At 43.9% G+C, this 72,089-nt stretch overlaps 4 protein-coding genes and 1 pseudogene across 4 annotated transcripts; 4 read left to right on the forward strand and 1 right to left on the reverse strand.

Moving 5' to 3' along the window:
* Window positions 1–18,907: 18,907 nt before the first annotated feature.
* Window positions 18,908–20,560, forward strand: LOC103647139 (protein LURP-one-related 5). Its single transcript, XM_008671703.2, has 2 exons — window positions 18,908–19,412; window positions 19,740–20,560. The coding sequence occupies exons 1-2, from the start codon at window positions 19,053–19,055 to the stop codon at window positions 20,145–20,147; spliced, it is 768 nt and encodes a 255-aa protein (XP_008669925.1). The 5' UTR covers window positions 18,908–19,052; the 3' UTR covers window positions 20,148–20,560.
* Window positions 20,561–41,233: 20,673 nt separating this feature from the next.
* Window positions 41,234–43,209, forward strand: LOC103647141 (uncharacterized; annotated as a pseudogene).
* A 7,233-nt stretch (window positions 43,210–50,442) lies between these two features.
* LOC100502500 (uncharacterized) lies at window positions 50,443–51,632 on the forward strand. Its single transcript, NM_001357798.2, has one exon. It carries the CDS (start codon window positions 50,611–50,613, stop codon window positions 51,274–51,276), a length of 666 nt encoding a protein of 221 aa, NP_001344727.1. The 5' UTR covers window positions 50,443–50,610; the 3' UTR covers window positions 51,277–51,632.
* A 604-nt stretch (window positions 51,633–52,236) lies between these two features.
* LOC103647143 (putative nuclease HARBI1) lies at window positions 52,237–54,858 on the forward strand. The gene is made up of 3 exons (XM_008671705.3): window positions 52,237–52,330; window positions 52,438–52,925; window positions 53,001–54,858. The coding sequence occupies exons 1-3, from the start codon at window positions 52,243–52,245 to the stop codon at window positions 53,700–53,702; spliced, it is 1,278 nt and encodes a 425-aa protein (XP_008669927.2). The 5' UTR covers window positions 52,237–52,242; the 3' UTR covers window positions 53,703–54,858.
* LOC103647142 (uncharacterized protein At2g29880) lies at window positions 53,705–56,677 on the reverse strand. Its single transcript, XM_008671704.3, has 4 exons — window positions 55,785–56,677; window positions 55,118–55,212; window positions 54,635–55,021; window positions 53,705–54,545 (listed from the first exon to the last, which is right to left on the reverse strand). The coding sequence occupies exons 1-4, from the start codon at window positions 55,844–55,846 to the stop codon at window positions 53,953–53,955; spliced, it is 1,137 nt and encodes a 378-aa protein (XP_008669926.1). The 5' UTR covers window positions 55,847–56,677; the 3' UTR covers window positions 53,705–53,952.
* Window positions 56,678–72,089: the final 15,412 nt, after the last annotated feature.

Raw genomic sequence — 72,089 nt, forward strand, 5'->3', positions numbered from 1 at the left:
AATTGTTTTTAAACCCTCTTTTTAGCAGATGTGATTGGATTACTCTTGTATCTCTCCAAGCTATCTTATTATCACAATCGATGCACGGACATAAAATCTCTTTGCTCTTTTGCAAATTCGCGTGCTTGTTGGCCGCTTCAATAAAGCTTCTCAAATTTCGAATATACGACGGATGTGGTCTTGGCACATTGTACATCCAACCTCGGTCCATTACCTATCCCTATATTGATTAACATCAATAAAATCATTAATTAATTGAATTCATCCATAAAACATGAAACGAATTGATGTGCATGAAAATAAAACAAACATTGCAACAATAGGTACCTTGAGGTGAGACAACTGTGTTTTTAAAGAATCTTTAAACTAGATCAACTATTATAAGTCCAAATCTTGAATTCCAAAGCTTTTCTTCAAATCCGGTCTATATTACAAAATTGAGGCAAAAAATCGCATCAAAATGAGAAAGAAAACAAATGGAGATCATATATATGCATAAACTATTAAAATCAATCAATAAACTCAAAAACAAAACCTTCTCCCTGTAGATCTCAAATAAAACCCGTCGCCGCTACAGTGCTGTGAAGGTTCTAGGAGTTAGGGTTCTGGAACCCGTGGGGGGCTAGTCCTTTTATAGTGTACACACATCACAGGCGGATATTTAGCAAAACCGCCTGTGATAGATAACATCACAGGCGGTTTTTTACTCCGACCGCCTGTGAAGTTAATCTATCACAGGCGGTCGGAATAAACAACCGCCTGTGATGTTATCTATCACAGGCGGTTTTGCTAAATATCCGCCTGGGATTCTTTACAATATAAAAGGCTCGTTGGTCGGCAGGAACCCTAACTCTTCCCGCCCGAGCTGACACAGTTGCGCCGCTAGGCTGTCACTGTGTCCCCGTCCCCGAGCACGGGCCCGAGCGCCGCCGTCCCCGTCCCCGAGCTCGAGCGCCGCCGTCCCCGTCTCCGAGCCCGAGCGCCGCCGTCCCCGAGCGCCCGAGCAACGCCGTCCCCTTCACCGAGCCCGAGCGTCGCCGTCCCCGGCCTTCACCGAGCCCGAGCGCCGCCATCCCCTTCACCGAGCCCGAGCGTCCGTCGTCCCCTTCACCGAGCCCCAGCGCCGCCGTCACGGTCCCCGAGCCTGAAGCGCCGCCGTCCACAAGCTATTTCTTCTTCCTCTCGAAGTAAGGTCGAAGTTCAGGTTCCATTTCTTCTTCCCCGAGCTCTTAATTCACATACGCCGCCATACAAATGTTGGTGATCTGTTGTAATTCAGTCTGTTGGCTACAAGCAAGCAATGTTCTACAAATTGTGTATATGCATTCTTATTTCAGTTCAAGATCCAAGCAGAAAAATGCTCTTAATAACATTTCATTGTGTATATGAAGGTTTCCTAAGTACTTGGAGTATTTCATAAGTGCTTCAACAATTTCACAAGAGGAGCTCAACAATTTCACGAGGAACGAGGTATGACATTTAGTTCCACGTCCTAACCAAAATGTTGTAGGAACCAAATGGGTCTTCCGCAACAAGCAAGATGAGCATGGTGTGGTGACAAGGAACAAAGCTCGACTCGTCGCCAAAGGGTATTCACAAGTCGAAGGTTTGGATTTCGGTGAAACCTATGCACCCGTAGCTAGGCTTGAGTCAATTCGCATACTATTGGCCTATGCTACTTACCATGGCTTTAAGCTTTATCAAATGGACGTGAAAAGTGCCTTCCTCAACGGACCAATCAAGGAAGAGGTCTATGTTGAGCAACCTCCCGGCTTTGAAGATAGTGAGTACCCTAACCATGTCTATAGGCTCTCTAAGGCGCTTTATGGGCTCAAGCAAGCCCCAAGAGCATGGTATGAATGCCTTAGAGATTTCCTTATTGCTAATGGCTTCAAAGTCGGCAAGGCCGATCCTACACTCTTTACTAAAACTCTTGAAAATGACTTATTTGTATGCCAAATTTATGTTGATGATATTATATTTGGGTCTACTAACGAGTCTACATGTGAAGAGTTTAGTAGGATTATGACACAGAAATTCGAGATGTCAATGATGGGGGAGTTGAAGTATTTTCTAGGATTCCAAGTCAAGCAACTCCAAGAGGGCACCTTCATTAGCCAAACGAAGTATACTCAAGATATCCTAAGCAAGTTTGGGATGAAGGATGCCAAGCCCATCAAGACACCCATGGGAACAAATGGGCATCTCGATCTCGACACGGGAGGTAAATCCGTCGATCAAAAGGTATACCGGTCGATGATTGGTTCATTGCTTTATTTATGTGCATCTCGACCGGATATTATGCTTTCCGTTTGCATGTGTGCAAGATTTCAATCCGACCCTAAGGAATCCCACCTTACGGCCGTAAAACGAATCTTGAGATATTTAGCTTATACTCCTAAGTTTGGGCTTTGGTACCCTCGGGGATCCACTTTTGATTTGATTGGTTATTCGGATGCCGATTGGGTAGGGTGTAAGATTAATAGGAAGAGCACATCGGGGACTTGCCAGTTCTTGGGAAGATCCTTGGTGTCTTGGGCTTCAAAGAAGCAAAATTCGGTCGCTCTTTCCACCGCTGAAGCCGAGTACATTGCCGCAGGCCATTGTTGCGCGCAATTGCTTTGGATGAGGCAAACCCTGCGGGACTACGGTTACAAATTAACCAAAGTTCCTTTACTATGTGATAATGAGAGTGCAATCAAAATGGCCGACAACCCCGTCGAGCATAGCCGCACTAAGCACATAGCCATTCAGTATCATTTTCTTAGGGATCACCAACAAAAGGGAGATATCGAGATTTCTTACATTAACACTAAAGATCAATTAGCCGATATCTTTACCAAGCCTCTTGATGAACAATCTTTTACCAGACTTAGGCATGAGCTCAATATTCTTGATTCTAGAAATTTCTTTTGCTAGCTTGCACACATAGCTCATTTGAATACCTTTGATTATATCTCTTTTATATACTATGACTAATGCGTCTTCAAGTCTATTTCAAACCAAGTCATAGGTATATTGAAAGGGAATTGGAGTCTTCGGCAAAGACAAAGGCTTCCACTCCGTAACTCATACTTCGCCATCACTCCAAGCATCTCTCTATTCCTTGGGGAGAAATGAGAATTCAAAGCAAAAGGACTTCGTCTTTAGTATAATCTTAACTCATTTACTTATGACCAAAGGGGAAGATTGTACCTAAGGGCTCTAATGATTCCGTTTTTGGCGATTCATGCCAAAAAGGGGGAGAAATGAGCCCAAAGCAAAAGGACCGCACCACCACCAATTTCAAAACTTAGTGTTTTCCAAAAAGTATTTATCAATTGGGATCCTGTGTGTTCAAAAGGGGGAGAAAGTAGTATTTCAAAATGGTATATCAAAACCCTCTTGAACACTAAGAGGAGGATTTAATTTAGGGGGAGTTTTGTTTAGTCAAAGGAAAAGCATTTGAAACAGAGGGAGAAAAATTCAAATCTTGAAAATGCTTTGCAAAACTCTTATTCATTTACCTTTGACTATTTTGCAAAAGATCTTTGAAATGAATTTACAAAAATTTTTGCAAAAACAAAACATGTGGTGCAAACATGGTCCAAAATACTAAATAAGAAAGAAACATTCCATGCATATCTTGTAAGTAGTTATATTGGCTCAATTCCAAGCAACCTTTACACTTACATTATGCAAACTAGTTCAATTATGCACATCTCTGTTTGCTTTGGTTTGTGTTGGCATCAATCACCAAAAAGGGGGAGATTGAAAGGGAATTAGGCTTACACCTAGTTCCTAAATAATTTTGGTGGTTGAATTGCCCAACACAAATAATTGGACTAACTAGTTTGCCCAAGTGTGTAGATTATACAGGTGTAAAAGGTTCACCCTCAGCCAATAAAAAGACCAAGTTTTGGATTCAATAAAGGAGCAAAGGGGCAACCGAAGGCACCCCTGGTCTGGCGCACCGGACTGTCCGGTGTGCCACCGGACAGTGAACAGTACCTGTCCGGTGCACTAGGGGACTCAGACTCAAACTCGCCACCTTCGGGAATTTCCAGGGCGACTCGGCTACAATTCACCGGACTGTCCGGTGTACACCGGACAGTGTCCGGTGCGCCAAGGGAGGTCGGCCTCAGGAACTCGCCAGCTTCGGGAAACGCCAACGGCTAGCCCGCTAAAATTCACCGGACTGTCCGGTGCGCCTCCGAAGCAACGGTCATCTCCGCGCCAACGGCTCTCTGCCGCGCATTTAATGCGCCCTCTGCGCGCGCAGAAGTCAGAATCGCCCATGCTGGCACACCGGACATCAAACAGTACCTGTCCGGTGTGCACCGGACACCCAGGCGGGCCCACAAGTCAGAAGCTCCAACGGTCAGAATCCAACGGCAGTGATGACGTGGCAGGGGGCACCGGACTGTCCGGTGTGCACCGGACTGTCCGGTGCGCCATCGAACAGACAGCCTTCCAACGGCCACTTTTGGTGGTTGGGGCTATAAATACCCCAACCACCCCACCATTCATTGCATCCAAGTTTTCCACTTCTCAACCACTACAAGAGCTCTAGCATTCAATTCTAGACACACCAAAAGAGATCAAATCCTCTCCAATTCCACGAAAGGCTTTAGTGATTAGAGAGAGAGATTTGCCGTGTTTCTTTTGAGCTCTTGCGCTTGGATTGCTTCTTTTCTTTCTCACTTGTTCTTGTGATCAAAACTCCATTGTAATCAAGGCAAGAGGCACCAATTGTGTGGTGGCCCTTGCGGGGAAGTTTTGTTCCCGGCTTTGATTTGAGAAGAGAAGCTCACTCGGTCCGAGGGACCGTTTGAGAGAGGGAAGGGTTGAAAGAGACCCGGCCTTTGTGGCCTCCTCAACGGGGAGTAGGTTTGAGAGAGCCGAACCTCGGTAAAACAAATCCGTGTGTCACACTTCATTATTTGCTCACGATTTGTTTTGCGCCCTCTCTCGCGGACTCATTTATATTTCTAACGCTAACCCGGCTTGTAGTTGTGTTTATATTTGTAAATTTCAGTTTCGCCCTATTCACCCCCCCTCTAGGCGACTATCAGTTATAAGACTTGTTCTTATCTCCCTTCTAAGTTTTTTGAATACATATCCCTCTTTTTTCCCTATAAGCCACATCCTTGTTTTCCCTCTGATCCCTGCCTTTGTTGCGATCTCAATTTTGATTGTGAGACTTGGTCATTTTAAGTTTCAGAGATGGAAAAAGAGCCACTTGACATGGTTGAGAGCTCAGCTCGAGTCATCGAGACACATGTCGACATCATTCGCAGTCTAGTGACTGATGGGGTTGTGGATACTAGTGAACCGGAATCAGTGTACACACTTAAGACCAATTTGTTTCAAATTGGAGATGTATGCGACATGCTTGAGAAGTGTGCTCTGTCCATCAAAAAGTATGCTGACTCCAAGAGGGCTAAAATTATTCAAGATGAAGCCCTGCAATATGCTGAAGATGATGAAGCTGCAGATGATTTGGAGGAACTCCCAAGCCCAGATCTCCTTACTCAAGCCGACATATTGGAAAAATATTTTGGAATTGAGTATGATAGCGACTAGTCAAGGGGTTGTTGATGTTTAGTCCTAAACAACACGATATGAGTATCGTAGGTTTCACTCTTAGAGATAATGTATTTTGTATGAACCTCTTAGAGAGTGTCAAGTCAATGAACTATCTTCGAGTACTATTGGGAAGTGGATCTCTTTGATGTATTTGTTTTCCTTAGTGATATCGATGGTGCCGAGTAGCACCAAATTTGGACTTGTGTCCATATCTATAGATGCTAGTAGTGATATCGATGGTGCCGAGTAGCACCAAATTTGGACTTGTGTCCAAATCTTGACTACCTCATCCCTATTCTCTGTTTGGGACTTATATGGAGAATGGCATCGGCTGAATGCCTGAATCGGGTCGGGAAGCACGGAGCAGATAGAAGTGCACTTTCCAATGCAGTTAGACAGAGAAGGCATGGCTGTGATGTTATAATGCCGAAGGACACCAAGAAGAGATTATGGCCTGTCGTCCACCACCACTGCCCGTTATTTGTGGGCTTCACCGAGGGCTGGAAACATTTGGTGACAGCAAACGACCTTCGGGCTGGGGACGTCTGCGAGCTTGTTAAGGGGCCAGATGATGGTGAGCCGGTGTACTATGTCCGGATGTGTGGTCACAAAATTTAAAGTTGTCCCGGCTTCATGTGTGCGCTTCTCTTCTCTTAGGTGGGGTGCTAAGTGATCTTAGTAGCCGACGTAAGAGAAGAGAAGCGCACAGATGAAGCCAGGGCAGCTTTAAATTTTGTGACCACACATCCGGACAGAGTACATCGGCTCACCATCGTCTGGCCCCTTAACAAGCTCGCAGACGTCCCTAGCCCGAAGGTCGTTTGCTGTCACCAAATGTTTCCAGCCCTCGGTGAAGCCCACAAATAACGGGCAGTGGTGGTGGATGACAGGCCATAATCTCTTCTTGGTGTCCTTCAGCATTATAACATCACAACCATGCCTTCTCTGTCTAACTGCATTGGAAAGTGCACTTCTATCTGCTCCGTGCTTCCCGGCCCGATCCTGCACTGGAGGCGGGTTTGGGCTTTCTGTTTGGGGAGTAAAAGGAGAGACACGGAGGCGGGTTTGGGCTCGATTTCTTTTGAATCACCTTTTCTCCAAGTTCCCTTATTGATGGAACCAGTATATCAGACTAACAGTATATCCCTTTATCAATGGAACCAGTTGTGCACTAGGTACCTACTAGGATGGATGTGGTCTGCACCGGTGCGTCTAACAAAGTTGATGAAGACGCGACCAAACTTGAATGGTAGACAACGAGCAGCTCCGGTGAAGGGAGCGGGGAGGATAGTTCTAGTGACAACAATCCTTGTCCTCCTATACCTCCAAGGAAGAAAAAAACATCAGATGAGCTTGATGCCGACTATATTCCCAACAATGAAGAGGTAAATAGAAATATGTCGACTATATTCTAAAATAATGTTCATATATGAAAGGCCATTAATTGTTTCAATATATAGATTTCAAATGAAGAGAAGAAAGAGGATGCATGTTCTACACGAAACACGGAGGATGCTCCGATGCCTGAATCATCCGTTTCACATAAGCGGAAACGAGGGCGACGAGGTCCGAATCAGATGAAAGAAGGTGCAGTTATGTACGTAACAAAACTAAATGCAGAGGGGTTTCCTGAAGAACCACTTGACGTGGTTACAAAGTTTCAAAATTCCTGCGGGTCTACTGTTAGAGATATAGTGCCAATCACACTTCAAAAATGGAAGGATTTAGATGAAGACACCCGCAATAAGCTATGGGCTAAGTTGTCTGAGTCATTCAAGTTCCCAAAAGGCACAGAGGATGCAGTAAGGAAGTCGATGCTCTCTGCTATGGCCAAGATGTTTCATGGGTGGAAGGCCGAGATGAATAGGGAATTTGTTAAGAAGAATAAGGTTCCTCCGCCCAAGAAAATGGGGAAAATCACTCAAGCTCAATGGGAGGAATTTGTTCGTCAGAAGACTGAACTGAAGGCCATAGAACTGGGCGAAACTAATTCTCAGAGAGCGAAGATGAACAAACACCCCCATCGCCTGGGGTCAACCGGATATCACCATAAAGTTGTGCAGTGGAACAGGATAATCGAGGAAGCTATAGCTAACGGCACTTTGGACCCAATATTAAAAGATATCGATGAGCGAGCTATTCATTGGATCTTAGGTCGGGCAGGTTTGAGTGAGGACGGCAAACTTTTGCATCCAGAATTGGTAGGCGAAGTTTCGACAAAAATTCAAGAATATGCAGATAAGAGAAAGAAGGGCGAATTTAAGCCTCAAAGGGAGAATGACATACTAACTGCAGCACTAGGCAATCCTGAACACACTGGACGGGCTCGGGGAATCTCTTCTAAGATTTCCTGGAGAGAGGCGTTTCCAGAGTATGCGTCGTCATATAGGAAACACGAGAAGTCGAAAAGGACCCTTGAAGAGACTATTGATGAATGGGTACAAAAGGCTATTAATGACGTGATGAACAAAATGAAGAAAACAGAATGCATATCATTTGAACTCAAGCCAAGCCACATGAGTCCACCTATAGTCCCTAGCAGCGTAGGATCTGTGCAAGACTTCATCAAGTACCCTATAGACGATATTGTTGAGGACAAGCCTTGCTTTCTTCATATTCCAATCAATCGATCTGGGACAAAAACAAAACAAGATGCTACTGGTTTTGTAAAACCAGGACTTGTTAACTACAAGGATAATCCTGTCCCGCCACACTATGTTGTGGTCCAAGTTCTAGAAATCACAGACAGTGGTTGTGAAGATTGGAAGATAGACTTTCCAGTTGAGGGGATCATAACTTTGCAGGAGGCAATGAACGAGTTGGTCCTTTGGCATCGACGCGACATCAAGTTGGGTGATGAGCCGATCTTAAGCCGTGTATCGCGTCATAAGTCACCAACGCCGAATTCAACACCAATGCAACAAAAAGATAGTTCGATCATTCCACACCCCATGGTGCAGGAAAATATGACACCGACCTCCAAAAAATCGTTGAAACAATCATATCGCCTCTTGCGAAGGAACTCGACGAGGGGGACGTAGACAAAATTGTTCCTCAGAATGTCGACATCAACATCAAAAAGGAAGCAAAGGTTGGCACTAATGTTGAAGGGCCAACTATTTCAAAGAAAATTCATCAGCGAATCGCCACTGACGATGTCAAGAAACCGTCAGAATCAGTGTCACGCTACCTACATAAATTGCAGAGAGTTATGACAAATCAATCAAAAGCGGAATCAGCATCTCATGGAGTAGGCACACGGTCCCAAATAGACAATTTTGAAGTATGGGAAGAAGATGGAATGATTCATACTCGAGAATCATTACGTCTTAAAACCAATATCTCGATATACAAGAAGGAGGATGTTCCTCCTAAATTTGTGAATGGGAGGCCGTTCTTAACGACGGTGCAACTTTCTAAGTTGTCGACTCCGAAGATTAGAATGCATGAGTGGTACATGGTGGCTAGCAACAAATACAAACTCGAGGACTTCACATTTGTTGTGCCAGAAGATACATTTTGGAGCAATGATCATATAGATCCTGTGCGGCATTTATTCTTTGACGATCTCTGGTCGTTGTACCACCGACAAAGGATGGAAACCAACTACTTAACCCTCTTTTGCTTGTAAGTACCTCTAAACTTTCATATTTGTTAGTTTTGTACACGCACACATAAACTAGAGTCTAACGATTAACACTTTTACACGTAGGATGCAATACATGGATGATAAGAAGAAACAACTTAAGACAGGGTTTCTTGACCCGTTGATGATATCCCAAGCTCGATACAAAGAAGTTGCTCGGAGACATGGAGAAGAATACAAAGACTTGGACGATGCTGAATTTGAGAGAGCCGTCAAACAGAATCAGAGAAAGAAAATGAAGGTAATGGCAGCATACATTGGACGAGCCATGTATAATCATGTACAACATGGCAAGGACTTAATAATAGCTCCGCACCACTTTAAGTAAGTTATCGACATGGTTTTGAACTATAAATTATGGCAATCATGATCTTAACATGTGTTTTCGTCTATGTCTATATAGTGACCACTACATTTGTATCATGATCTTTCCAAAGGATGGTAAAGTCGTGGTCTTCGACTCACTGAGAATGGAAAAGGCTACGTATAATGACTTCTTGAAGATTTTAGAGAAGTATGATTATTATTGCACACTTGTACTTATTACAACTTAACAAATGTATTCTTAATCTCACAATGCTATTCTTATATGCAGTGCATACGGTTTTTATTGGAAAGATCTTGGCGGCGAACATCCAGAGGACAAGCCTAATTTGTCAATATCATTATTTCCATATGGTGACAAACAACCTCCGGGTACTGTCCTGTGCGGTTATTATGTATGCGAATGGTGTCGTGTCACCTTCCATTACATGGTCAATCGTGAGGATGTAAGTTCGCTATCATTGTCTATGTTGCAATTTTTATGTTATATTGTTGCTCATCACATTACTCTTAGCACTGCTTGCTCTTTGCTTTCATTGCAGGCTCCTAAATCCAAGATCAATGCTGAATGGTTAGAAAGAGATATGGTTTCTGTCGGCGTGGCTAAGGTTGTAAGAGACTTGCTTTACTTTATGCGTTGTGAAGTTCTTCATCAACAAGGGCTATTCTACAATACAAATGGAAATTTGCAACAATTCCCAGAACTAAGTTTGTACACGATATCACACAGTGTTTAGGTCTTTAGTTAGAAACTTTAGATGTTTAGTTGTCTATGGAACTTTGAGATGTTTAGTTGTCTATGGAACTTGATATGTGTATAAATCTGTGTATGACGATGGAACTTGATATGTGGATGAATCTGTGTATATATGGAACCTGTTATGGAACTTGATATGTATAAATCTGTGTATGAAATCTGTGTATGCAATCTGTGTATGAAATCTGTGTATAATCTGTGTTTGAAAATTCTATATATGAATCTGTATATTGAAAACCGTCTGTGATTTATATTGTATGCAGTCGGACTTATATTAAAAACCGCATGTGATGTGTGGCTAACACAAGCGGCTAGGATAAGAAACCGCCTGTGATGTGTGTCTATCACAGGCGGTTCCTTTGAACTGGACCGCCTGTAATGTGTGCCTTTCACAGGCGGTTTTTGATTGACCGCCTGTGATGTTGTTTTACATCACAGGCGGTGCACCACAAGCGGTTCCTAGAACCGCCTGTGTAGAGGCTAACAAAACCGCCTGTACAGAGGTTTGCTGTAGTAGTGTAATTAAGATAGATAATCTAAACAAACCCTTAAAGTTATATCTAAATCAGCATTCTTGCCATGATTAAAAATAAACTAAGATATCCTATAAAATCTACATATAAATTTGCTACATATGTCATCATAAAAAATAGCAATAAAGTGTGTCTATGTATGTTTCTAAATTATATGCTTCTGTCACTACTAATACCGTCCTAGAATACAAATGTTATAACTTCTAAAATCTGTACTGAAATGCAGTGCATTCCATGTAGTGTTACTCATATTTGGTAAAGTTTATTGGAAACGAAACCAAAACTTTACGCAGAATTTTTATTTAAGTTACTTAAGTGTTTCCTTAAGTTGTCTTAAAATTTTCTATAATGTATATATTATAGGACAAATGATGTGTAAAAGATAATTTAAAACAAACATACATGTCATGCATTCTTGCAAATCAAGCATATATGCATGCATGCATACATGAGCCATAAATATTAAATTTCTAGGAACCCGTCAACAAGAAAAATGTTCCTTTAGTGATTCATATAATGATGACACTAACAACTTATTTAAAATTATAGTAATACAATATCTATAAAAAATAATAATGATTAAAATTATAATGCTCCATCTTTTCGAAATTATTAGATGTTTTGAATTTTCTAGATATATTGCTTTTGTTATCTATCTAGATATAATGTATATCTAAGAGAATAAGAAAATCTACTTATCTAGAATGGAGAGAGTAATTATTATGTATGTTTGTACTTTAGAAGAATTTATAGATTTTGGTTACAATACTATATATATACTGATAGTATACTTGTAAGAGCTCTTTCTATAAAAAATACTACTACATGTTAAATTCTTTGATAGAGAATAAAATCAATATCTTAAACACCAGAGAAGGTCAATGCAAACTGAATGTTGTCATGCCCTTCTTGGGTTTTGAATTTTGTATGGAGTAAACAACAACATTTAGACTTAAATATTAATATCATCCGAAGATAAGAACTATTGGCTTCTCCTAGATCTTACCTACATCTAGGCCTAGGATGAAAACAAGAAGAATTAATCGGGATAACCCCTCTTCCGCATTTTATTTCAAAAACAGGATAAAAAATTGCACTAGCAAATGACGAAAATAAATCAAAACGAACAGAAAAAATCGAAATGGGGCATAAAAATGGGAACATCACCGAATAAAGTATAGAAATAAAGTAGTATTACGATCAATTAAAAAAATCTCATCTAGACATATGTAAGCAATAAATTATAATATAAGCATATGGTTACCAAACAAAATAATCGATTATGGATTAGTTTGTTGCAATGTGACAAAGTTGTCTATGATTTATTTATTATATTATATAAAACGAGATATTATATGTAGATAAAAACAGGATATCCCGACTAAAAATGAAAAAGTGAAAATGGTAGGAAGAACACCCGTACTGTTTCTGTCCCATTTTCAGGATATCCATAAATACGAGTTTAAATGCATGAATCAATGTAGAAATTGAAGCGGAACAGAACATATTTTATTCCGACCATTCTCGCCCCTAGCTTTGCTCATGTTGAGCGATGTGGTTCATATGTAAATGAACATGTATATACCATCGTCATTATAATTAAATAGTGCATCTTAGACATAGAAATCGATCGTTATCTTTAATAATTGAGTTTTGAATAAAAGATACAGTAAGAACAAGAGTTTAAGCTAATAGACGGATTAAAAAATTCTAGTATGGCTAATAATAAGATCAAAATTTGAAAATCAAGATCTATCATGACATCACGAGATCATGAACAAGAGCCACCACAACTCAAAAGTAAAAGATTCAGCTAGATATGCACACTAAAGACCATGAACGGACTAGCCCCATGCAGAAACAAGCTAGCTAGCTAGTGTTCCTCAAACTTAATTGGCACGTTGCTGATGGGAATATCTGATATCTGCATGTATGACTAGCTAGACGGCCGGTTGAAATGTAGCTGTCAGAAAACTTAGCTTTCTTTTGACCAGACCGACCACACCATGCATATGCACACGAAATCAGCCATTGAAATGCAGAATCATAGAAACGCTTGTATACATGCAAATTGTTCCCTGTCAGGACGTGCTTTTTTTCAGGAGCAGACGAAATTGAAGGAGCAACCAAGCAATATATGCATCAAAGATGGGTTGGTACGTGGCCTCCGGTTTCTGACTGTTTGTTTCAATACATATACAAATCTTTTCATGTTACTTCTTACTACGTATTAAACTAGATAGATTAATTAAAGCCGCCTCCGGTTTCTGACTGTTGTTTTAATAGATGGCTAGAATTAAGGCTAGGAGAAGCTGGAATGCATCATGTGTCAGCAGGATGTACTGGAGCTGCTGCATGCGGTATCGACTTGGGATTTGACGCGCGCTGCTTGCACTGACTGCTAGCTCTAATGATTGGCTGATTGCTAGCTGGTAGCAGCCATGCATCTAGCTATCTCTAATGGGCAGAGTGCAGGGCGTGCTTGGGGAGCATAATGACATGTTAACACGCCCAGTGAAGGACTTAATTAGCTAGCTTTATTTATTGGGCTTGCAGCATCTACTGTATTGGTATTCGAGACCGTCACAAGTAATGCTAATTTTAAGGATTTGTGAAGTCAGCCGTGCGTCACACTCTTTTGCGGTGACTTAATATATGTTCTATATAGGACATAAATACCTGCTCCACTAGTTTGTCCTTTTGTATATGACAAATGGCTTTTGTTTGAAATATATAGTCCTATAATGAATTATTCAACAATTAGTGGCAACGAAAACTTGGCCTGACTTTGTGGTCCACACCGTCATTAAAAATCATATTAATTACTTTGAGTTTGCATGAAGTAATTAATCGATGCTCCTAAGCCTTTTCTGGTGCAGGTTTCACCGTTTCATTATACAGTGCCACATGATCACACTACCGGAATCGTGGTCTTTGCTGAGTGTCTAAGACACTCGGCAAAGACTATTTTACACTCGGCAAAGGTTTTGCCGAGTGTATAACTCGGCAAAGAATACTCGGTAAAAATTTCGTCGGCAAATGGTTCTTTGCCGAGTGAGTGTCAAAAAACACTCGGCAAAAAAAACACTCGGCAAATTAAGAATCGAAAAAATTTAAAAAAAACAGCAAAACATTTTTTAAATTTTAGGAACAATTCTCCAACCCTACCCTATTACCTTACCTGTTGCCCTATCATTTTTCACTATTATTCAAACTTATATGTTTTGTAAATGGTGAGCATACCCTCCTATACCACTACACTACTACACCAATTATGTTTATATTACGTTTTCATTCCCCATGTACTATAACAAATCGAGAGTAATTTGATTATTTAAGGCACTAAATGAGTTCATTTGAAAATGTGACCAATTATAAAGTTGCATAACTTTTTGAGATCTACAAGTTTTATTTTAATAGTTTCTACATTCGAGACCGTTTACAAAATTTGAAAACTTCACACGAAATTTTCAATGATAAGATGATTTCAAATCAAAAAATTGTCAACTACAAAGTTTCATTAAATTTCAAGACCTACAACTTTTATTTTGGTGGTTTTTCCATCCGAGACAGTTTGAAAAATTCAAATTTCAAAATTCAAACATAGTTTTGCATAACAAGATGATTTCAAACTAAAACATTGTCAACTACAAAGTTTTATAACTCTTCAATACCTACAACTTTCATGTTGGTGGTTTTTTCCTTCGAAGTCGTTTTCAAAATTCAAATTTTAAAATTTTTAAATTCAGACGTAGTTTCCGTTGACAATATGACTTCAAATGAAAAAGTTGTCAACTATAAACTTCTATAACTTCTCAAGATCTACAAAGTTTATTTTGGTTGTTTGGTCATTTGTTTATCTCAGATGATGGTTCTAACAATATGCACAAATTCTATACGTCTCTCTCGTAGTTTCATAAACTACGAGAGAGATATAGGTTTTATGAACAAATTTATTTTTATTTTATCATATGAAGAAATGTTCAATATATAAATTGTACATCATGATGAGTTATACAAATTTGTAGTTGAAAACTTTTTCATTTGAATTAATTTACTACTTTAAAATGTGATTTTTAAATTGTCTTTGCCTGGTGTTGGAGAAAAAACACTCGGCAAAGAGCTCTTTGCGAGTGTTGTATTTGTGACACTCGACAAAGAGCCCTTTGCCGAGTGTCAAAAAAGACACTCGGCAAAGAAACTCTTTGCCGAGTGTCAAAAATAAAACACTCGGCAAAGAGCTTCTTCGCCGAGTGTTTTCTTTTACCGAGGGTTTTTTGCGTGGCACTCGGCAAAGAGCTCTTTGCCGAGTGCCCGAAATAAAACACTCGGCAAAGAATATGGCACTCGGCAAAGAGCCAAATTCCGGTAATGTCAGGTTTTACTTATCTACCAAGCCATGTATTCTGAGCTTTCTCTACTCATCTCCCATGAAACTTTTTCTATCTATCTCTTTAATAAATTCTTGCACTTTCTATCTATCTCTTTATTAAATTCTTGCCATGTCATTATATTTGCTTTTGTGGCAGGACATTTAATGATATTGAAACTTATATGAAATCTCTACCATGAATAGCCTAATTAATTAATGAAGCTTTTAGGTTACCAGAAAAGAAATGTTGGTTGTGGTCTTCATTTCGAAGATCCATGTGTTGGTACTGGTGTTCCGGCTGCTCTGTGGTTTGCGCAATGTTGCACATCTCTTCGGTCGCCTCGATCTTCTTCTGTAATTCTGAGAGGCGAAGCATTTTTTCTTTGTGTTTTTCTACTTGTTGATGGATGATCTCCAGGTTGTGTATCTCTTGGTCAAGTGCTTCGTCTTGTTGTGTTGGGCTATTTGTCTCCCTTTTTTTGGTTGCGTGCTTCCCGTAGTGCTTCTTCTTCGTGGTTGATATCCAAGGATGCAAGGACGAAGCCAGTTGATGCTGACCTTTTTTGGTGCCATGACGAAGCTTGTTGTAGTCATGTAAGTGAGTTAACTAGAGGTGGACGCTAATGTTGGTCTCTTGATTTTAACCCCCTAAAGGTATTAAAGATCAAGGCAACACAATTTAGAGAACAGAAACCTTGTCCCCTAAATCATGTCGGAGGATAATTTAAGGGAGAAGATGAAAAGAAAAGGGGAATGTGCAATGACAAACGAGGGAAAGTAAAAACGAGGAATGAAGCATATTAATCTTCTTTTCATACTATAGCATTTATCATTCCTTTTTTGTTACTCGATACATAATTACAAACATATCTTCGGCTTTTTACAAATGATGGTTCGAAGTCTAAGCTAGACGAAGCTTAAGACCGACGAAAAGGTGAATTTAAGCATGACACTGTTCCTCTATTTATAAGGCAGAAATACAACTTCGTGCGGAATTACATATATGCCCTCGAGGTTTACAAATATGGTTCACAAATATCATAAGGGTGACATCGTCTTTTCCTTTCATCACTTTTGTGAGAACTTCGGCTTCGCCATGCTTCATATTCTGTCCATTCGCTTTTTGTCAGTTATATTCCGAAGCATGCTTCCCAATTTTTTTGCATTTTGGCCCTTTTTCGAGAAAAAAATCACGTTTGGACCCTAGGAAAATTTAATGCCATTTTTGGACCCTTTGCTTGGCGTCATAACCTATGGCGCCGAGGTACCTGCTGCGCTGGCACAACTCGGACGTCGTGGCGCCGACGTGGCCCGAGCTCGGCGCCACAGATCTTAGCGCCGAGCTCGGTTGTATAAGCCTGCGACTGCTTCTCTTTCCTACGCCCGTTGCAGTTCCTTCTCGTTCTGTCGACGCTCTCTCGCCTCCTCACCGCCGTGGGCTCTACCCTTGGCCGAGTCGTCCCCTCCGTCGCCGCCAGCTGCCGCCTCCTCACCTCCTCCTTGCCTCAACGCCGTTAGCGCCCGGGGCCACCCACGCAAGCGCACCTTCCTTGCCCCCAGCAATGCCGGGCACTACCAACAGTCGGCCCTCCTCTGTTCTATCGCCAGCGCGTGATAGGTGAATATTGATGTAGTTTTAGTTTAAAGATTGTTGATGTAGTTTTAGTTGAAAGATTGATGTGTAGTTGTATATGTGCAACTATTGTTTTCGCATATAATATATATTTGTTGTTATCGTAATGCGATGGATGGGAGTAGAGGCACAACAGCCGTGGGCGCCTCTTTCGACACAAGCAACATTCTTTATGGCACTAGCAGATTACGTCCGCGCCATCGATCATTCATCACACATGATTCTGTATGTTTTAGTGTCAGTAACATTATATATTTCGATTGACAATATTGTTTTGCTGTTTTGCATGTGACACATTATAAACTTAGTTGTACTGTAGACTCATAGATCAACAAATAAGGTGCTGACAAGTGAGAATGAAACTTAGAGATATATTAGTGAAACCTAGAGTTTCATATGTCTTTGTTGTATCGATTAGTGAACTTGGGCAGCGATAGTCATTAACTGATGTGTTAGTGAATCTCATTCTTCGTTTTTTTGTTGTAGGCGCAAAGATTAAATCGAGTTTGGGATGGTCTTTTAGACGCCATTAGACAGATGCAAGGTTGTGTCGATGAGTTGAGGAGGTTGAGCAACCACAACCATGTGCCTGAGTATCTAGAGTATATGCACAAAAATACCCTAATCAATGCCATGAGTGTTGTTACTGAAATTGCAGAATGTCTAGACACTGTGAGCACAAATCTGGAGCAAGTTCTTATTGGTCCGCAACCTCTACCTGAGGATTATGAAGCCCTTGGCTTGTACGATGATTTTCAATCCAATGCTGATGTTGATGGTGACTGTAATGAGTAGTGGGTTTTGGATGAAGACAACTCTCTGGACTCGGATGAGATTAATGATCGCTGTCTATCACATATGAACGAGCATATTTGAGATTTGTTTTTATGAGACGTATCTGAGTTTGAACAGTCGCAACCATGTGTTGTCTTGTGTTCTATGCCACTATAATTTGTATGACATTATGAAACTTGTATAGTGTTGTGGTCTATGACACTAGTGTGTTGAACTTGTATGATGTTGTGCTCTATGTCATTTGTTTCAAATTATGGCAACTATGTGGACCATGTTTTATAACATTATGATACTTGTGTGGAAACCATCGATCATTCAGCATAAAAGTGGGAACAACATTTCTATTACATGGGAATATAATGTCATGTCTTACAAAGGAAGGTTTACACATGCAATACAAAAGATGTCCACCCTTAGTAAAGCTGAGGCCTTACATATCATCACACATTGTCTTTGAACCTGCACACCAATGAGGAGGTGAGGCGACGAGGAGGTGAGGAGACGGTGCCCGCGGTAGCTGGCGGTGACGGAGGGGATGGCTCGACCAAAGGGCAGAGCCCACGACGGTGAGGAGGCGAGAGAGCGGTGGCGGAACCAGAAGGAACTACAACGGGCGCTGGAAAGAGAAGCAGCCCTGGGCTTATACAACCGAGCTCGGCACCAAGATCTGTGGCGGCGAGCTCGGTGCCACGTCGGCGCCACGACGTCCGGGTTGTGCCAGCGCAGCAGGTACCTCGCGCCATAGCATATGGCGCCGAGCAAAAGCTCCAAAAATGACATTAAATTTTCCTAGGGTCCAAACGTGTTTTTTCCTGAAAAAGGACCAAAATGCAAAAAATTCGGGCATGCTTTCGTTCCTCTGACTGATCCATCCAAAGGTAGTTTGGACGAGGGTACCTGTGATATTTAGAGAGTGCTTGGTTTCTATGGACTAATTTTTATTTCTTCCATTTTATTCAATTTTAGTCTCTAATGTGCCAAATAAACAACATTTGCCAATTTAGGAACTAAAATGGAATAAAATAAAGAAATTAAAAATTATAGTCTCTAGAAACCAAACACTCTTTAAAAAAGAAACGAGCACACCAACAAAACCGAGAGCACCACCTTAAAAAACCTAAAAAAGTATATCAGAAAACAAACATTATCTTAGGAAGAAGGCCCAACAGGAATCTTGGATTAATCCTGGATCCTGCAGGCAGGCGCATGCACCCAAAGAGTCAACACAAGACACGCAACAGCAAGCATAAAGGTGCGATGCCACGCAGCTACACACTCATCACAGCGTCCCACCGCACCCACTGCAACTCGCACGTCCTCGTACTCTGTCTACACGTACAGCAGCACTACGGCGCACATGACCCTGTCACGACTCACGACTATATAAAAAACACGGGGTGAATTGACGGTCTCGAGATCGACCCATGACGGCGGCGGCCTTCCCCGACCGATCCAGCGGCATGATGATGGCGATGTCGACGAGCCGGATCCACCCGTCGTCGGCCGCGGAGACGGCGACGACGACGCAGCCACTGCCGCCGCCGCCGCTTCCGCTTCCGCTTCCTCCTCTTCCTCCCCGCCGCGCCGGCGGCCGGGCGCTGCACCACACGGTGTGGAAGCGGTCCAGCATGGGGTTCCCCGGCACCGACGGCTTCTCCGTCTACGACGCCGCCGGCGCGCTCGCCTTCCGCGTCGACAACTACTCGCGCCGCCGGAAGGTGTTCGCCGGCGAGCTCCTCCTCATGGACGGCCAGGGCGCGCCCCTCCTCGCCCTCAGGCCGCAGGTACGCCTCCAAAGATTCCATTTTGATCGAATAAACCTACACGTACGATCGATCCAGCGCCACCGATTGGCCATGGTATCCTCGCTCGCATGCAACATGGGGCCGGCCGGTCTTCCTTTTTTTTCTCTATTCTCGTTGTTATAGCCTATTTGTCCTGCAAATATTGGATTCAGACCAAATGAACACAACAACACTCGTTACAGCAAATCCAGCAGCGCCAGTACTTTACTCCGTTCAGAAGAAGGGACGTACTGCAAATTTTCACTATAACGACTGATGCTATATACATCCTTCCTCTCTCTCTCTCTCTCTCTCTTTCTGCAACAGATTTTCAGCATGCACGACCAATGGAACTGCTACGCAGCAACAGCATCAGAAGAAGGGGAGGGCAAGAGGACAAGGCCACGCAGACGGCTCTTCTCCATGAGGAAATGCTCGCTGCTACAGAAGGGCCACGAAGCGCAAGTGTCCATGTCAGGACCGTGCGGCAGCGGCTGCGGCAGCTTCTGGGTCGAGGGCTGCTTCGCGAGGAGAAGCTGCAAGATCCGCAGCGGCGGCGGCGAGGAGGTGGCCAGGATCACGAGGAAGAATGCCGGGGCCGCGACGGCGCTGCTGGGCGACGACGTGTTCAGCCTCGTGGTCCAGCCGGGCGCGGACTGCGCCTTGGTCATGGCGTTCGTCGTTGTCCTCGACCGGATCTGCTGGCAGCCGTACACGCCCAGGATCTGCTCCTAGCCCCGGCCGCCCTAGCTTGATGAGCGCATGTTTTTGTCCGTGAGAACGAAGCCATGCGTGCAGTGCATGCGGGATGATCTATCATGAGATCACTGAAGCGAGAAGAGAGAGCACGGTGATTTCGCGAAGAAAACTTGTCAAATTGGTTAGGATGACCCTAATATAACCTGCCAAATTTCTCTGGATATAACTTGGAGGTAGCAGAAATGATATTTCTAGTCTTTTTTCTTTTTCTTTTTCTTTTTCATTTTTTTGAAAAAACAAAAGCAAACGGATATAGATATGCTACTGGTATGTACACTTTGCTGGAAGCAGCAGCATTGGAGATGCAAAAGTGAAAAAGTGACAGATGCTTGTCGAACCATACGGAAGGAAATTTGGGTTAAAAAGTTATATCGTGTTTGGTTTGAGGATGAGGTAGTCTATTGCCGTTTTCTTACGTACTTTTTTATCTAGTTTGTGGAATGAAATGAATTGATCTATCACCACTAACACTGATACATGCATGCTATTTCTTCTGTTATTAAGATCTACTGCAACCCTCATAGAAGGAAATAACATATATACTGACAAAGTCACAAGGCATTTGTCATATATAGCCGAATGAAAGAGAACTTGGTATCATATTCAGCGCGCATGAGAGTTGCCTTTTTTTTTTCTGTGCCAATATATGCAAAAGCAACAGAAGCATCAAGGATCGGAGGAGGACAAGGTGTAGGGAACATCATTACAACTCATCATCATTTGTCTTGTATTCACCAACGACAGTCTTTAAAACATTCTAGTTTATGATTGATACTACGGAGTACTTCTTTTGACGACGTCGGCTGTGTGTCTGTAAAGCAGCAAAGCACCATCTGCGCCGAAGCATTTGTATCCGTGAGAAATTGAGATGAGGACCTGAACTACAGGAGTTGCACGCGTCATCAAGTACGTACGTACGGCTTCTAGTCAGCAAGCATGTAGCAACGCGACGTGCATATGCGGTAAACTACTTTTTGCCAAACGCCCGCATCACTCGCTGATGTGTGCACATCTGCTTGCAACTGTTCTTAAATAGGTACCTGTCTCATTATTAAGGAAAAAAAATAGGCTCAACATAGACTCCTAGCTAGAGGAATATAACGACTAGGACAGCTTTTCCATTTATAAGAGGAAAATACACATTCAGATTTGAGTTGATAAAAAATTAAGACTAAAGGGACGTTTTTACCATATTTTGTTTTTTTATATGCTAGGACCGGCCCTGCTCGTAAGAAGCTCAAATATACGGGGATATAATTTGTTTTTTTTAAATATTTTAGGTTTATAATTGTTATTCTTTCTGTTTGTTGCAACACTTAAGAAAATACTCCATCTGTTCCAAATTAAAATTCGTTTTGAGATGCTAATGGATTCATACAATACTTGATATATGTGTTATATAAATGTGTCTAGATTCATCATTATTCATTTGAATAAAAACACAAAAAATAAAAGTTAAAACGAATACTAACTTTGGGACAGAGAGAGTAGCAATCAACATACTCAGGGCAGCCCCATGTTATTTTCTTATGAGAGCATCTCCATTTGTTCCCTTAAAAAAGGCTACCTAAACTCAATTTTAGCAAGTTGCTAAATATAGATTAGGAACAAAAACAACTTTAGTCTCAAACAGTTTCCAATTCTTAGATTACTAAATAATTTTAAATTATGATAAATTGGTATTAAATTCATCATTTCTGCAACTTAAATTATTTAAAGAGCAGCACTTGTGCACGAGTACGAATTCGATGGCAGACAAGTGATTTCAATATGTGATTAATAAGCGAAATAGACTATTATGAGTACGTAAGACCGTGTCCAGCAGTTCATCTATATGGTCATTCAAAGTAATGTTTTGCATTGTAGTCTGCACTGTTTGCCGAGTGGAGTTTAAATATGGATATAAGGATGAGTAAGCTGCTCGTGATACGCTAATAACACCCTAGATTTGAGGACTAAATGAGTATATTTACAAAGTTGGTATATTTAGGGACCCCAATTAAGAAAATGTTAGAGAATCTTCAATAGTTATGTAAACAAGTCTCTAAATATGAATTTAACAAGTTTTCGAGAAAAACTCTTCTCCAACCGTTATGTAAATCAGCTCCCTAAATTTACAAAATCACTACAAAACTCAATTTCATCTCTATATTTATCAACCTTGTTGGGAATCCCTAAATCAATGTTGGTACTAAATCCATCGTGAAAATCATATGTTTGCCATTGTTTTGCGCTGTCCCACTGTCATCCATCTCCAGCGCCCAAATGTCTTGATGCCACCACTGCTAGGCAACCTCTTATGTCGAGGCGTCGTTAGAGCACATCTTGTGATGTCTTCATGCCATCATCGCGACCATATGGTCTTCCATCGATAACTTCGACCTCCCAAGACATCAGAGAAAGTTGTGATATTGATTTCTATCGTCAGCTCAATTAAAAATAGAAAGCATGCTCGCCTATTTTTTGTTGACGTAGACAACTTTAAAAATTAGCAACCAATAAATAGGAAACTATTGGAGCACATATATTTTTCTACTCCTTAAAATGTTTTAGCAACTTCTTAAATCTATAATTTAGGGTGCTAAATTTACATAACTATTGGAGATGCTCTTAGAGCATGATTTTTATCTACCAACACACTAAATTCTAAATTTATTTTATGAACTTTTTTAGGGAATTAGTGGACATGCTCTAACGCCCTCTTATGTAAATTCTCAATTTTGTATACCACAAACTAGTAGACTTGATTGGATCCAATTTGGCGAAGATGATCGATTTGGTCCGAAATCTACAGGCCCTTCTTCAGAAGTAAACACAGCAAAGAGTCTCTTTAGCCCCACTAGATACCATGGCCCAACGAGAATGTCATGCAGTCGACCAAGCTGACAAGGACGCGGTGGCCGCCCAATGGCCCGCCTATCTGTCCATACGTGGGGGTGTTTGAAATTTGAAACCAACGACAATAGATCCTCTCTCCCTTCACTAGTCCGCCTATACTAGTCATAGCTATAGTTGTCCAAACAGGCCAGACTAGCAAGCTGCCCACATCCCGACACTAATTTGGCTCGTCATGAGCTCGGTCTAGAACGGTGACACGCGGGTCGTGTCTGGCCCAACCCGATCCTCGACACGGTCTGTATAAACGCGTGCCAAGTACAACTCGTATAAACTTAAAACCGATGCCAACTCCCAAAACCCTAAACTACGCCGCTCCTCACTTCCTCAGTCCCCCTGAGCCCTGAGTCATTGCGGCGCCTGCGACCTTCTTGAGTCCCTTAGCCGCCTCCACTGCCTCACGGCTCTGGTGACCAGTGATTCGAACGATGGTGTGGTCTTCCACTCTGGGCCTCCCCCTGCCGCAACGGTAAATTGGCTATCCAGACTCTGGCGTGGTATTCTCCTCTCTAGCTCTCTTCCTCCACCTCCACCGTGGTTCCCAGCTTCCAACGCTGCTCTTCCGAGTCTCTCTCTCCTGTGGTCTCTCTCGACTCCCAAAAACCTAACCCTAATCCAAATCTGGTATCTCTTCCTCATTCCTCCCTGTCCGGCTACCCCTAGTTGCAGCGACGATTTGGCCCACGACGTGGTCTTCCCCTTTGGCCCTCCCCCTCCTGCAGCAGTGCATTGGCTATTCGAACTCTAGCATGATATTCTCCTCCCTAGCTCGCTTCCCCCACCGCCACCGTGGTTCCGAGCTTCCGGCGCTACTCTTCTAGGTCTCTCTCTCTCTCGTGGTCTCTCCTGGCTCTCGAAAACCTAACCCTAATTCCGATCTGGTCTCTCTTCCTCATTCCTCCCTGCTCGACTGCCCCTAGTTCTCTCTTGTCGACGTGTCATGGACAACTCTGGTGCTCCGATGCACAGCACAGGTAAACTGTGATGGCCTAGCACCCTAAACCTAATCCCATTTCTTTTTCTTAATCCATATGCTCATTTTGTGAACCCTAATTGGGAGTTAGAGAAAAGGTTGCTTGGTCTAAGGCCAATTAAAGACGACCATACTGGTAAGAACATTGTTGAACGTGTTTGCATGGTGGTAGATGAGTATGACTTAACTGATAATATATTTGCAATTACTCTTGACAATGCTTCATGAAAGTCGCCTAGAGGGGGGTGAATAGGCAAATCTGAAATTTATAAACTTAAGCACACACTACAAGTCGGGGTTAGCGTTAGAAATAAAAGCGAGTCCGAAAGAGAGGACGAAAACAAATCACAAGCGAATAAGGTGGATGACACGGTGATTTGTTTTACTGAGGTTTGGTTCTTGCAAATCTACTCCCCGTTGAGGTGGTCACAAAGACCGGGTCTTTTTCAACCCTTTCCCTCTCTCAAACGGTCACTTAGACCGAGTGAGCCTTTCTCTTCAATCAAATGGGACACTAAGTCCGCTACAAGGACCACCACAACTTGGTGTCTCTTGTTTTGATTACAAGTGAATTGAGCACAAGAATTAGAGGATGAAGAAAAGCAATTCAAGCGCAAGAGCTCAAATGAACACAAAAGTCTCTCTCTCTCTCTAGTCACTAATTTGTTTGGAGTGATTCCGGACTTGGGAGAGGATTTGATCTCTTTTGTTTGTGTTTTGTATTGAATTCTATAGCTCTTGTATGAGGTGTGAAGGCTGAAAACTTGGATGCAATGAATGGTGGGTGGTTGGGGGTATTTATAGCCCCAACCACCAAAGGAGTCGTTGGTGGAGGCTGCTGTCGCATGGCGCATCGGACAGTCCGGTGCGCCAGCCACGTCACCCGGTCGTTGGGTTCTGACCGTTGGAGCTTCTGACAGCTGGGCCACCGGACAGTCACTGTTCACTGTCCGATGAGCCTTCTGGCTCTGCTCAGACTTCTGCGCACTGTAGCGCATTAACTGCTCGCTCCAGACGACCGTTGGCGCTGTAGCCGTTACTCCGCTGGCACACCGGACAGTCCGGTGCTACACCGGACAGTCCGGTGAATTATTGCAGAGCGGCTCCCAGAATTCCCGAAGGTGGCAAGTTTAGAGTTTGGTTCCCTGGTGCACCTGACACTATCCGGTGGCACACCGGACAGTCCGGTGCGCCAGACCAGGGCACACTTCGGTAGTCTTTTGCTCTCTTTGTTTGAACCCTTTCTTGGTCTTTTTATTGGTTTGTTGTGAACCTTTGGCACCTGTAACTTATAATCTAGAGAAAACTAGTTAGTCCAATTAATTTGTGTTGGGCAATTCAACCACCAAAATCAATTAGGAAAAGGTGTAAGCCTATTTCCCTTTCAATCTCCCCCTTTTTGGTGATTGATGCCAACACAAACCAAAGCAAATATAAAAGTGCAGAATTGAACTAGTTTGCATAATGGAAGTGCAAAGGTTGCTTGGAATGAAACCAATAATCATTTCTACTAGATATGCATGGATGGCTTTCTTCTTATTTAAAATTTTGGACCACGCTTGCACCACTTGTTTTGTTTTGCAATGTTTTGGAAATTCTTTTTCAAAATCTTTTGCAAATAGTCAAAGGTATATGAATAAGATTTTGAGAAGCATTTTCAAGATTTGAAATTTTCTCCCACTGTTTCAAATGCTTTTCCTTTGACTAAACAAAACTCCCCCTTAATGAAATCCTCCTCTTAGTTTTCAAGAGGGTTTTAGATATTAATTTTGAAGAGGGTATACCAATTTGAAATTATATCAAAAATAAGATACCAATTGAAAAATCTTTTCTTAACTCAAATTTGAAAGACTACATTTTTGAAATTGGTGGTGGTGCGGTCCTTTTGCTTTGGGCTAATACTTTCTCCCCCTTTGGCACGAATCACCAAAAACGGATACTTGTGAGTGAAATATAAGCCCTAATTCAAACTTTCTCCCCCTTTGGCAAATAATATATGAGTGAAGATTATACCAACTTGGAGAGCGGTGCGGAGTGACGGCGAATGATGAATAATCGATGGAGTGGAGTGGAAGCCTTGTCTTCACCGAAGACTCCTTTTGCCTTTCAATCTATGACTTGGCTTGAAATACACTTGAAAACCACATTAGTCATAGCAAAGAAAGAGATATGATCAAAGGTATATAAATGAGCCATATGTGCAAAATATCAATCAAAATTCCTAGAATCAAGAATATTTAGCTCATGCCTAAGTTTGGTAAATGTTTGCTCATCTAATGGCTTGGTAAAGATATCGGCTAATTGTTCTTTGGTGTTAATATATGCAATCTCGATATCCCCCTTTTGTTGGTGATCCCTTAAAAAATGATACCGAATGGCTATGTGTTTAGTGCAGCTATGCTCAACGGGATTATCTGCCATGTGGATTGCACTCTCATTATCACATAGAAGAGGAACTTTGGTTAATTTGTAACCATAGTCTCTGAGGGTTTGCCTCATCCAAAGCAATTGCGCGCAACAATGGCCTGCGGCAATATACTCGGCTTCGGTGGTAGAAAGAGCGATAGAATTTTGCTTCTTTGAAGCCCAAGACACACTACACCAAAATACTTAACTTCCGAGGGCCTAAACCGTAGGAAGTTAGCGCAAAACTCTCGGAAGTTATTTAAACCGTCGGAAGTTAGCCGAAACCGTCGGAAGTTAGCCCGTCGGAACAAATTAGTCGGAAGTTAGGCTAACTTTCGACGGACTCTCGGAAGTTAAAGAAACTTTCGAGAGGGACATCTGCCGCTCGGAAGTTAACCACTAACTTCCGAGAGGGACTAAAGCCGTCGGAAGTTAGGTGCTGACGCCGTCCAGCACGGACTAACGCCGTCCGCAGGATAACTTCCGACGGCCTCTCGGAAGTTAACCACTAACTTCCGAGAGTTTTCCACGCCTCTCGGAAGTTAAATTGACCAGCACTTAATATACAATTTGTTTTTGGCAATTCAACACATTGCATACATAACAAATATATATAACAGCCACAAATATATATAACAGCCACAATACACAACATATCACATATAACATCTCACATACATAATAATAACACAAGACACATGTCAAATCCACCTCGACATAAGAATTCACAAGTCTCACAAGACATAAGTTTGTAGTCTCACAAAACACATCGAATGGAAGCCCACTACTGTCGATCAACATCAGGAAATATCGAAGAGTGATGCTCGCTACCTCCACTCGCGAAGAGCGTATTGACAAAGTCTAACCCATCATCTTGTTGCTGCGCCGGCAAGGTAGCTGGAGGAGTCTCATATACCTATACAAATGACATTCACGGAGTTATATCGTAATGTAACAAGTAAATTATGATAAATTTGCATACCTGATGTTCGGTAGGTGGAGGTGGAGGTGAAGGCCAAGGAAAATGTATGGAAGGTGGAGGTGGGGGAGCCATCGGAAACTGTATCCCTTGGGCTTGTGCTAGTTGCTACCAAATTTACGAACACATTAATGTCAGTGTTTTAAATCAATACATAACTTAAAATGAATGATCTTTTTGAACTTACTTGTATCAGTGCTTGCTGTTGTTCAAACTGAGTAGCATAGTATTCTTGTTGAGCAGCATGCTGCCTCAAGTATTCCTCCTGAATCCTTTGTCGCTCCTGATGTTGCCTAAGCTCTTCTCGTAGTTGCTCAACTTCTGCAGTATCCTGAGTAGAGCGACGGGAGCTACGAGCAGCAGACCTCGACGAACCTCCCCTCTGAACCGTCACCTGGCTCGAGTCGATGACGTTATCGAAAATCGAGTACCTTCAAACAAGTAACATCAGGACAGATTAAAAAATCTAGACATACACAGCCTGAGGATCAATAGGTGCATACAGATGAAACAAGATAAGGTATGTAGAGTCCACACCTTCCATGGGGTTTTCCACCACTTGCATACACAGCCTGAGGATCAATAGGTGCGGTCCTCCAGTCGTAGTCCGATCCGTGCTGACTAGACATCGCCTCAGCATATGCAGCCTCCATACAAAAGAACAATGCAATCTTACATCACTGGGCACATACATAAATTCATATGAACAAAATCTACCAAGCATTTCAAAACACTCACCAGACGATCTGTTGCCTTTTGGCTACACAACACATCTGGATTTGCAGGATCTGGTCCTCTGTGCCCCCTCAGGTATATTTGAACATCACTGGGCACTACACCACTGCTAGCTTCCTGTACGTACATTTGACAAACATTATAATCAGAAATGACATCAAGTCATATACAATCAACAAAACTACACCACTGCTAGTTTCCTGTACTTACCATTCGTTTTGCCAAACGAAAGTGATCATCACCTCCATACTTGTGATACGACTCGGTTCCACGATTGGAACTTTGTCGTATAGACTTTGCCTTGAAATTATCCGAAGCCCAATAACGGCATAAGGCACGCCAAGCAGCATCATTGGCGACTATCCATGGAATCGAATGCTATGGAAACACAATTCATTTATAAGTAACTATAACATATACAAGGAACACAGTACATCATATGCAAAAACATCAATTTTTTCCAACATAAGCAAAAACATCTATTACCTGAAGAAAATCTTGCTCAGTCATAGAAAGTCCATATTGTGACGCCTCGCTCTTACTGGTTGCTCGTCGTCCTTCACTACTCAACATAGCTTGATTAATCACCTGGATTCGAACATAGTACATCATATCCGCAACAACATCTGCCGCGTTCTTATGGAACACGGAGTGTGCATGCTCGGTATGAGTATCTCCATCAGGCAACTTATAATATTTCTGAAAAAGAAACATAGTCAAGAATCCATAATATGAATCAATCATTGAGCTGATAACTTCGCAAGAAGATAGATAAACATACCCAGAAGTCGTGCCAAACTGCACCTTGCGCATTCCCATGTTGCGCGTTAACCGCAAGGGCGTATTGATCCCATCTTGTGACAGGGACCTCAATACCATTCTCAATCACCAATCCAGGCCATCTCATACGACAGATATTGCCCAACACTTTATTTACTTGCCTTACACGATCTTTGCCGGTGAAACTACTATCCAGCCAAGCCCTAACAACACAAGCACAATTGTCAAATTCAAAAATAATTATTTATCATCAATGTGTAAGACATAAGAACAAAGCAAATATGCTCTTACCCATCTCCACTCGGGATTATCTCAACCTTGTTAACTGGTTCTTTAGGAGGGGGGACCCAACTAGTCTTCCACGGCTTCCGGACCCGTGAAGACCCTCCAACTCCCCCGCTTCCAGAACCTCCAACTGAAACACCAGCTTCTCCTTCCCCTGACCCACTAGCTCCCCCAACTCCCGACCCTCCATCATTGGGCCATTCACCCCACCCTGTCTCTTCCTCATCTTCCACTTGTCTCCACTCCTCTGTCTCTTCCTCATCTTCAGGCTCATCCTATAGATCAAAATTGATAATTTAGTTATTCGAACTCATACAAATATTACATTACAAAACAAATATATTGGTTACCTCATTCCTCTGTACGCCGACTGCCTGACCCTGCAACTCTGGAACATGCTCCAACAAAGCTCTACGCCTGCTCGAGCTTGAACTAGTGCCCTGGAACACTAAGTCCTCCTTTCTCCCAAAAATGGAGGCTCTCCTCGCTAGTCCCTTAGCGAGCTGCTTGACCTTTTTAGACATCCTGTTATTAAAACAAAATCAAATTAGTAATTGAGCATAATGTAAATGAACATAATGTATTGAAATGAACATAATGTAAATGAACATAATGTATTGAAATGAACATAATGTAAATGAACATAATGTAATGAAATGAACAATAAATTACTTTTTAGTCGTATTCAAAATCAGGATCAAATTGTTTTCTACGATTCGATGTTTTCTTCTTTGACTTCCGTTTCCGTATTTTGGGACTTACTACATCTTCAGGATCTCCCACTAATGATTCTGGCAAAACCTCAGTATCTATATTAAAATTGGTCGGAAGTTCATCTTCTTGGTAAATTTCTTCAACTTCCGCTTCGAACCATTCACCCTTGGTGTGTAACTGTTCACGAGGATTCACTTTGTACACTACCCATGTGGCTTCCAGCTTTATAGATGGATACGGTATGTAGTACACCTGGTCAACTTGGTGAGCAAGAACAAATTTGCTACATGCACTTGTTTTGAGCTCATGTTTGACTTCTACCATGCCAAATTGGTTTTCTACAGTCCCTTGATTGGGATCAAACCAATCACATTTGAAAAACACCACCTTAAGATTTTTGCTCCCGGCAAAGTCGTACTCGAGTATGTCATTAATAACTCCATAATAATTCATCTCTCTTCCACGATCATCGACTGCCCTGCATACAACTCCAGTATTCTTTGTCACCGCAAATGGACGAGTACATTCAAATTTGGTCGAACGAAAACGAAACCCCTTAATGTCGTAACGACCGTAGCTTCTGACTTTTACGATTGCATAAGACATCTGAAGCAAGTCCTCGTCTAAATTTGGAATTTTGTCACACTGCCAATCAGATGGTGAAATTAGATTTATAAAACAAAATATATAAAGTAGAACAAGAGTGTTAGGTTATTTACATAATTTCGAAACCAATTAATGAAATTGGGCTTCCCATGTCTTCCTCGAAGCGCGTTTTCATACTGCCTCGAGGACAATTTCTCATTAAGATGCGATTGGAATTCTCTGTTACAACAAGTAAACAAATGAGGTGCGGAACATGATTACTACAAGTAAACAAATTGAAATATGGAGTCATCTTACTTGAAATATTGAGTCATTTCATCCATATTTTCATACATATAGAGCAAAGCGTCCAACTTTTCTTCGCGCTCAGGATGATATTCTGTGGATGCACCAACAGTCTTGCCCTCAATCTCAAAAATTTGGAGATTGCTTCGGGTCCCTACTTTGTCATCATGATACCTCAATGTAGGGGCATTGATATTGTGCTCGTCTGCAAAGTATACACTCGTGAAGGCTGCTACCTCTTTATATTTGAATTCTTCAGCTATACACCCTTCAACTCTTCCTTTGTTACCAACCATTGAACTAAGCTTCTTTAATGCCCTTTCAATATGGTACATCCACCTGTATTGCACAGGACCACCAACCTTAGCTTCATATGGAAGGTGGACAAGTAGATGTTGCATTGGATTGAAGAATCCTGGGGGGAATATTTTTTCCAACTTGCATATAAGGACAGGAATTTCTGTCTCCAACTTCTCCATCACATCTTTGTTTATTTCTTTAGCACAAAGTTGCCTATAAAAGTAGCTTAACTCAGCTAAAGCCTGCCAGATACTGACTTTCAAGTACCCTCGGAACATTACAGGGAGGAGCCTTTCCATCATTATATGATAATCATGGCTCTTCAATCCAGTTATTTTATTTGTCTTTAAGTTCACAGCTCTCCTAAACCCGGCCGCATAACCATCTGGGAATTTCAAATTTTTCAACCATTCCATTACTTCTTTCTTCTGTTTAGGTTTTAGACAAAATTGAGCACGTGGCTTTTTTCCATTTTCGTCGAGTTCCTGGGTTGGTCGGTTACAAAGTTTTGCTAAGTCCTTTCTGGCCTTTATATTGTCTTTTGTTTTGTCACCTAGATTCATGCAGGTACTTAGAATGCTTTCACCAACATTACGTTCCTGATGCATGACGTCAATGTTATGCATCAGAATCAATGCCTTAACATAAGGTAGTTCCCATAAACCACATTTATGTGTCCAGTTATGCTCGGTTCCAAAACCTATGTATCCATCACCACTTTCATTCTCTTTCAAATTATTAAGCATAGCCTCAATCTCTATTCCGCTAAGACGCCTGGGCGGTCCCTTTGTCACGATAGTGCCCTTCTTAAAGGTGTTAACCTCGAACCTATACGGGTGTTTTTGGGGCAAGAAGCATCTGTGGCAGTCAAAGTAACAGATCTTCCCTCCAAACTCAAGGCGGAAACAATCTGTATCCTTGCCACATATTGGACATGTCAGAGTTCCATGGCAGCTCCATCCAGCAAATAAACTGTATGCCATGAAATCATGAATGGACCACAAATATGCAACTCAAAGTGTGAATTTCTCGTTTTTGTAGCAATCGTATGCTTCGACTCCTTTCCATAACTTTTTGAGATCATCGATCAAGGGTTGCATCATCACATTCAGCCCTTTCCCAGGATGGTCTGGACCAGGAATAATTAGGGAAAGAAACATGTAATCATATTTCATGCACAGATGAGGTGGAAGGTTGTATGGAATAACAAATACAGGCCAACAAGAATATGATGCTGCGTTCGTATTGAAAGGTGTGAAACCATCTGTCGCCAACCCAATTCGAATATTTCTCGCTTCACTAGCAAATTCTGGATCAAAGTCATCTAGAGCCTTCCACGCATCACTGTCAGACGGGTGCGTCATCACATGAGTGTCCCCTCGTTCACGTTCTTTATGCCATCTCATGTGCCTAGCTGTGTTCCTCGAAAGAAACAAACGCTTAACACGAGGCGCAAGAGGCATATAACGTAGTTGCTTTTGGGCTACAGTAGATATGACCATTTCACCATCATCGTTTTTAACCTCTACATATCTCGACTTGCCACACTTTAGACACTTACTATCATTCTCATGATCCTTCCAGAACAGCATACAATTATCTGGACAGACATCGATTTTCTGATAGTCCATACCTAGACCTGAGAGCAGTTTCCTGCACCGATACACGTCTTTCGGCATCTTGTGATTTGGTGGAAACACTTCACTGATTAAGTTCAAGAGATCGTTGTAACAATTGTTCGAGAACACGAACTTGGACTTGATAGCCATAAGTCGAGTCACGAAAGCGAGGATTGAAACTGTTGTGTGTTCATGCAATGGCTCTTCTGCAGCCTTAAGGAGGTCGAAGAACTTTTTAACCTCTGGAGGAGGCGGCTCCTCATGATTTGGTGGAAACACCAAATCAGGATCCTCCCTTAAATCTTCAAGCATCTCGTCCATTCTATCGTACTCCACGTCGTCAGTGTTGTTGGCTTCCGGCAAATTTTCACGGGGAAGTCCTCGCCGTGATACACCCATACTTCATAGTTAGGCATGTAGCCATATTTGCAAAGGTGCCCCGACAGAGTTCTCTTGTCTTGACATCTACAAATCCGACACATACTACATGGACAACGCACATCCGTGCCGGTTCTTGATATAGCAAAAGCACGATCAATAAAATCCTCTGTCTTTCTTATCCAATCTACTGAGGGATCATTCATACGCCAACCTTCATACATCCATCGACGGTCCTCGCCCACCATATTTGATTCTAAAATAGTAGAACACATGATTCATAAATTTTTTCTGGTACTAAACGCATATCGATCGTGTCACTACATCTATAGGAAAAGATAGTTCCTAAACCCACCCATGAGTGACCGGTAGAGCAATGATTTATGACGAGCAACGAGTCCGAACGAAATTTCAGCAGCATAACCCCGTTGTTCTCCATTTACATGCCCATAAATGGTGCAATAGAGAACAACAGGGTTATGTCACCGAAATCTCGTTCGGACCCGTCATCGTCATAAATCCATAGCTCTATCATCCACTAACAGGCTGTCCAAAAAGGGACAATTTCGGACCAATACGAGTCATATGTGTATATATCATGTGACTCGTGCCTATCCGGAATGGGCGACACATAGGTTTCACAACACTACGACAATTTTGCAAAAAATATTACTAACACACAACAAACAAGAGACTAACATAATTCAATTACATGCACCACCTTGCTTATTAAGTTAATTAACCGTATTAACATAACTTTCTACGGTTTAAAAACAGTTAACTCTCGGAAGTTAGCATATTTAATATAAAAAACATAATATAAATACTCGGAAATAGTTACCTGATGTGGGGCGGCTGAGCACCCGGCGACGGGGAGGCGGCCGAGCAGACGGGCACGCCGGCGGACGAGCAGACGACGGTGGAGCACGACGGTGGAGCGAGCGGGCGCCGGCCGAGCAGGCGGGCGCTCGGCGGTGGCGAGCAGTGGCGAGCAGGCAGGCGGAGGTGGCGAGCACTGGCGAGCAGGCATGCGGCGGTGGCGAGCAGGCGGCGGTGGCGAGCAGGCGGCGGCGAGCAGGCGCGCGTGCGACGCGCGTGCGGCGGCGAGCAGGCGCGCAGGCGCGGCGGCGAGACGGCGTGGCGAGCTGCGCGCGGCGGCGAGCAGGCGAGCAGGCGCGGCGGCTAGACGGCGTAGCGGTAGCGGGCGTTCCAAAATGTGAGACGGGCGCGCGCCGTTAGCCTAAAATAGATAACTTCCGAGAGGCGCTGAGCAAAACCGTCGGAAGTTAAGACATACCCGGATCGGTCAACGTCTGAATAAGTAACTTCCGAGAGGCCACGGACTAGCCGTCGGAAGTTAACTGAACTTCCGAGAGGCCGTCGGAAGTTAACTTCCGAGAGGCTCTTGGCCGGCCGTCGGAAGTTAACTTAACTTCCGAGAGGCACTAGTCGCCACTCGGAAATTATTTATTTCCTACGGTTTTGAAAAAAACCGTAGGAAGTTATTTGCCTCTCGGAAGTTTCTTATTTTGGTGTAGTGACATCAGAGATCTTCCTAAGAACTGGCAAGTCCCTGATGTGTTTTTTCTATTAATTTTACACCATGCCCAATCAGCATCGGAATAACCAATTAAATCAAATATGGATCCCCTGGGGTACTAAAGGCCAAACTTAGGAGTATAAACTAAATATCTCAAGATTCGTTTTACGGCCCTAAGGTGAACTTCCTTAGGATCGGCTTGGAATCTTGCACACATACATACGGAAAGCATAATATCCGGTCAAGATGCACATAAGTAGAGTAAAGAACCTATCATCGACCGGTATACCTTTTGATCTACAGATTTACCTCCGTGTCGAGGTCGAGATGCCCATTAGTTCCCATGGGTGTTATGATGGGCTTGGCATCCTTCATCCCAAACTTTGTGAGTATGTCTTGAATGTACTTCGTTTGGCTAATGAAGGTGCCCTCTTGGAGTTGCTTCACTTGAAATCCTAAGAAATACTTCAACTCCCCCATCATAGACATCTCGAATTTCTGAGTCATGATCCTACTAAACTCTTCACATGTAGATTCGTTAGTAGACCCAAATATGATATCATCAACATAAATTTGGCATACAAACAAATCATTTGCAAGTGTTTTAGTAAAGAGAGTAGGATCGGCTTTTCCGACTTTGAAGCCATTAGCGATAAGAAAATCTCTTAGGCATTCATACCATGCTCTTGGGGCTTGCTTGAGCCCATAAAGCACCTTAGAGAGTTTATAGACATGGTTAGGATACTCACTATCTTCAAAGTTGGGAGGTTGCTCAACATAGACCTCCTCCTTGATTGGTCCATTAAGGAAGGCACTTTTCACGTCCATTTGGTAGAGCTTAAAGCCATGGTAAGTATCATAGGCAAGTAATATACAAATTGACTCAAGCTTAGCTACGGGTGCATAGGTTTCACCGAAATCCAAACCTTTGACTTGTGAATATCCCTTGGCCACAAGTCGGGCTTTGTTCCTTGTCACAACACCATGCTCATCTTGTTTGTTGCGGAAGACCCACTTGGTTCCTACAACATTTTGGTTAGGACGTGGAACTAAATGCCATACCTCATTCCTCGTGAAGTGTTGAGCTCGTCTTGCATCGCCAACACCCAATCCGAATCTTGAAGTGCTTCCTCTACCCTGTGTGGCTCAATAGAGGAAACAAAAGAGTAATGTTCACAAAAATGAACAACATGAGATCGAGTGGTTATCCCCTTATGAATATCGCCGAGGATGGTGTTCACGGGGTGATCTCGTTGGATTGCTTGGTGGACTCTTGGGTGTGGCGGCCTTGGACCCTCATCATCTTCCTTGTCTTGATCATGGGCATCTCCCCCTTGATTATTGCCCTCCTCTTGAGGTGGCTCATCTTCTTGATCCTCATCTTCATCATCTTGAGCTTGATCCTCATCTTGGGTTGGTGGAGATGCTTGCATGGAGGAAGATGGTTGATCTTGTGCTTGTGGAGGCTCTTTAGATTCCTTAGGACACACATCCCCAATGGACATGTTCCTTAGCGCGACACATGGAGCCTCTTCATCATCTAGCTCATCAAGATCAACTTGCTACAAGAAACTTCAACTAGTCCAGTGGACTTGTTAAAGACTCTATATGCCCTTGTGTTTGAATCATAACCAAGTAAAAAGCCTTCTACAGCCTTAGGAGCAAATTTAGATTTTCTACCTCTTTTAACAAGAATAAAGCATTTGCTACCAAAGACTCTAAAGTATGAAACATTGGGCTTTTTACCGGTGAGGAGTTCATAAGATGTCTTCTTGAGGATTCGGTGAAGGTATAACCGGTTGATGGCGTAGCAAGCGGTGTTGACCGCCTCGGCCCAAAATCGATTCGAAGTCTTGTACTCATCAAGCATGGTCCTTGCCATGTCCAATAGAGTTCTATTATTCCTCTCCACTACACCATTTTGTTGTGGCGTGTAGAGAGAAGAGAACTCATGCTTGATACCCTCCTCCTCAAGGAAGCCTTCAATTTGAGAGTTTTTGAACTCCGTCCCGTTGTCGCTTCTAATCTTCTTGATCCTTAAGCCGAACTCGTTTTGAGCCCGTCTCAAGAATCCCTTTAAAGTCTCTTGGGTTTGAGATTTGTCCTGCAAAAAGAACACCCAAGTGAAGCGAGAATAATCATCCACAGTAACAAGACAATACTTACTCCCGCTGATGCTTATGTAAGCTATCGGTCCAAATAGGTCCATGTGGAGTAGCTCAAGCGGCCTATCGGTCATCATGATGTTCTTGTGTGGATGATGAACACCAACTTGCTTTCCTGCTTGGCATGTGCTACAAACCCTGTCTTTCTCAAAATTAACATTGGTTAGTCCCAAAATGTGCTCTCCCTTTAGAAGCTTATGAAGATTCTTCATCCCAACATGGGCTAGTCGGCGGTGCCAGAGACAACCCATGTTAGTCTTGGCAATTAAGCAAGTGTCGAGTTCAGCTCTATCAAAATCTACTAAGTATAGCTGACCCTCTAACACTCCCTTAAATGCAACTGAATCATCACTTCTTCTAAAGACAGTAACACCTATATCCGTAAAAAGACAGTTGTAGCCCATTTTGCATAATTGAGAAACAGAAAGCAAATTGTAATCTAAAGAATCTACAAGAAAAACATTGAAAATAGAATGGTCAGGAGATATAGCAATTTTACCAAGTCCTTTGACCAAACCATGATTTCCATCCCCAAATGTGATAGCTCTTTGGGGATCATGGTTTTTCTCATAGGAGGAGAACATCCTTTTCTCACCTGTCATGTGGTTTGTGCACCCGCTATCGATGATCCAACTTGAGCCCCCGGATGCATAAACCTACAAAACAAATTTAGGCCTTGTTCTTAGGTACCCAAACGGTCTTGGGTCCTTTGACATTAGAAACAAGCACCTTGGGTACCCAAACACAAGTCTTTGACCCCTTGTGTTTGCCCCCAACATATTTGGCAACTACTTTGCCTGATTTGTTAGTAAGCACATAAGATGCATCAAAAGTTTTAAATGAAATATTAGGTTCATTTGATGCATCATGTGTTGATTGCCTAGAACTAGATGCCTCACTCTTATACATAAAAGCATGATGAGAGCCAGAGTGAGACTTCCTAGAGTGAATTCTTCTAATTTTGTGCTCAGGGATAACCGGCAGGGTATAAAATGTAACCCTCATTATCCTGAGGCATGGGAGCTTTGTCCTTAACAAAATTAGACAATCTTTTAGGAGGGGCCTTAAGCTTGACATTGTCTCCCTGTTGGAAGCCAATGCCATTCTTAATGCCAGGGCGTCTCCCACTATAGAGCATACTACGAGCAAATTTAAATTTTTCATTTTCTAACTCATGCTCGGCAATTTTAGCTTCTAATTTTGCTATATGATCATTTTGTTGTTTAATCATAGCAATGTGATCATGAATAGCATCAATGTTAACATCTCTACATCTAGTGCAAATGGTAACATGCTCAATGGTAGATGTAGAGGATTTGCAAGAATTTAGTTCAACAATCTTAGCATGTAAAATGTCATTCTCATCTCTAAGATTGGAAATAGAAATTTTGCAAACATCTAAGTCTTTAGCCTTAGCAATTAATTTTTCATTCTCATTTCTAAGGCTAACAAGAGAGGCATTCAATTTTTCAATCTTAGCAATTGAACTAGCATTATCATTTCTAAGATTGGCAATTGAATCATCACACACATTTGACTTCTCAACCTTAGCAATCAAATTAGCATTCTCAATTCTAAGGTTGGAAATAGTGTCATGGCAAGTGCTTAGCTCACTAGTTAATTTTTCAGATTTTTCTATCTCTAGAGCATAATCATTTTTAACTTTAAGATGCTTTTTGTTTTCTTTAATTAGGAAGTCCTCTTGGCTATCCAAGAGTTCATCCTTTTCATGAATAGCACTAATCAATTCATTTAATTTTTCCTTTTGTTGCATGTTCAAGTTGGCAAAAAGGGTGAGCAAATCATCCTCATCATCACTAGAGCTAGCCTCATCACTAGAAGTTGCATATTTAGTGGAGGCTCTAGATTTTACCTTCTTCTTTTTGCCATCCTTTGCCATGAGGCACTTGTAGCCGACGTTAGGGAAGAGAAGGTCTTTGGTGACGGCGATGTTTGCGGCGTCCTCGTCGGAGGAGGAGTTGGTGGAGCTCTCGTCGGAGTCCCACTCCCGGCAAACATGGGCATCGTCGCCCTTCTTCTTGTAGTACCTCTTCTTTTCTCTTCTCTTTCCCTTCTTGTCGTCGCCCCTGTCACTATCACTAGACAAGGGACATTTAGCGATAAAATGACCGGGCTTACCACATTTTTAGCAAACCTTCTTGGAGCGGGGTTTGTAATCCTTCCCCCTCCTTTGCTTGAGGATTTGGCGGAAGCTCTTGATGATGAGCGCCATTTCCTCGTTGTCGAGCTTGGAGGCGTCGATGGGAATCCTACTTGGTGTATAATCCTTCTTTTCTTCTTTCGTCGCCTTGAATGCGACCGGTTGCACCTCGGGTGTTGAGGTGGCGCCTTGCTCGATGATTTTCTTAGAGCCTTTGATCATCAATTCAAAGCTCACAAATTTTCCTATTACTTCCTCGGGAGACATTAGTTTATATCTTGGATCACCATGAATTAATTGAATTTGAGTAGGGTTAAGGAATACGAGTGATCTAAGAATAACCTTGACCATCTCATGGTCATCCCATTTGATGCTTCCGAGGTTGCGCACTTGGTTCACCAAGGTCTTGAGCCGGTTGTACATCGCTTGTGGCTCCTCCCCTTGGTGAAGCATGAATCGACCGAGCTCCCCCTCGATCGTCTCCCTCTTGGTGATTTTGGTCACCTTGTCTCCTTCGTGCGCGGTCTTGAGCACGTCCCAAATCTCCTTGGCGCTCTTCAACCCTTGCACCTTGTTATACTCCTCTCGACTTAGAGAGGCGAGGAGTATAGTGGTGGCTTGGGAGTTGAAGTGCCGGATTTGGGCAACTTTGTCCGAGTCATAGTCCTCATCCCCCGGCGATGGTACCTGTACTCCAATCTCAACAACATCCCAAATACTAGTGTGGAGTGAGGTTAGATGGTGCCTCATTTTGTCACTCCACATATTATAATCTTCACCATCAAACATGGGTGGTTTGTCTAATGGGACGGAAAGTAAAGGAGTACGTTTGGAAATGCGAGGATAGCGTAGGGGAATCTTACTAAACTTCTTATGCTCATGGCGCTTAGAAGTGACGAACGGCGTGTCGGAGCTGGAGGTGGATGGCGATGAAGAGTCAGTCTCGTAGTAGACTACTTTCTTCATCTTCTTTTTCTTCTTGCCGCTCCGACGCGACTTGTCGTGTGAAGGGGATCCCTTCACCTTGTTGCCGGACTCCCCGGATGGAGCCTTCCCATGGCTTGTGGCGGGCTTCTCGCCGGTCACCATCTCCTTCTTGGCGTGATCTCCCGACATCACTTCGAGCGGTTAGGCTCTAATGAAGTACCGGGCTCCGATACCAATTGAAAGTCTCCTAGAGGGGGGATGAATAGGCAAATCTGAAATTTATAAACTTAAGCACACACTACAAGCCGGGGTTAGCGTTAGAAATAAAAGCGAGTCCGAAAGAGAGGGCGAAAACAAATCACAAGCGAATAAGGCGGATGACACGGTGATTTATTTTACCGAGGTTCGGTTCTTGCAAACCTACTCCCCGTTGAGGTGGTCATAAAGACCGGGTCTTTTTTAACCCTTTCCCTCTCTCAAACGGTCACTTAGACTAAGTGAGCCTTTCTCTTCAATCAAATGGGACACTAAGTCCGCTACAAGGACCACCACAGCTTGGTGTCTCTTGTTTTGATTACAAGTGAATTGAGCACAAGAATTAGAGGAAGAAGAAAAGCAATCCAAGCGCAAGAGCTCAAATGAACACAAAAGTCTCTCTCTCTAGTCACTAATTTGTTTGGAGTGATTCCGGACTTAGAAGAGGATTTGATCTCTTTTGTTTGTATCTTGTATTGAATGCTATAGCTCTTGTATGAGGTGTGAAGGCTGAAAACTTGGATGCAATGAATGGTGGGTGGTTGGGGGTATTTATAGCCCCAACCACCAAAGGAGCCGTTGGTGGAGGCTGCTGTCGCATGGCGCCGTGTTGCTGTATATAAGAGCGTTTGTTTGAGTATGGGTATTCGTCCTCAGAAGTTTGGTGTCGATATGGATGTGAGGTGGAATTCTACTTACATTATGCTTAGTAAGTGCTGCCTCATCGTAACACCTTCTCTGTTTTCATCAAAACTCAGTATCCTTTGGCTAATGATGGTACTCCTTTACTTACTAACAATCACTGGATTATTGCTGAAAAAATTGTTAACTTTTCCTAAGTTGTTTCATGAATCTATTGTTGCATTGTCTGGTGTTTATTACCCTACCTCTCTGTTAATGTTGCATCATATTTTTACAATTGCTAGACATTTAAATTCTTGTGAAAATGATGAGCTGATGAGAGATGTTGTTGTGCCAATGAAAACCAAGTTTCTTAAATACTGGAGGCAAATACCCATTCTATACTCATTTGCTTTCATTCTGGATCCTAGAGCTAAGATGAGGGGTTTCCATAAGCTTCTCTTCAGGTTATCTAGTCTGAATGGGACTAACTACTCTAATCTTCCACAAATGTTTGTATGAAATAGGTCTTCCAAACAGAATTTATAGGGACTAAAATTTAGTCAGTAAAGTTTAGAATGATGACTAAATGAACCAAATACCCTCTTAGTCCCTAAATTACCAAACATAATAACTAAAATATGTCTTCCAAACAGGATTCCTAGAGTCTAAAGTTTAGTTATTAAAGTTTAGGAAGGTGACTAAGTGGGTGTTTGGTTTGAAAATCAATCCATTATAAATGAGGTGGTGCATCGTGAGTCCATTCCATAAATTTAGTGGCATGAACCCATTGCTCATGTTATTACTGACTATTAGCTTATGAGGATTGAAATGATGATGTATCGATTTATTGAATTCCAAAAACTAAACTAAAAAGTTAGGAGGGAGAAGATGATGGATTATCTCGTTCCTCAAAGTAAACTCGATGTAAAGGAACCAAACACCCACTAACTATATGTTTGATTGCTACACGGTGGTAGTCTAGACCGTATATTATAAACCATGCTCCTTATACATAGACAAGATCTGTGCATAAGGTTTTATTTAGAAAAACAACTTTAAAAGTATTCTTGTTTTATGGTAGCGTCTGCACGCACGGAGATGTCTTTTAGCTGCGTACCCGTGGAGCCTGGCCGCGCCCCTCGTTTTCCGTTCATGCAGCCTGTAGGTGACGGAAACCCAATTATACAACCGAACAATCCGCAACGACGATGCATCTGTTGACGAGAGGCCAAAGCCTTATAAGAAGACAGACGAGTCCATCGATCGGTGAAGGCAAAACCCACAGCTCCAAAAATGCATCGACGGCAGCATCCCGTTGGTGGCACTCCTGACAGACTCTCCGAAATAGGAAAGGTAAGCGACTACATCCCTCCATTCAGTGTCGCTGACTTGAGATTGAGTTTCTAATACAGTTTCTACCAGAAAGCTTTTAAGCGGGGAGATTTAGCAGCATCGCCCTGCAAGAGGCACTGATCTCCGAATCCGTTAGGAACATAAGGTATTTATAGTGACAACTGTTTTTTTTACCCAATCTAAAAACACACAAAACCAATGCGTTTCTTCAGGTGGAAAACCAGGTGCGATGACATCTTGTGTATTTCTGCGCACAGCAAGTTCTCTGAAATCCGCGCTTCGGCAGAGGTCTCCGACCCGCTTCCAACCGTCGACCGCTTCCTGGGTGTCTACGAGGGTGCTCTCAAGTCTCAAGTGGAAGAGCATCGCTGCGGAGCCGGAGACCGTGGTGACCAATGGTGCAGCTGAACTGAAGAGGAGGAATCCTTGCAGAAGTCAGCTAAGCTTTGGGCGGGGGCTGCACTAGCCACCGACCTTGAACTGAAGTCCTCAAGCTGCTGGACAGTGGTGGCAGTGGCACTACTGGCTCCTTCTCTCGCACGTACGAGGAGCAGCACCAACAAGCCAAATGCGTCTTGGGTGGAACCAGCAAGGCTGACGAAGAGGCAGGAAGCGCATGGAGCTTCAGCAGCGTCTAATAAGGTGGAGGTGGTCTCGTCAAAGTGACACCGGGATGAGGAAGAGGAGAGGAGCATGGGTGTGAGACAGCTGAGCTTGCCAAGGCCCTGTGGCGCTAGATGCACACGTGGTTCCTGCCTTCCTGGCCTTCGTGAACTGTCTGCAACCTGGGCAAGGAAGGTGAAGGCGTGACGTGACTGATAGCGCGGGAGAGAGCTGAAGATGCATGAAGGAAAGACAGAAGGTCACTACAGCCCAGACGTAGTACCCGAGCGCGGCGGCCCAATGTCTGTGACTGTGAGATGGCTTTAGTGGCTTGTAATAGATATATAAATAGATTTTTACTTGCGAGAGGGGAGGATCGAACTGGAACCAGACACAAACCGTTTTGCCAGCGCGCGATCGCCGACTGGTTGGCTGCAATAGAAATCGGTCTGACGAGCGTAATCCTTGAGTCCACCGTGTCGCGTGAGTACGGTGGACGAGGCGCTAAACGTGGATATAGATGGCCAATAAGCATTAGGCTTACGAGCCCGGTACGAAGCCTGCTATTTGAGTTCGGTCTGAGCCTGGCATGCTCGGTTCTATACGGGTCCGGATCGGGCTTGAACAGAAAACTAGTCACGGTGGGCTAGTCTGGCACGGCTCCTTTACCTTTAAGTCTGTTAAGCCCGCTTTTTTACACTAAAAGCGTGTTTTTCGTCCCGCTTAACCCGTTTTTCGGCCACTTTTTCGTGTTAAACGGATCGATCCGGCCCGTTTAAGCCCGGTGTGGACCGGACTCGAACAAGAAATCGAGCCTGTAGACTTAGACGGTTTGATCCGGTTTTCTAACAATGCCTGGCGGGCTAGATCTAAAATAGGCCGGGCTTCACCGGGCCGGATCGGGCGACCCGTTTAGCTATCTCTAGACGTGGGGTTCCACCTGTTCCAATGCCGGAACGTCGCCGGATACAGGGGAAAGCGCGACGGCAGCAGCGGCGGCCACGTAACGACGACGGTCCTGTCGCAGTTCAAGAAGATCAGCGACTGGCTGGACCGGGCAGGAAAGGCCGCAGAGGAGTCCGTCTCGGTTTCTTCCAGGAGTTGAGGCTTCATGTAATCATGTGCTCGCAGTCCCTTTTCGCCTTTGGTTCTTCGGATTGTTGGTTACGCGGCACTGCGGCAGCCATGTAGTAGCAGCCTGTTGTTCGATCTGGTTTAGGATTAAGGGCATGTTTGGTTCACTGCCTAACTTGTCACACTGTTTGACACCAAAATGAGCCGGTGGACTGTCCGGCCCTGAGGCCGGACGGTTCGCGGTCCGGACGGTCCACGCGTGCGCAGAGCAGATTAGGGTTCCGAGTTTTGTGCTACGGTTGTTAGCTAAAATCGTGGGATAAGCTCGGGAATTAGTTTGTAAAGGGTCCAGCCCTCCTCCTCTATAAATAGAGAGGTATACGACCGATTTGTAATCAACAATCGAATCAATACAACTTCTATTTCATATTTTATCTTAGGAGTAGTTCTAGTTTAGCCCTAGTTTAGCCTTTCAATCCCCAAATTCTCCGCCTCTCCTCGACTCTACGTCGATTAGAGGAGTCTAGGTTGGTCGGCCTGAGCCTAGACAACTCCTAGGATCTCTCCTCCCCGACGGGGTCCCTCCCGGGAGCGAGATCCAGGCGCCGCCGGCGATCATCTGCCGCCCCTGCGCACGCGTGGACCGTCCGGCCCTAGGGCGCGGATCGTCCGGCCGTCAGGCAGGGAACCCGAGCTCCTGCACCAGGTCACGGACCGTCCGGCCCAGTGCCGCGGACCGTCCGCGCCTGACCAGAGAGCACCGCCGCCTCACGCCAGGTCGCGGACCGTCCGGCCCTGTGTCGCGGACCGTCCGCGCCTGACCAGAGAGCACCGCCGCTGGTTCTCTTGAGTAATTGGCGCCTCCAAAAGGGCGTCAACATACTTTTTGGCGACTCCGCTGGGGACAACACATATAGACCTATCAAATCGGCCCTCAATGGCCGATTCAAGAGATAGCTCTGAGGTTTCCACCAGCAATATCATCACACCGACATAGGAAGCCTTGCCGGCTGAAGAACAGCTCCTGTTCGAGGAGCGCCAGGAGCAGCTGATCCAAGAAGCAAAGGCGAAGTTCCTGGCTGACTTCAAAGTGGACAGGAACAACAAAGTCGTTCGGCAACGGGCGACAGATCTGGCTTCGCTCCGACCTACTACGATTACCCCAAATGTAAGTAGCACCAACGAACTCCAATCTCTTAAAGCTTACATAGACGAACAGCGAGAACAGATGCAAAATATCATAGGGGTTATGCAAAACGATTGTAGGAGACTAGTGCGTGCATTTGATAAATCTAGTATAGCAAATTTTCCTTCACATGAGGTTGAATTAGGAGATAATACACGTAATACATCGGTTAAAGGTTGTCACGACCAGTCACAACCCCCTTATGGGATGCCGATGGACACGTACCCTGAGCAAACGCAAATCGGCAGTAAACCAGCCGATCTACACATGTCCGCACCGTCCGCTCGCGAGCGCGGACCGTCCGGGTCAGCCACAGTCGGGCCCATTTTTAATGAGTTACCTAGACACGCACCCGAGCCACCACATAGGGCACCGAATTTAAACTATCCAGTCGGACGGTTCGCATACAACGACGGACGGTCCGCATATAATCACGGACGGTCCGGGTACGTATCCGGACAGTCCGCGCATGAGTCTTTTGAGGGGGATTATTACCTGAATCCTCGCCCGTCCCAGCAACACTTCCCATCACATTATGCAATGCACCAGCCCATTAATTCAGGATCCAGAGCCCAGGAAAGCTTTCCGGCCCCACCTAGAAGGCCGGAAAGAAACGATCAAACATATGAGCCATATAGGGCAAATGGAAATGCACCACGTAGCTCAAACCAATGGGGGGAACGACAACATACTAACATGCAACCAACCCCACCTATGTTTGACCAGAGAGCCGGTGGTCTTGCACCGGCTGCCATTGGTATAGTGAGGGAAGAAATAGCCGGGGCGTTCCGAGATAAGCTCGGAGTAAGCATGATCCCTGGGGGGCAATCATATCGGAAGCCTTATGACAGCCGATTTGATCACCACCCATACCCACAGGGAACCAGGATACCCGAGTTTGCAAAGTTTTCGGGTGACCAAGGAAAGAGCACGCGTGAGCACATAGGCCAGTTCCTAGCACAATTAGGAGAATTGGCCGACACCGAAGCATTCCGTGTGCGTTTATTTTCATTATCCTTAACAGGGACTGCATTCACATGGTATGCCACGCTCCCTCCTAATTCCATTTTGTCATGGGGAGACTTAGAGCAAAGATTTCATGAACATTTCTTCTCTGGTGATTATGAGCTAGATTTAGTAGACTTAGTGACCCTACGACAAGAAAAGGATGAATCGGTTAGTGATTATATCCGGAGATTCCAGGATACGAGAAACCGATGCTTTCAAATTCATTTAACAGATAAACAACTGGCGGGAATAGCCTTTGATGGATTGCGCTATTATTTAAAAGAGAGATTAGAAGGCATCCAGTTCTTTACTCTAGCACAATTACATCAGAGAGCTTCGACTTGTGAAAGCCGAAGCAAAGAACTAGTCAGAACGGTTCATCATAATGTCCCTATAGTAGAACACAATCAAAGTAGTTCGGACGATGAACCAAAGAAAGTTTACACTGCCGAAATAGTTTGGCCCGAGCAGGCCAAATCTTCGGCTTGCTCCTCCTTGCAGTCAGTTCAAAAGGAACGACAGGAGGAGGTTAAGTTTACATTTAATGTCGGCAAATGTGATAAGATATTCGATGAATTACTAAAAAATGGTAACATTAGAATTGATTATATCGTTCCACCTGCCGACGAACTAAAGTGTCGCGCATACTGCAAGTAGCACAACTCATTTTCCCATGCCACTAATGATTGTAATGTGTTCCGACGACAAATTCAATCGGCCATTGATAATGGACGATTGAAATTTCAGGAGGACACGGAGCCCTTCCCAATGAATGTGATCGACTTTAATGGCAAAAAGGTCCTAATTCGGCCCAACACAGCCGATAAGGGCAAAGACAAAGAAGTCATCATCGGCAACGCACGGGAGGCCGATGGAAACAACAAAATTTCTTGCAGGAAAGTGATGGCCGAGAAGACTCCTGATAGAGGGGAGACACTGAAGGTAACCATCACAAACTCCAGCGCTGGGGGCAAGCACAGACAAGGGGATATGCGCGAGAACCCATACTACGCATCGCGGACGGTCCGGTGTCTAGGCGCGGACGGTCCGTAACATCACCGGACGGTCCGAAGCGTTCCGACGGACGGTCCGGCAACATCGAAGAGCCGCGGCGACCACGTACCTTCAAACCACGACGATCAGAAATAGGTACGTGGAAAACTAACACGTTCAAGGCAACTGGTCGGTTGGTAAAATCTAGCCCGACCTTTGATCAATTATTGTCTAAATATGTGAAAAAGAAGGCTGGCTCCAGCGACCGGCCACCAAAGGGACCTCGCTTACCCACCCAGGTGCGACGGCAGGTTAGGCCGATTGGACCACCACACCAATCGGAAAGGACGGGAGGTCATAATGTTCAATTAAGACCTAACGTGCCTGCATGGACACCTCCACCACCATATCTACCTATGCCATATTCATACACATACATACCTCCACCATACGTCCCAAATCAAATGTGGGGCATGCCACCATACCCATTTAGGATGCCACAGTACCCCGCTTGGGGGGCACCCCAAACATCTGTATTCAATAGGTTGACACCTCCAGTACAAGACCGATTGAGAGCCCCTCAATCTGGTCCACAAGCACAGGCCCAGCAAAATTGCCGAATAATTCGGCCCCAAAGGCTGACTAATCCGGCAGGGGGGCATACAGCTACAACCTCCAACAGTACGAAAAAGGGAGACGTCATTAAAATAGGAACGACAGATGTCGTCGTACAACAAAATAACGAAGGACCGATGATTTTTGGTGAATCGGCCAACACAAACAAAAAAGAAAGTACGACTGTCAATAAAATAGCCAATCCAAAATACTCCATGCCCCGATGGTGCCCATCGGGATTGACACGATCGCAAAAGCGAAAATTACAACGCCTTAGAGCAAAGGAGAATCAGGAGAAGGAGGCGGAAAAAATATTTAATGACACACATCCGCAGTATCCGCCACCACAAAAGAGATGGAGACCAAAGGCCGTTGAGGAAAATCAAACGGCCATAAAGACAGAAAATAAAACAGCAACTGTGCAGCTCTTTGCAGGTATAGCAGACAGTCCGGCTATAAAGACCAGACCAACCGTACAAGACGCAGACCATCCGACCCCTGAGGCCGAACCATCCGCACTACACCAAGACACCACCAACGATGTACCGACACCCATGGAGGAAGATGACCTACAAGGGGAAGACCTGGTCGACTACGAAGCTACGCCAGAACACTTGGAAAATTAGAAAAAGTAAGGTGACGGATTGGTCAGGATCGCTATGACGCTCGACGGTGTTGGGACTGACAGTTCGATCAAAGCTAAAAGAGTCACGTCCGTTGAGTCAACCATCGGGACTAAGGCCACTACGTATCATCCTAGCAAGTGTTAAGATGCCTAAGAAAACTGATGTGATCACATCGAGTTAGTTGCTTTTGGTTCGCTCAGCTCCACCAAAAGGCAGGGGGGCATATGTTTGACACCAAAATGAGCCGGCGGACTGTCCGGCCCTGAGGCCGGACGGTCCGCGGTCCGGACGGTCCGCGCCTGTGGGCCGGACGGTCCGCGCGTGCGCAAAGCAGATTAGGGTTCCGAGTTTTGTGCTACGGTTGTTAGCTAAAATCGTGGGATAAGCTCGGGAATTAGTTTGTAAAGGGTCCAGCCCCCCTCCTCTATAAATAGAGAGGTATACGACCGATTTGTAATCAACAATCGAATCAATACAACTTCTATTTCACATTTTATCTTAGGAGTAGTTCTAGTTTAGCCCTAGTTTAGCCTTCCAATCCCCAAATTCTCCGCCTCTCCTCGACTCTACGTCGATTAGAGGAGTCTAGGTCGGTCAGCCCGAGCCTAAACAACTCTTAGGATCTCTCCTCCCCGACGGGGTCCCTCCCGGGAGCGAGATCCAGGCGCCGCCGGCGATCATCTGCCGCTCCTGCGCACGCGCAAACCGTCCGGCCCTAGGGCGCGGACCGTCCGGCCGTCAGGCAGGGAACCCGAGCTCCTGCACAAGGTCGCGGACCGTCCGGCCCTGTGCCGCGGACCGTCCGTGCCTGACCAGAGAGCACCGCCGCCTCACGCCAGGTCGCGGACCGTCCGACCCTGTGCCGCGGACTGTCCGCGCCTGACCAGAGAGCACCGCCGCTGGTTCTCTTGAGTAATTGGCGCCTCCAAAAGGGCGTCAACATACTTTTTGAAAAGTATGTTGACGCCTTTTTGGAGCGCCAAACACTCAATAAGAACCGTGGCGGTGCCCTCTGCACAGGGGCGGACGGTCCACGCGCAGGGGCCGAACGGTCCGCGGCCTGGTGCGAGGCGCGGCGGTGCTCTCTGGTCAGGCGCGGACGGTCCGCGGCATAGGGCCAGACGGTCCGCGACCTAGCGCGAGGCTAGGGTTCTCTGCTCGACGGCCGGATAGTCCGCGCCCTAGGGCCGGACAGTCCGCGACCTGGCGACAGGGTCGTCTTCCTCCTCCTTGCTGGAATCTAGATCTCGTCCCCTGGGGGAAAAAGATCTTAAGATGCTCTGGGTCGACAGGTCACCCAGGGCGTCCCCAGACAACGTGGAGTCGCCTAGGAATTAAGAGATCAATTCGAGGAAGAGGTCTTGGATGGACAACTAGATCTTACCCCCCGGGAGGGGTGAGATCCTAGGGTCGTCTTGGGATCGGCAGACCACCCAAGACGGATCTAGACGACGTAGAGTCGAATAGGGGTGGAGGTGGATATGTGGAAAACTACAACTATAACTATGCTACATCTACTCCTAGGGCAGGAAAAATAAATAAGGTAATTGGTTCGATTGGAATGTGTTCGGGGGTTCTCAATCGGCCGTACCCCTTTATATTTATAGGGGAGGAGGTCTGGACCTTTTTCCTGAGAGATAGCCAACAAACTCCCACGTGATTAGATGGATAACCACGCACGAGATAAAGATAAACATCCGAGTTAATCTAATCTCGGGACACGCGGACCGTCCGGGCCGGACCGTCCGCTCATTTTGGTGTCCAACACACACTTTACTTAACTTTTCTGCCTAAGGTTAATTCTTTAATTCAAACGACTAACTTTAGGCGAAGTGTGGCGCAGTTAGCCACAAATCAAACAAGCCCTAGAGCAAGCCAACAGCCAACAATCCGAGCGTTGCGTTGCTGAGAAGATGGGCGTGACGCAGCAGCAGGCAGCTGGCCCACGCTGCGCAACGTACGGGACACACGGTGAAAGCGTTGGACGTTGACGAGCAACGGAACGCCACGACTTTTTTGCTCAACCGTCAGCCGTGCTAGGTGGTTGCCGAACCCGAAAGCGACAGCGACGAAAGGTGGGCGCTCCGAAGCGAGCCTCCGTTTCCGTTCCGTCTCCACGTGGAGGTCCCATCAGTCAATTTCGAATTGAATTAACCCCCAACCTCCCCACCGCCCCCACCTTCGCATTAATTGAAGCTGCAGTATCTAAAAACTCCCTCCCGGCCCGCTCTGCCTCCCCTTCCAGTTCCTCCCCGTTCCTCCCCTCGCCGCGCCGCCCGCCCCCCACGATCCCACCACCCAATCTCCCCTCCCCCCCCCCCCCCCCCCCCCCCCTGAAAATCCCAATCCACCCAATGGCGGCCACCGGCGGCAGCGTCCTGCCGACGCACACAGCCCCGTCCGCCCCCGCCTACCACCCTTCCTCCACCAAGCCGCCCCCTCCCCGGCGCCGCTGCCTCTGCCTATGCGTCGTCGTCACGCTGGCTCTCCTCGCCGCGCTGGCCATAACCCTGCTTGTCCTCTTCCTGACCGTGCTGAAGGTCCGGGACCCCACGACGCGGCTGGTGTCGACGCGGCTGGCCGGGATCGCGCCGCGCCTGACGTTCCCGGCCGTGTCGCTGCAGCTGAACGTGACGCTGCTCATCGTGGTGGCCGTGCACAACCCGAACCCGGCCTCCTTCGCCTACGCGTCGGGGGGCCACACGGACGTGACCTACCGCGGCGCCCAGGTCGGGGACGCGGAGATCGAGCCCGGCCGCGTGCCCAGCCGCGGCGACGCCAACGTCAGCCTCGCGCTCACGCTCCAGGCCGACCGCTTCGCCGCGGGCCTCGCCCAGCTGGTCGCCGACGTCGAGGCCGGCGCCGTCGAGCTCCAGGCCAGCACCAGGATCCCCGGCGAGGTCGCCATCTTCGGCGTCTTCAGGCGCCACGCCGTCGCCTACTCCGACTGCACCTTCGTCTTCGCCGTCCCCGAGATGCGGGTGCGCTCCCAGCAGTGCCGCGACCGCACCAAGCTCTAGCTGGTTTGGTTGGTTGTTGGTTGCTGCGTACACGTCACGTGGAACGTGCCGCTGTCCGTACGTGTCGCTTGCCTCGTCGCGCATCCCCTCTTGCTTGTGCTTTGCTTTTTTGCTTTGCTTCCCTGTCACGCCCGCGTCGGTGCTTGGTTACGGTGAGATACGACTAGTCTAGTGGATCACGGGTCGTCTTTTGTACAATTTGATTATTGCAGATAGAGCAGTAGAGACAGAGAGATATATATGACCATGTACATAATCACAGAATCGGTTGTGAATTGATGGAGCAGCAGCTGCTCTGCTCATCGTTCTTTTGCTTTGTATTGATAATAATAATACTTCACTCGTTCTGTTCGTTCACGACTACCTTGTTGTATATACTGACACAGTTACGCACATCTCAAAGTGATGCAACATGAAGAAATACTAGTGTATATATAAAGATCAGACGTCAGTCATGTTGCGACGGCTGCCCTGCTAGGTCGGCCTCACTATCTTGACTATCTTGACCTATCATCGCTACTTGCCAAATCGTTTGTGGCCACGGCGGTGTTAGTCATAGCTAGCGTGTCACTCTAATTGACGTTAACGGTGAGAGAAGGCAAAACGGGCTCAAATTCATTTATTAGAAATTTGCAAACCAGCCTTTGAATTCAACTAGTACTAGTAGCTTCTTAGGGCTCCTTTAGAACACAGGATTTCAGAAACACGGGAATAGGAAAAACTCAGGAAATAGAATGGATGTATTTTCTAATCCTATAGGATTTAAAACCAGAGGAAGATGATAGAAGGCTTGTTTGGCTACAGCGTAGGAAAAAGTAAAGGAAGTAAGAAGTTTGAAATATCATTTTTTTTAAGTTTGAAACTAGCCGTTGTTGCTGCGTGCTCACGAGGCTCCCTAGCCGTTGCGTTACTGCATACAGGTGTATATATATATGCGCTCATCAGCTTGCTGCCTCTCACTCTCTCATGCCAACAACTTCATTTCCACAACAGCAAGCAAATCCTTCTACAGGCTACTTGATTGTCTATATATCTTGCATTCGGTTGCACAAAGGTTGGTTCGTTACTGTCTTATGTGACTACGCTAATGTATTTCTAATCAAAATTTTATATTTCCACCTTTGTATTAATTATCCATTTTGGGATTTCATTTATCTTCAGTACCCATGAATCCAACGAACTATCGTAGATCACAAAGTGAGGATGAGTTTGTCTTTTTTGTTCTTCCTACCTTACAAGTAGAATCATCACACTCATCTGAGAAGAGGCCTATGCATACATCAGAAATGACAGGGGCTCGACGAGTTACAGAGATATTAACAGGACATGAGTGTTTATGCAAAAGACATTTCCGAATGGAGGTTGGAATTTTTCAAGCCTTGGTCAATAAATTGCGTGAAAAAAATCTCCTTGCTGATACAAGAGCAATTGCAGTGGAAGAGCAAGTTGCTATTTTCTTATATGCAATGGCAAAAAATGCAAGTAATGAAACCTTACAAGAATTTTTTCAACATAGTGGAGAAACAATTAGTCGACACTTTGCAGCGGTTCTTGATGCAATCACACAGCTCACATGTGTCTACATATGTCCACCTTCCTTGCAACCCCATCCAATCTTAAGCAGACCCCAATTTTACCCCTTTTTCCAGGTATGAGTACAAAATACATAACATATTATTGATAATTTATTCTATGATAATTAAATATATTTTTCGTTTTTGTAGGACTGTATTGGTGCTATAGATGGTACACATGTTTCAATGACCATTCCATTACAACAACAAGAGCCATACAGGAATAGGAAGCAGACCATCTCACAAAATGTTATGGTCGCTTGTGACTTTGATCTGAAATTTGTACATGTGCATGCTGGCTGGGAGGGATCAGCATCAGATGCAAGGGTTCTACAAGATGCACTTACCCATGGATTTCATATACCTCATGGTAAATTTTATCTCGTAGATGCTGGTTATGCAAATACACCACAATTTCTTGCACCATATCGTGGCACTAGGTACCATATACAAGAACAGGGGAGAGCTCGTCAAAGGCCACGAGATTACAAGGAACTATTCAACCTTCGCCATGCACAACTACGCAATCATATTGAGAGAACTATTGGTATTCTGAAAATGAGATTTCCTATTTTAAGAACTGCGTCTCACTACCCAGTTCAAAAGCAAATTGACATATCTGTTGCCTGTTGTGTTTTACATAATTTCATACGTCTACATAATGGTGACATGTCATGGCCAAACAATGATATCATGGAGATTGATCCACGCCAAATCGTTGATGTGCCAAGTGGAGATAACAATTATCATAGTGACATACAAGCATTTAATTACTCTAGAGATGCTGGAAATCAAATGCGAGATCATATAGCAGAACAGATGTGGGCACAATATTCAGCGCGAAGAGCTTAACATAATGTAAACTACGCAATCTTTGTATGATAATATATTTCAATATCGATTTATCTTCTTAGACATGATTGGAGTCCAGAACTTGAGATAAGGTTACCTCCTTACCAAAATACATAACAAACACAGACTACCCAGGTCAGCTTAGTAAAAAGCATGTTCTACTTACCAAAAGATTAGAACCTCTGCTTGCCAAAAGATTAGAGGCTCTAAATTATACCAAAAGATTAGATGCCTTACTTGCTTTCTATTTCTAATTCTGGTGATCTGCTATCTTACCAATCTCGCTTGTAATCCAAGCTAATCTTAATGCGTCATTTTTAAATGATAAGAATACTTCCATGTTATCCTTAATCTTGAATATATCAGATGCCATCAATAGATCTCCCACTTGCAGACCATCCAAATCTTCAAGCACAGTAATACACTTGTTGATGCTGTAAGGATCTTCCAATTTCTTCTCTTCAATGGCATCAAATCGATCTATTTCTTCTTTCTTTAGTTTTAGGTATCTTTCATGAAATCCATCAGGAGGGCTAGCAGATTTGTTTTTTTTCTTCTTTCCACGTCGAGAATCAGGAAGCTCTGAAGTTATTTGTGTGGAACTAGGTGGGACTTCCTTTTCATGAACCTGAGCAGATGGGTATTGTGATAAGCCCAAATTTCCCTCAATTTCTTCATCAAAAGAAAATTGCAATCCCAATTCATCTACACCATTTAAAGTAGGAGATGGTGACTGATATGTTTCTGCTACAGTTGTTGCTTGTCCTCCAGGAGCTGATGCTTTCTTCGTCTTGTTTGCATAATGATCCATACCTTGACGAGTTCTTCCTTCAGCATAACGACCTGCAGAATCATATTTAGGAAAACACATATGACTCGGATGTATTTGCAAGCAATTAGAAACAACTCATAAAAGCACATAAAATTCTCACCATCATACAGCTTTGATAAATCATCATAGTATGGGAATGACTTGTCTCTCCAATGGAGGGCTGACTTGTTATTCTTGCGAGCAGCAAAAGATGCCCAAACACTATCTGGTGCTTCCACCATCATTCTCTCACCATTCCATCCAAAACCACTTTGCTCCACCAATTCTTTAACACTGCGATAATCTTTCTTCAAATCTTGCTCCTTCTGTTTGACTTGGCCAATAGTATACGATGTACCAAATTTTTCATTCAAGCGACGAACAATGTTGTTCCATGCCTCCTTACTCCAAGCATTTTGTGTTCTAAAACCCGGCACATTGTGATCCTTTAGTAGCTGAATAAGGAACAACTTCCTCTCATGGATCCACTTGGCTCTCTTTGGGGCACCTAAAGTCACAACATATATTTAAACATATATTCAGTTTTAGTTACTGATGCACTGTGCAACTAATATTCAAATTGTGACAGGAATTGGAGCACTACCTATTTCTTGAGTAGCTGTTGCAGACCCATGGTCCCCATCAACATCAACAAGCGACTGAGGGTTACGGCCTCCTCCATTAGATAAGACACGTTCCCTAATACAATGATATATACAACATCAAATAGGAACTAGAAATATCTAATCTATTTTACTATAAGATCAAGTGAATATTAAGTGACAAATATGTGACCACCGATCATGAAGGTAGCTCCATACTGAAAAGTGGGGATTTTTCTTCTCTGGAAGTTGTAGAATTAAACGTCTTAAAATTGTTTTGGCCAAACACAAATGGGCAGTTCTACATCTCACACATATGTTTGGTGTGTGCAATCCTCCTGGCGGCAGAAGAGTGCTGCTGGAGCCGGACGGGTGACTGGACGAGTAGCAGGTGCTGCAGATCCGCTACCTGTACCTGCAGGTCGTCCGTGTGTGCGTTCAGGTGACAAGTGCGGCTCCTTCCCAAATCTCCCAATCTGTAGCGGATGGACGAGAGTCCCCCGTACAAGTTATTCCCAAATATCCCGATCTACTTCAAGAAAAACGAAAATAGATTGCTCCCAAATCTCTAGATCCATTCAAACTCCAGTACCAGTACAAAGAAAACTTCCAAAATCCAAATAAAATGTGATTTATAGGGTTTGGTAAATGAAGAAAAAGGAAACTTACCTTGCTATTGGGGAAGAACACCACAAACGAGCTTGTATATCTCTGGGCGTGTGTGTACTCATTGAGGAGGTCCTCGCTGCTGGGACCAATGATGGGGACGAAGTGCGGCGACAGGGACGAGAGACGGAGAGAGTCGGTCCAGTCTTTTTTTTCTCTGATGATCGGTCCGTGTTTTTTTATGTTACGTGGTGGAGGAAGCAGACAAGTCGCGGGAGAGCCAAGGAAGTGCGGGAGCGTTCGCTTTTGGCGCCAGAAAATTTTCCATGAGGTTGAAGCTCTTTTTATTTTTCCTATGGAATCCTTGTGATGGGATTAAATTCTAGGGGAATTTTCCTCTCTTTTTGTATCAGCCAAAGGAGTCTTCTAGGATTTTTTCCTTAGGAACTAAATCCTCTGAAATTCCTATAAAGTTCCTATGATCCAAAGAAGGCCTTAGATTTGTCGTTGCACATTCCAACGAGACCTGTCTGGATCGAGTCCCATGGGATGATTCTGAGAACGCGGGAAAAAAAGATTCTAAAATCCTGGTACGGTGATTTTAACTATCTAGATCTTAGATAGGTTTTAGGTTATAGATTTCTAGAATCTCAAAAATAAATTGTAGTAATTCGTTTTACCCAGATTTTTGGAGGAGAAGCGACCGTTGTCGCGTCCCCGCTGCTGCTGCTCCTCCTCCTGGTGGTCAGATCCGGCCAGCTGCCCCTGAATCCTCCTCATCTCAGGTATGTTCCCGAGGGGGAGAGAAAGCTTGGGGCCCTTGACTCCCCGCCGCCTCTCTTGCCTGGTCCTCTCAGGTCTGGCGGTCTCAGCCATACTTAGGATGGAGCAAAAAGCAAGAGAAAGGAAATGCTAGGAGGGGGGCAGTGGCCACAGGCAAGCTCAGCTCTGTCTGTACGTCCAAGCGCACCTGATAATAATGCTACTAATGATAGCGATGGCAGTTTTCATCTGACACAAAATGCCGACTAGGATACCAGCAGGAGAGTTAATCAGCGCATGTTATATTTTAAACTCTACTCTATATTCTCGCTGATGAGTACATCACTCCCATACAAATAATGCATGAGCCCACAATATAAGCATGTGACAACAGCAAAATCTTCAGCTTCATTCTTACGTAGTCAATTGTATTTTATAGCTTACATTTTGTGCCATGAATGTTTTGATGATTTGAAACCTTAGAGAGGACCATCAAGGACTTGGAAAATGCCAAGATGTCAAGGAGGAGAAGTTAAGATGTTCACAACAAGAGAAAGCCAAGTCTGACACAACAAGAGAAAGCCAAGCCAGCCTGCACTAAAATAGACGTCCAGGATGCATCTAAACTCCGATTAGGTTGGACTTTATATGGATGAAAAGCTAAGGAGATAAGCTTTACAACCCAACTAGAACCACCTTAAAATTCATTCGGAGTCAACATGAATCGTCGAAACAAGTCAGCGTTTAGATTCTGTTTTGGTGATACGACACCGTCTGTTGGGCTGTTAGGCCGTGTATCATGTTGGAGCCCACTAGTGGTACCTCCAAGGGTTGTGCACGCCCTTAACCTCTATCTTATCAGCAGTCGCGCCATATTAGGGTTTGGGTTTTGCTTAGATCATATCTGTCATCGAACAATATCTCCGTTCATCGATTTGTGAGACCCCACCTCGTGATCAATGTAGTTTTGATTACGTTCTTCCTATTCTTGCTTGTGTTATTGATTGCTCTTGCATAAGGCTTCGTGGCGAGGTCACTCGTATGTCACGGGTGATAGTGGTGTAGTGATTGCGAGGATCCGTTCACTCGGAGCCTTAGATCATCAACGCCGAGATCTCCACCCAATCAGGTTATCATACCTCACGGAAGATTGGGCCTTTCCTTCCATAAAGTGGTATCGGAATTCAGGTTGCCCGTGAGGTATAATCCTACCTTTCGACTTGTTTTGTTCATCTCATAATAGACAAAAAGCCAAAAAAACATCAGTATTGACCTACAAACTTCGTCATAACCTTAAGAATCATTAATATCTTGACCTACAACCTTCGCCTTAGCCTTTGCACAATTTGGTTTCAGATTCCGCCATATTGAGTTTGTGTCCTATGTCAAGGTCCTCTTGCTGGTTTAGATTTGTTTTGGTTCAGTTTAAATCCTTCAATTCGCTGCCATCCCATAAATACAATCTCCAAAACAGATCTCATCATTTTTCATATCATCATCTCGTTCTTAATAGATTAGTTTGTGTCCAGTTTGGTAATTTGAGTATATATCTCACATACGAACTCGGAATTTTGTGTTCTTGTACTTTCTGGAAAGCTTAAAACATTATCTACAACTTTCTTATTTATGAGTTTTCTAGAAAACATCATTATCAAAGAGTTATCTTTTTTAGAAGTAAATTTGTTTGTGATCCTGAAATTTTGGACTAGCCTGTATTTCGGGAGTCAATATCTCCCACTTTCTTTATCCAAAAAGGTGATCCATATATCTAAAAGAAATAGAAAAAGGAGACCTACAACTTTTGTGTTGTGAGTTTGTGCATTTGAGGTCTTGAAATTTGTTAAACAATTTGTTGAAGTTTGAGAAGGAAATCTGTGATAGACAAACATATATTTTTGATACCCTTTTGTTATATCTTATTTTTGCGACACTCTTGTGAAAAAAAGAATAAAATATAAAAAGGAGAGTGCAAAAAAACCACACAAAACAAAAAAAAGAAAAAAAAATCAAAGAAAAAGAGTGTGCATAAGCAGGGACACCATTAATCTGTGCACCTCTATGATTGTTTTTCATTCCAACTTGTTCATTTGTTGTTCCTAGATTCTTGTCACCTCCTTTGTGTCTTCCTCCAACTGTGTGCTAATATATTCTCTAGGCCAGCATCTAAGATGAGTACTTAGAACATGTATTCAGTATTGCTATCTGTTACTGACTTGTGTGCCCCATATATATATTTAGTGAGCCTTCCTAAAGCTCCACCTTTCTCTCAAGTAGAACAGATACTCCTTTGCAATCACACCCACGTTCTAAGTGTTGTCACATCGGTCACCGTTTGCCAGCTGCAGTGCTGGTAAGAACTTTGTAAGAGCGAGGTAAGACGCTTCATAACTTGTGTTCTACCACCACCCCTGAGAGTAGTTGTAGGGTTTATATTGTTTGTTTGTTGCCTTTGTTTCTATATTAAACTAACAATGATAGGGTCAATGACCCAAACAAACAAGGATAAGGGTCCTAAGTCTAATAATGGTGAGTGTGTCTCCCATCTGCAATTGAAGGAGACGATGTGCGCATTGACTAAAGCTTTTGAGAGTCACACCATTGATGTTGATTCATCTCCCTCGGTTTCTATATATCCATCTTTCTATTCTTTTGATGCAAATATTGCAAATGAATATACTGAATGGGAAGTATCAATGGATAAGATTTTTGGATGACTTCATATATGTGATAGGCGAAAAATTAAAATATCGATTGTCTTGTTGCTAGCTTGCTTCCTTCTTTGGGGTCGGGGGTGAGGGCTTCAGCTGGCCAATGAGGTCATGAGCCTGCTCGTCAACGGTAATATAGATGTTCGCCTCCCGAAAGAGTTGTTCTGAATTAGCTAGAGCCTTTTGGAGGATAGCTCGAATGAAGGCTGAGTCGTTGGATCCGCGATAGAAGTCTTCTATCACAGCTGCCTTGGCTACGTCGGGGATGTGGTTTCTTATAGTTTGGAAACGCTTTAGGAATGACCGGAGAGTCTTGTCGTTTCGGTGTTTGAGGGATTTGAGGTCCTAAGGCTGCACTGGTTTGTCAGAAAGGGCCTGAAAGTTTGCGACAATCTAGTGGAAGAAGTCAGTCCAATCGTCGATGCAATGGTGAGGAAGATGTCGAAGCCATTGGAGTGCGTCCTGTATGAGTATGATCAGTAGGTACACCGTCATGACATCCTCCATTGCACCTGCGGCTTGGGCAATCGTGGGGTAGACGGCCAACCAACCGCCATGGTTTTGCTTGGGCTCGTACTTGTCGACGTTTGAGACTTTAAGTTGGACAACCATTGCATCGCCCAATGCCGAGGGGAGATGGCTGATACTCCGTAGAACCCTCAGTCCCATGGCGGTCTTCCTAGGTGTCGTGGTGCCCATGGTCCCGCCAAAGCGAAGGTGGTTGTGGATCCAGTAGCCTTTACCGGGCTAGATGACCCGACGTTGGGCTGTTCATCGAGGCGGTCGCAGCGTCTGCTCTCAAAGAGCAAGCTCACGACAGTGCGCCATAGTTCTGATCGTATTCTTCTCGTCGTCTTAGCTCACTCTCATGACGACGGTCGCGTGAAGCGTTGATGTTGCTCTATGCATCCCGCTGACTATTGATGACATGGTGCATGTTGTCTTCTAGGTAAGCAGGCAGGAGATGGTTGGCTGCTTGTGTGAGGATCTATCGGTATCCCTCCGTGTCCGGAGTCCGAGGCAAGCCATTGGCGATCTGGGCTAGAACTCCGCCAACTTCACTTGGCATTTGCATAACGTGAGCAAAGTCAGACAGGAGGTTTCTGAAAGTTTCCTTTGTCCAGGAACATGATCTAGATGTCACCTAGAGGGGTGAATAAGCGGATAAAAATTAACACTTAAAAACTGGAAATTCTTACTCTACTCGAAGACTAGATCGCACTAGAATGAAAGACCCTTCTAGTAGGTCGCAGCGGAATTGAAGTTCCTGTCTTAAAATACCCTGCACTTCAAAGATGGCTTGTACGACAGATAGGTATTAAAATGCAAGTATAAAAAGCAAATAAGATAGGAATAGCACACAACACAGAGGAGAGCACATAGACAGGGATTTATCCTGAGGTTCGGCCAAGCCTGAAATGCTTGCCTAGTCCTCTTTGGAGTTAGCCGCACCTTGGCTTGGAGTCTATTTCAACTCCTTCCTCTGTTTGCTCATATCTGTCAGTACGACAAATAGAGCCTTCTACTATGTTGATATCAGTTACAACGATGCAGTGGTTGCTTACAACCGTCTCGACAACACTCCAGCAGAGTAACTGTAACACCACAAAAGCCATCAAATAAAAATAATGAATTTAGTTATAATATTAATTAGGGTAATAATTTTTTTAAGTGATTAATTATTTATTTGCATTTTTGGATCAGTTTTCTTTGCATGTGCTTGATTGATTATCGGATGATTGTTATTAACTTTCTTTTAAAAAGAAATCCTAGTAATTAAATAATAATTAAGTAATATAGTAATTATTAGTCTAAAAACAAGTATTTTATTTATAAATATTTTTGGTGAATTTTTATGATTTTTTGAGCTCTTTAAATAATCATTTTAGAATTAAAAAAAAAGAAAAAAAACCCAACCAGCCGGCCCACTTGGGGCCCAAGACCCCAAACCCTAGCAAGCCGCGCGCGCCCCTGGGAAAATCCCGCCGCCGCCTGCTTTTGCTCCCTCTCTCCTCTATTTTCTCTCTCCCACTCTCCTCTATTCTCTCTCTCTCTCTTCTCTCCTTCGCTCTCTATCGCGGCCGACTCCACCGCGCGCCGTGCGTGCGCACTCAGCGCGCCGAGCCCACGCCCAGCCGCGCGCTCTGGGCACCTAGGCGCCCGACACCGCGACCTCTGCCTCGTCCAGCCGCGCGCGAGCAGCCGCAGCCGAACCGCGCCGCCCAGCCGCGCCTCTGCCGCGCCTCTCCAGCACCCGACGCCCGTGCGCGAGCAGCGCGCCGTCCACCTGCGAGCCCCATCGTCCGTTTGTTTCTCTGCGTTAATGGAAATCACTGCTACCATTTCTTCCTCCCATTTCTCCTCCATTATGCTCCTTGTAACTGACGCTAGTGATGGCCATGAAGGACAGCAGCGCCCCTTTGAAGCTCTCTCTGGCAGTGATCTCTCCTCTCCCCTCCCTCTCTCTATAAAATGGCAGCAGAGCCCTCTCCTTTCTCCTACCTACCCAAGCTCACTCCATCTCTCTAGCTCGCCAGTACACTGCTCGACGTTGTCGTTCGTTGCCATTCGTCGCCGGAGCCCGTGGAGTTCGCCGGAGTGTGCCGTTCGTCGCTGGAGTTCAACGGAGCCACACATTCGCCGTCCGTAGTGGAGCCTTGTTCTCCACCCGGCCAAAAAACCCGTCGACCCATCGCCGTCACACGCACGAACCCGAGGTTGATGACGACCCAAATTTATTTTGTGTATTTTATAAAGTACTTTTTGATTCGATTCATGAGTTGTATATTTTGTTTGTTGTAATATGAACATATGTGATTCCGATTTATGTATATGTGTGCGTTATGGAATTTGTTAGAGATATGCGATTATTAGTGCACCGTTATATTTCATGTCAGTCGTGACGTTGAATTTTGGTTTAGAGAAATATGACGTAGATTTAATAGTCACACGTTGGTGATAAAAATACTGGATAAGAATTTGTAGTCAAATTTGGTCACGATAAATTTTAGAAACTATTTAGAGAATTATAGGTGCATTTTAAGTGGATTTAGAAAAATGGTATAGAACGCATGTCATATGAATAATATAGGATTTTTAGATGATTTATCCGATTATTTAATTAATATCTTCTTTTAGAAAGCAAAGAGAAAATATCACCGGTAGTGTGGAAAATAGATTTTTGCTAGTCAAATAAACTTGTTCGCAAATTGAGCACTTAGATTTTTAGAGTAAGCAAAATACTAGTTTATGTCAAATAACCTCGCTTGTGTTAGAAAATGTTCAATTAGTAGTTTATAAGGATTTTTAGAATATTATATTCATTTTTTGCTATGTTCAATAATTTGAGTTAGAAATAAAGAGGGATAAAAGCTAATAATTTATTAGTACTAAAGACGATAATTATTTTCATTAATGATGTTAAAATTTATTAATATTAGTTAAAATTATATTTATTGCACCCACTCATAAATTCACCATTAGGATTCACAATAATAGCCACAATTGAATTAATGAGTATCTACGCGATTAGTACGTAATTAAGATGTGATTAGTGCGATGTGTTAATGTGCATGTAATGGTGTATGATTATGAAATGGTGCATGTTTATTTATTTGTGTATGTTTTATTTTTGTATGTACGATATGCGACTCTATTAGAAGCCGACTGTGTGGTAGAGAATCCGAACTCGTTCGAGGACGACCCGCAAGACGCTTTTGAGCAAGGCAAGTGGATTCTCCCTCTGCATATTCTGTTTGTACCTACTCATTGCATATAATAATGTTTACTTTTTGATATATTGCATAAGTTGATGGGTTTACCTAATTAAGGATTTCCTAGATTTATACCTGAAATCCTTGTTTAACTTGGGAAAATTATTAAGTTGTGCAAAATTTGTGCCACCGCTCAACTTAATGATTTCTTAATGTCACTCGTTAATTGGTTTTAATGTTCCAAAGATTTAATTGGCAATTATGACATTAACCCGATGGTTAAAACAATATTATTTCAAATTAATTGGAACATGGAGTGACCACCCAGGATAACAGTGCAACCACGAGTGCTATCATGGCTCTGGCTTTGGTAATTAGCTCTATATGCTTAGTGCCTAGCAACCTTACCTGAAATATGGGCAAGAGGGGGAGCGGTAGGTGCTGGCAGCCCACGTTAACATGGGGTCGTATTCTTGGCTAAGGTACTTCACCCAGGGGACCACCACCATCGTCTTTAGAAACCTTAGCGGATTGCTTCGTATTAAGTGTATTTTGTGAAAGCCTCATAATGGATCCCTAGCCATTCACCTCGGCAGTGTCTAAGGGTCCGATCAACCTGGGCTAGATGGGATACATGGCTTGTGGGTAAAGTTGTACCACCTCTGCAGAGTGTAAAACTGATATATCAGCCGTGCTCCCGGTTATGAGCGACCTGGACTCCTCACATGATAATTGAACTTGAAGATGGAATTAAATTGAGATCTGATGATCTGCCAATAATTTGCTTAAGTGGTTTCACTTAAGTGTTTTTGTTATATTCATATTCCTTTGTTTAAATGGGATATTTGGGATTCACACTTATTAGTAAGACAGGTGTTGTTAATAAAATATTGACCAACTAAAATGCTTACTGCTCAAACTTAGCCTCACCTTGTTATACCTGCATTAATTTTCCCCCACTTGCTGAGCCCCGACCATAAGTGAGCTCACCCTTGCTTATTTTGATCAGAGGGTGATGCTAGAGACTTTGATGGAGTTTTTGACGACGAGTAATTCTAAGTCTAACGATACGCCGATCAACTTCCTGTGGAAGATTGCCCAGTTGTTTATTTCCGCCTTACTTTGATGTGATACTTGTTAAAGATACAATGTTTCAGATGATGTAATAAAGTATTATACTCTCTTTACGCCTTTATTGCATTGTCTTTTGATATATTACACTTGTGACGTCAACATATGTGTGGAAATGGATCCTGGCACACATATGGTATGCGCTCGGTTCTACCCCTAGAACCGGGTGTGACAGAAGTGGTATCAAAGCTATGCTGACCCTAGGTCGTTAGATTAGTTAGAAATGGAAAGCCTAGTTTCTTCAAAACTTGCTAATTTCACTCTTATAAATTCCTTTATCAGTCTTACCTCTTTGAAATTCAACTGAGTTGACACTTCTCTTGTAGATGGTTTGCACTCTCCAAACTACCCGCGTCAACACCAGCTACGCCCCTCAGCCCCGGCAGATCCCGGTCTACCCAGTGGTAGTCGAGGAAGTTCCGGCGGATTTCCCTCCCGTCTGAGTGGAGAATGTAATCAACCTGGAGGACAGCTCGGAGGAGCAGCTGCCGACCCCCACTCCGTTGGCAGAATCCCTGGCTTTCGCAGCTGGGTCATCAACGTCAGCATCGTTTGCACCAGCCTTCCAAGCACCTGCACCCGGAGGAGACGACCCCGACGACTCCGGAGACGGCGATGACGAGGATGACGACGACGAAGACGATGGAGAAGATGGACACGTCAATGAGGAAGCTGATTACGCCCAGCAGGACAACTTCATGGGGTTTGGTCCTGTTGTCAAACATTACACATCAATGTTCGAGACGGGGCACTTCCCCAACCTGCTGCAAGAGGTGCTGCATGCGCTAGGCACCTACGTCTGCCCTCTGTACGAAACAAGGCGAGTGAGCGAGCCTCCCCGGGCTTGCTATTACATCACTCGCATCCACGTCAGGGTGATGGATGCAGGTGACAGAGGATTCAGGACTCTGTCTGCTCACGAGTCCCTAACGCCACTGTCTACCTATGCTGCCTCGGTCAGCGATGCTGCCCGTCGGACCCTATGGTCGCTCAGCCACACCTACCGGCAGCAGCTGCAGAACACGAGGTTCAGGCATCTTCCTCAGCGTCTGCGTGGAGAAAGCCAGACCAACATCGTCCTAGGTGAACCTGGTGAGGACCGCCTCAACACCCTAGCTGGTGTAGTGGCCGGTCTCAACACCGACCTGGACAGTGCCACCCTGGATCTCTACAGGGTGCACTTGGAACTAGAGAATGCCCACGCTAGGATTGCAGCCCTGGAAGCCCAACTGCAAGGACTGGATCCGCCCGAAGCTCAGGTCCCCGCCATGGCGTTGTCTCCTCCCCGCAAGAGGCTGCGCTATGGAGAGCCCGGATCCGTCACTAGGCTGCTTTAAGTTTTTGAGCTATGATGTAATAAGTTAGTCTTCGCGTTAGACGATGAACATCTTTTTAAGTTTTCATATTAATAAATTACAACCATGTGATGGTGATTGGTTGAAATGTTTGATTTGGATCTTTGTTTGAGTGCTATGGTCTTATGGAATGATGGCCATAAGAACATATAAAATTTTTAAAACTTAAGCTATTTTCCGTCTAGAATCTTTTCTACTCCTCACTTTTCTAAGGATTTCACTTCCTAACCAATCAGATGGTGAACCCACGTCAAGGACCTAACAACTGGAACCAGCGTGGTCAACAAGTACCACCACCACCACCCCCGAATCCCAATATGGAGCAGTTCATCGCTGCCCAAATGCAGATTCTGCAAGGACTCACTGCGGCTGTTCAGCAATTACAATAGAACCAACAGAATCAGCAACCCCAGCAGCAGCAGTATGCACCCCCGGCTAGAGATAAGCACCGGGATTTCATGAGTCATCACCCGCCAACATTTTCTCATGCGGTTGATCCTCTAGATGCCGATGACTGGCTCAAAGTCATTGGAAAGAAGCTGGACATAACTCAGTGCAACAACCGGGAGAAGGTCTTGTACGCCTCGGGAAGACTCGAGGGAGCTGCGTCCGATTGGTGGGATGCCTTCACAGCGGCACATCCCAACGTGGATACCATAACCTGGCAGGAGTTCCAAGAGAACTTCCACGCTCACCACATTCCTTTGGGAATTATGAAGCTGAAGAAGAAGGAGTTCCTTTCCCTTACTCAAGGGAATATGTCTGTCAGCGAGTATCGTGATCGCTTCACTCAGCTTTCACGTTATGCCCCTGAGGAAGTGGACACTGATGAGAAGCGCCAAGAGCGTTTCCTGGAAGGACTAATTGGACCTCTGAACTACCAACTTCAGAGTCATACATTCCCCAACTTCTAGACACTCCTGAACAAGGCAATTGGCCTTGAAAGCAAAAGAAAGGAATTATCTGACCATAAAAGGAAGTTCCAAGGTCAGTCAAGCAGGAACACCCGGCCAAACAATGCTCAAGGTTCGCAGTTCCGCTCTGGAAATCAGGGTGGAAGCAATTATCAAGTGCAACGCTCTGGACAACAAGGCCAGAGAAATAATCAGAGTCAAAACCAGCAAAGGAGCAACTCCCAGACCAACCAGAGGTCTGGTGGACATTCACAGAATCGTCAAGGTGGCACCAATAACACGCAGGCCAGAAACAACGCACCTATCCAACCCAACGGCTGCTTCAAGTGCGGTGAGCTAGGCCACTATGCCAACAACTGCCCAAGGCGCAACCAGCAGACACCCCAGAAAGGCAATAATTAGAGGAATGGCCAGAACACCCCCGCTCGTGGATCTGCTCAGAACAAGACTCCTCAGAACCAGAGCAGAGGAAGGGTCAATCACGTCACTGCGGAATCAGTGCCTGAGGATATGCTGACATAGTGTATGGTATGTTCCTTGTTAACTCCATACCTGCATCAGTTTTATTTGACTCTGGAGCATCGCATTCGTTTATAACTAAGTCATTTGTGGAAAAACACAATATACATAAGTATCCTCTTAAGAAGATATTACATATTAGTTCACCGGGAGGTAACATGAAGGCCACACACTCATGCCCCCATGTTAATATCAAGATTCAAGGAATAGATTTTTCAGTCAACCCAGTGGTCCTAGGATCCAATGGTATTGATGTGATTCTTGGATGCAACTGGTTGAAAAGTTGTGATGGAGTGATACAATGTGCCAATGGAACAATTATGTTGACAAGTCCTCAAGGTGAAAGAATCCAAGTTAACATAGACAAGTCAATGGATGAAAAACGGAAGACAGTGATCAATCACTTGGAAGAAAAGCCCTTGGAAAATATCAAAGTAGTGTGCGAATACCCAGACGCATTTCCGGAGGAATTACCAGGTATGCCACCTGATCATGATATAGAGTTTTCTATTGAATTAGTACCCGAAACCGCACCTACCTCGAAAAGACCATATAGAATGGATGTCAAAGATTTAGTAGAACTGAAGAAACAAATAGAAGAATTACTAGAAAAAGGTTTCATTCGCCCAAGTTCATCCCCTTGGGGAGCCCCAGTGCTATTTGTGAACAAGAAGGATGGTTCAAGGAGAATGTGCGTTGATTATAGAAGTTTGAATGAAGTAACCATCAAGAATAAATACCCACTACCACGAATTAAAGATTTATTTGATTAGATGAAAGGAGCTAAGATATTCTCGAAGATAGATCTGAGATCGGGATATCATCAGTTAAAGATTCGAGCAGAAGATGTACCAAAGACAGCCTTCACGACAAGATATGGATTATATGAGTTTTTGGTCATGTCGTTTGGACTGACTAATGCACCGGCATACTTTATGAACTTAATGAATAAAGTATTCATGGAATATCTGGATCAGTTTGTGGTCGTATTCATTGATGACATACTGATATATTCTCCAAATGAAGAAACACACGAAGATCATCTAAGGCTAGTCCTACAAAAGCTTCGTGACAACCAACTATATGCGATGTTCTCGAAGTGTGATTTTTGGCTTAAGGAAGTTGCTTTCTTAGGGCATATCGTTACCGATGGTGGAATTGAAGTGGACCCAGGAAAGATAAGTGAGATACTAGATTGGAAGCAACCAAAGGATGCGTCCAAGATCAGAAGTTTTCTTGGATTGGCAGGATACTATAGAAGATTTATTGAAGGTTTCTCCAAGTTAGTGAAACCACTTACCTCTCTACTGGAGAAAGGCAAAGAGTTCAAATGGGATGAAGCTTGCCAGAATTGTTTTGAAGAACTCAAGAAGAGGTTAACCACTGCACCAATACTGGTAATGCCAGACATTCACAAGGGATTTGATGTGTATTGCGATGCATCACACCTTGGACTTGGATGTGTGCTAATTCAAGAAGGAAAAGTGATAGCTTATGCTTCAAGACAGTTGAGGAAACATGAGAAGAACTATCCGACGCATGATTTTGAACTAGCTGCCGTAGTGCATGCTTTGAAGATTTGGAGGCACTATATGATTGGAAACAAGTGCAAAATCTTCACAGATCACAAAAGCCTGAAATATATATTCACTCAGAAGGAACTCAACCTCAGACAGAGAAGATGGCTTGAGTTGATTAAGGACTATGATTTGGAAATACAATATCACCCCAGAAAGGCAAATGTAGTAGCTGATGCTTTGAGCCGTAAGGGTCAAGTGAATAACATCACTACTCATTTGATGTCGCAAGAATTGTGCTGGGAAATGGAACAACTCAACCTTGGATTTCTCAATAATGTAGAAGCAACGGTGATGGAAGTTGAATCTACTTTGGAAGAAGAGATTCGTAAAGGACAAGAGTCTGATGAGAAAATCAAAGAAATTAAAGCTTTGATTAGTTTGGGTAAAGCCCCAGATTTCACGGAAGATGAACAAGGCACAGTATGGTTTAAGAAGAGAATCTGTGTACCCGAAATTGAACACCTGCGCCAACTTATTTTGAGAGAAGCTCATGATTCAGCTTACTCTATTCACCCTGGAAGTACAAAGATGTACCAGGATCTTAAGGAAAAGTATTGGTGGTACGGTTTGAAAAGAGATGTTACTACTCATGTTGCATTATGTGACGTGTGTCAGCGAGTTAAAGCCGAACACCAAAGACCAGCAGGATTGCTACAACCTCTCAAGGTACCGGAATGGAAATGGAAAGAAATCAGTATGGATTTCATAGTTGGACTACCCCGTACTCGAGATGGCTATGATTCAATATGGGTCATAGTAGACAGGTTAACTAAAGTGGCACACTTTATACCTGTGAAGACAACTTACTCAGGAGCCCAGTTAGCAGAGTTGTACATGTCGAGGATTGTTTGTCTGCATGGAGTACCGAAGAAGATCGTATCAGATCGAGGAACCCAGTTTACCTCGCGCTTTTGGAAAAGACTACATGAGTCCATGGATACCAAGCTAAATTTTAGTTCAGCTTATCATCCGCAGACGGATGGGCAAACAGAAAGGACAAACCAAGTGTTGGAAGACATGCTAAGAGCTTGCGCTCTAAAGCATGGTAGAAGCTGGGATAAAAGTTTGCCTTATGTAGAATTTTCGTATAACAACAGTTATCAGGCAAGTCTAAAAATGGCACCATTTGAAGCACTTTATGGACGAAAGTGTAGAACACCGCTTTATTGGAATCAGACTGGAGAAAGTCAAGTATTTGGACCAGAAATACTCCAAGAGGCCGAAAAGCAAGTGCAGATTATCAGAGTAAATTTGAAGACAGTACAGTCAAGACAGAAAAGCTATGCTGATAATAGAAGAAGAGAGTTGATGTTTGAAGTAGGAGACTTTGTCTACCTTAAAGTTTCACCGATGAGAGGAATGAAAAGGTTTAAGGTTAAAGGAAAATTATCACCTCGCTATATCGGCCCATTCAAGATTTTGGAAACAAAAGGTGAAGTAGCCTATCAGTTAGAGCTACCCGATAGATTATCAGATGTGCATGACGTATTTCACGTATCACAACTTAAGAAGTGCTTAAGAGTACCGGAAGAGCAGTTACCTATGGAAGAACTGAATGTCAATGAAGATTTGACTTATTCGGAGTACCCGGTCAGAATTCTAGAAACATCTCGCAGAATTACACGGAGTAAAGTCATTAACATGTGCAAGGTTCAGTGGAGTCATCATTCGGAAGATGAGGCCACATGGGAAAGAGAAGATGAGCTCAGAGCAGAATTTCCCCAGTTATTCTTAGAAGTTTCTTAATCTCGAGGACGAGATTCTTTTTAAGAGGGGTAGGTTTGTAACACCACAAAAGCCATCAAATAAAAACAATGAATTTAGTTATAATATTAATTAGGGTAATAATTTTTTTAAGTGATTAATTATTTATTTGCATTTTTGGATCAGTTTTCTTTGCATGTGCTTGATTGATTATCGGATGATTGTTATTAACTTCCTTTTAAAAAGAAATCCTAGTAATTAAACAATAATTAAGTAATATAGTAATTATTAGTCTAAAAACAAGTATTTTATTTATAAATATTTTTGGTGAATTTTTATGACTTTTTGAGCTCTTTAAATAATCATTTCGGAATTAAAAAAAAAGAAAAAAACCCAACCAGCCGGCCCACTAGGGGCCCAAGACCCCAAACCCTAGCAAGCCGCGCGCGCGCCCCTGGGAAAATCCCGTCGCCGCCTACTTTTGCTCCCTCTCTCCTCTATTTTCTCTCTCCCTCTCTCCTCTATTCTCTCTCTCTCTTCTCTCCTTCGCTCTCTGCCGCGGCCGACTCCACCGCGCGCCGTGCATGCGCACTCAGCGCGCCGAGCACACGCCCAGCCGCGCGCTCTAGGCACCCAGGCGCCCGATGCCGCGCCCTCTGCCTCGTCCAGCCGAGCGCGAGCAGCCACAGCCGAACCGCGCCGCCCAGCCGCGCCTCTGCCGCGCCGTTCCAGCGCCCGACGCCCGTGTGCGAGCAGCGCGCCGTCCACCCGCGAGCCCCGTCGTCCGTTTGTTTCTCTGCGTTAATGGAAATCACTGCTACCGTTTCTTCCTCCCATTCCTCCTCCATTATGCTCCTTGTAACTGACGCTAGTGATGGCCATGAAGGACAGCAGCGCCCCATTGAAGCTCTCTTTGGCAGTGATCTCTCCTCTCCCCTCCCTCTCTCTATAAAATGGCAGTAGAGCCCTCTCCTTTCTCCTGCCTACCCAAGCTCACTCCATCTCTCTAGCTCGCCAGTACACTGCTCGACGCTGTCGTTCGTTGCCATTCGTCGCCGGAGCCCGTGGAGTTCGCCGGAGTGTGTCGTTCGTCGCCGGAGTTCACCGGAGCCACGCATTCGCCGTCCGTAGTCGAGCCTTGTTCTCCACCCGTCCAAAAAACACGTCGACCCATCGCCGTCACACGCACGAACCCGAGGTTGATGATGACCCAAATTTATTTTGTGTATTTTATAAAGTACTTTTTGATTCGATTCATGAGTTGTATATTTTGTTTGTTGTAATATGAACACATGTGATTCCGATTTATGTATATGTGTGCGTTATGGAATTTGTTAGAGATATGCAATTATTAGTGCACCGTTATATTTCATGTCAGTCGTGATGTTGAATTTTGGTTTAGAGAAATATGACGTAGATTTAATAGTCAGACGTTGGTGATAAAAATACTGGATAAGAATTTGTAGTCAAATTTGGTCACGATAAATTTTAGAAACTATTTGGAGAATTATAGGTGCATTTTAAGTGGATTTAGAAAAATGGTATAGAACGCATGTCATATGAATAATATAGGATTTTTAGATGATTTATTCGATTATTTAATTAATATCTTCTTTTAGAAAGAAAAGAGAAAATATCACCGGTAGTGTGGAAAATAGAATTTTGCTAGTCAAATAAACTTGTTCGCAAATTGAGCACTTAGATTTTTAGAGTAAGCAAAATACTAGTTTATGTCAAATAACCTTGCTTGTGTTAGAAAATGTTCAATTAGTAGTTTATAAGGATTTTTAGAATATTATATTCATTTTTTTGCTATGTTCAATAATTTGAGTTAGAAATAAAGAGGGATAAAAGCTAATAATTTATTAGTACTAAAGACGATAATTATTTTCATTAATGATGTTAAAATTTATTAATATTAGTTAAAATTATATTTATTGCACCCACTCATAAATTCACCATTAGGATTCACAATAATAGCC

This window comes from Zea mays, chromosome 2, assembly GCF_902167145.1.
Source record: "Zea mays cultivar B73 chromosome 2, Zm-B73-REFERENCE-NAM-5.0, whole genome shotgun sequence".
Taxonomy (NCBI): domain Eukaryota; kingdom Viridiplantae; phylum Streptophyta; class Magnoliopsida; order Poales; family Poaceae; genus Zea; species Zea mays.

Excerpts from the sequence above, each read along its gene's own strand:
- LOC103647139 (XM_008671703.2), top strand. The coding sequence starts at position 19,053 with ATGACGGCGGCGGCCTTCCCCGACCGATCCAGCGGCATGATGATGGCG. Across the intron at positions 19,413-19,739 it reads TCCTCGCCCTCAGGCCGCAG|ATTTTCAGCATGCACGACCA; the intron begins GTACGCCTCCAA and ends TTTCTGCAACAG.
- LOC100502500 (NM_001357798.2), top strand. The coding sequence starts at position 50,611 with ATGGCGGCCACCGGCGGCAGCGTCCTGCCGACGCACACAGCCCCGTCC.
- LOC103647143 (XM_008671705.3), top strand. The coding sequence starts at position 52,243 with ATGCCAACAACTTCATTTCCACAACAGCAAGCAAATCCTTCTACAGGC. Across the intron at positions 52,331-52,437 it reads TTGCATTCGGTTGCACAAAG|TACCCATGAATCCAACGAAC; the intron begins GTTGGTTCGTTA and ends ATTTATCTTCAG. Across the intron at positions 52,926-53,000 it reads AATTTTACCCCTTTTTCCAG|GACTGTATTGGTGCTATAGA; the intron begins GTATGAGTACAA and ends TCGTTTTTGTAG.
- LOC103647142 (XM_008671704.3), bottom strand. The coding sequence starts at position 55,846 with ATGAGTACACACACGCCCAGAGATATACAAGCTCGTTTGTGGTGTTCT. Across the intron at positions 55,213-55,784 it reads TGTTCTTCCCCAATAGCAAG|GGAACGTGTCTTATCTAATG; the intron begins GTAAGTTTCCTT and ends TCATTGTATTAG. Across the intron at positions 54,546-54,634 it reads TTTATCAAAGCTGTATGATG|GTCGTTATGCTGAAGGAAGA; the intron begins GTGAGAATTTTA and ends ATGATTCTGCAG.